The 67559-nt window shown below is 45.7% G+C and overlaps 3 protein-coding genes across 3 annotated transcripts in view; 1 reads left to right on the top strand and 2 right to left on the bottom strand.

The window, feature by feature from the left end:
- Window positions 1-9372: 9372 nt before the first annotated feature.
- On the bottom strand, window positions 9373-46622 carry LANCL2 (LanC like 2). Its single transcript, XM_048510727.1, has 9 exons — window positions 45459-46622; window positions 35871-35988; window positions 30163-30370; window positions 25457-25604; window positions 23744-23890; window positions 21080-21262; window positions 18155-18331; window positions 16014-16086; window positions 9373-11208 (listed from the first exon to the last, which is right to left on the bottom strand). Exons 1-9 carry the CDS (start codon window positions 45675-45677, stop codon window positions 11093-11095), a joined length of 1389 nt encoding a protein of 462 aa, XP_048366684.1. The 5' UTR covers window positions 45678-46622; the 3' UTR covers window positions 9373-11092.
- Window positions 46623-51726: 5104 nt separating this feature from the next.
- Window positions 51727-56968, bottom strand: SEC61G (SEC61 translocon subunit gamma). Its single transcript, XM_048510314.1, has 4 exons — window positions 56863-56968; window positions 55158-55323; window positions 52667-52769; window positions 51727-51868 (listed from the first exon to the last, which is right to left on the bottom strand). The coding sequence occupies exons 2-4, from the start codon at window positions 55249-55251 to the stop codon at window positions 51859-51861; spliced, it is 207 nt and encodes a 68-aa protein (XP_048366271.1). The 5' UTR covers window positions 55252-55323; window positions 56863-56968; the 3' UTR covers window positions 51727-51858.
- A 5290-nt stretch (window positions 56969-62258) lies between these two features.
- The window catches only part of LOC125440587 (trichohyalin-like), a 10528-nt gene continuing 5227 nt past the window's right edge, over window positions 62259-67559 (top strand). Inside the window, exons 1-4 of the mRNA XM_048510452.1 lie at window positions 62259-62462; window positions 64772-66796; window positions 66839-67054; window positions 67127-67559. The exon at window positions 67127-67559 is cut by the window's right edge and continues 149 nt beyond it. Of these exons, the coding sequence (XP_048366409.1) occupies window positions 62259-62462; window positions 64772-66796; window positions 66839-67054; window positions 67127-67559 (2878 nt within the window). The remainder of the gene's footprint in view (window positions 62463-64771; window positions 66797-66838; window positions 67055-67126) is intronic.

Raw genomic sequence — 67559 nt, 5'->3', positions numbered from 1 at the left:
CTGCTCTCCAGCCACAACGTGACTGCTCAGATCATGCAGCTGGCTAGTCTTCTCAGACAGTTCCAGTCACCCACCCTTACCTTCAGACTGCTTATGAGCAAATGAGATCCAAGATGTGTATCCTGTTCTCCTCACCCAAAAGCTTCCTCATTATCTTACTGGGAAGGTCCAAATCTACACCCACATTTCTTTGTGTGGGCAAAAGGGCACCATGCCTTGGTCTTATGCAAGGAAGATGAAATGCCATTCCTGGTCTGGAAAAGTGTACAGTTTGGAAATAGATGAGATGTTAAAAAACAGACATTTTGAAAAGACAAGCACCTTTTGTTTATTTTCTGGATGTTAAGTTCAGTTTCTGTGCATTATAAGTCCACACGTAGAATCATAGATTTGGAGGAGACCACAAGGGCCATCAAGTCCAACCCCTGCCATGCAGGAACACACAGTCAAAGCACCCCTGACAGATGGGCACCCAGCCTCTGTTTGAAAATCTCCAAAGAAGGAGACTCTACTACACTCCAAGGAAGTGTACTCCACTATCCAACAGCCCTGTCAGGAAGGTCCTCCTAATGTTTTGATGGAATCTCTTTTCCTGCACCTTGAACCCATTACTCCTTGTCCTAGTCTCTGGAGCAGCAGAAAACAAGCTTTCTCCCTCTTCAACATGACATCCCTTCAAATATTTAAACATGGCTATCATGTCACTCCTTTCACCTTCTCTTTGCCAAACAAAACATACCCAGCTCCCTAAGTCTCTCCACTTTCGGCATGGATTCCAGACCTTTTACCATTTTGGTTGCCTTCCTCTGGACCTGTTCCAGCTTGTCAATATCCTTCTTGAATTGTGATGCCCAGAACTGAACACAGGATTCCAGATGAGGTCTGACCAATGCAGAATAGAGAGGTACTATTATGTACCTTGAACTGAACACTATACTCCTATTGATGCACCCCAGAATTGTATTGGCTTTCTTGGCTGCTTCATCACACTGTTGACTCATGTTCAGTTTGTGGTCTACTAAAACTCCCAGATTCTTTTCATATGTAGTGTTGTACCAAGCCAGGTGTCACCCATCCTATATCTGTGCGTTTCATTTTTTCTGCCTAGGTGCAGAATCTTACATTTTTCTCTGTTGAAATACATTTTTTTAAGTTTTGGCCTAGCTCTCTAATCTGTCCAGATCATTTTGAATCCTGCTCCTGGCCTCCAGGGTATTAGCTATCCCTCCTAATTTGGTTTCATCTTCAAATTTGAGTAATATACCCTCTATTTCATAATCCAAGCCATTGATAAAAATATTGAATAGCACAGGGCCCAAGACAGAACCCTGTGGCCGCCCATTACTCACTTCTCTCCAGGATGAAAATGAGCCATTGATGAGCACTCTTTGTGTTCGGCCAGTCAATCAATTACAAATCCGTACTAACAGATGCATTGTGTAGTCCACATTTTTCCAGCTTACTTGCAAGAATATCACAGGGCATTTCCGTCATCTACCAAGTTTGTCACTCTATATACCACTCCAGACAGAATCTTCCTATCATCTGTCTCAGAAAAAGATATTAGTAGGGTTGTATATTCCTCCACCACAGAACTCCCCCTCCCCCATCAGTTTTAAAGTAAAAATACATTTCAGCACTATAAATGCTCTTGTATCAAAGTACCATGTCCAATAATGCACAAAATAATTATTTTCACAAGGTAGCGCATAAAAATGAATGATAATTCTCATATTCGTTCATGACTATATTCTAATGTGGAAGCATATAATTTTCTTGGCTGCTGCGCCTCCGCTGACCGTACTAACATCTTTTTCTGAGACAAAGTATAGCACCTATTAAAAATGGAAAGAGCCCACTTTTATGGTAAATTCTAAAACGATGCATTGGAACCCAGTTTTACCCTTTTCCTCCTTCCTCCTCTGAGATGGGATATGGTTCTTACATTACTGTTGATGGATTATTTTCCCCTCTTATAATGAAGTCAAGCTGCTGTTTTAAATTGTTTAATACTCAATTGAAACGAAAAAGAAGCAAAATTGTCGTTAGATCTGTTAATGATTGATGGGGTGCTTTCTTTCAGCTTTATAAAATAAAACTAAAAATCAGGATTTTTTTTAAAAAGCTCAGTACATTTGAATGGGGTTATAGTTCATATGGGAGCAAAATGGGAAAAACACATTGGTTGCAGAAAATACTTTGTAGTACAGTTATCCCCTCCTGTGTCCATTTATTTCAGAATTTGTATAAGGGTGTTTAGTATTGCACTAGTTGGTCTCCATCATAAACTAACCAATATGCATCTGGGTGCGAAAGAGTGTGCCCAATGGAGGAGGGGGCTCCTTGTGTGTGCAGTTTACTCTTATGGCCAGCATGGTGTTAGAGCCAAAGGTTGCTGTCCAAATATGGCTCATTTTCTATGAACTGTAATCATTGCAATGACATCTTTCAGAAAGCAGGGCTTGGTCCCAGGAGAGTGTGTCCTCCTCCCAATACATTGTTCAGATTGTAGATTGCTGTTACGGTCGTGTGTGTTTTCCATTTTCAAGGAGTATTTGTATGCACTGACTATGAGAAGGGAAGGGACCAAGTCAGTGGTTTTCCAAGAGGTTAAGTGGACAGGTTGAAGAGGTTGTATCAGAAGCTGCATCTAGCATTTCCAACAGAAACCCGTAAGCATGGCAGTGTGGCTACAATTAGGGGAATACCTACTTTAGCTCATGTGCCATAACATGTTGGACTGGCCAATAAGTTTTTTAAACTAAGAAATACGAACAACGACAGAGGTTAGGATACAGCCCAAACTGCCATGTTTCATAAGAACATAAGAACAAGCCAGCTGGATCAGACCAGAGTCCATCTAGTTCAGCTCTCTGCTACTCGCAGTGGCCCACCAGGTGCCTTTGGGAGCTCACATGCAGGATGTGAACGCAATGGCCTTCTGCGGCTGTTGCTCCCGATCACCTGGTCTGTTAAGGCATTTGCAATCTCAGATCAAAGAGGATCAAGATTGGTAGCCATAAATCGACTTCTCCTCCATAAATCTGTCCAAGCCCCTTTTAAAGCTATCCAGGTTAGTGGCCATCACCACCTCCTGTGGCAGCATATTCCAAACACCAATCACCCGTTGTGTGAAGAAGTGTTTCCTTTTATTAGTCCTAATTCTCCCCCCCAGCATTTTCAATGAATGCCCCTTGGTTCTAGTATAGTGAGAAAGAGAGAAAAAATTCTCTCTGTCAACATTTTCTACCCCATGCATAATTTTATAGACTTCAATCATATCCCCCCTCAGCTGTCTCCTCTCCAAACTAAAGAGTCCCAAACGCTGCAGCCTCTCCTCATAGGGAAGGTCCATTGGTTTCAGTCCAATGGCAATTTTTTCTTTCTAGAAACCCCGCCTATCTGCCATGTTCTCAGTGCCCCTCCTAAACTAGTTGTCATTATATTATAATGAAGGTAAGTGCTAGAGGCCTGTCTACTGATAGACGCTTGTCATAAACCCAGTCCTTTTAAGTGGCTTGCTTTGTGGTCAGCTGTGTACCTATTTGTTCTAACTGACCAGCCCAGAATAGCAAATTCACCCTTGCTAAGGTGGAGAGCCCCTTCAGGGCAAGGATGCTAATAGGACTTTGGAAAGTGGCTGTTAGGCAAAGGACTTGTCACAACCTGTCTCTTTTTTTGACACTTCAAAATTATGACATCCAACATATATTATCATAGACCCATAGGACATGGTGGAGGGACATATGTCATCCTATTCAACCATACCCTCAAGCAATGGCCCACCTTAATATCCAATCATCCCCCACCACGAAGATTAGCTCCTGTAATCCACAATTCAATTGCAGATGGAGAAGAGCTTTAAAAAATAATAATCATGCAAACAGAAGAAGAATCACTTGGGTGCTGTGTGGTTTCCTGGCTGTATGGCCGTGTTCTAGCAGCATTCTGTTTAGTTATAAGAGTTGGAAGACTTATACTGTATCTTTAAGAACTTTGTCAGAGAAATAAGGAAATGTAAATACAAATAGAAGTGTTAAGTTGTTTAATTATATGTAAGATCAATATATAAGATCGGACACAGCCAGAGTGCAACGTGTGTATTTTTGAGTTTATTTGGGCTAGCAGCATTCTCTCCACTCGCTTTACTACCATCAGATCCTCTGAAGATGCCAGCCACAGATGCAGGCGAAACGTCAGGAGAGAATGCTGCTAGAACACGGCCATACAGCCCGGAAACCACACAGCACCCCAGTGATTCCAGCTGTGAAAGCCTTCGACAATATACAGAAGAAGAATCAGATTGTAGGGCTTCATTGTGAAACAGGGAGATGGATCTAGTTAGCATCTTTGTACCAGCTGACACCAATCCCCCCTCCCCCCCAATGCAAATCCCATCCTGCATGGCTGTTCTTCATGCAGGTCCCACAATTCTCAGCATAGCCTTTTTGGGTGGCCAAAGAGGCCCCCCCCCCCCCCCCGCTCTCATTTTTCACCAGCAGAAGAGATCTTGGGACCCAAAACTGAATCGTTGGAACTGCAATAGAAAAGGGCAGAGGGTGGATCGCTGGCCGTGAAGCTGCTCAAGCAAACTAGCAGATCCCCACCCCCACCCCACCCCCCTTTTTAATGTTTTACAAACTAAAAGAACCAATTATTTTTAAAAAGTTGGAATCCAGACACTGGTATTGGCCCTCGAGCCAGCTCAGTCCCTGCAGATGCATTTTCTGGATCTCCTCACAGGTGCTAATGGGGGCTATACTATAGGGTTATGCCAGGGAAAGCCAATTTTGGGGAGGCAGGGGTGCCTAGTCTTGGGTAACTTTGCTTATGCTTGCACTGTGATTTTTCTTCTAGGGCAGACCTGGGCATTATACGGCCTGCGGGCCACATCCGGCCCGCCGGATGACCCTGACTGGCCCCCCTGCCATGCTGGGGAGTGAGGCGCCTTTGAAAGCCCCGCAGAAGCCGGTTGCCTTGGCTGCCGGCTTCTGCAGGGCTTTCAAAAGCGCCTCGCCCCCCTGTCTTTTGGCCTGGCCCTCCACAATATTTTCTGTTTCTTATGCGGCCCCATAGAAAAAATAATTGCCCACCCCTGTTCTAGGGTCACAATCATCCTTGGCATCGTTAAATCTCTAGTGGCCTCAAATATATAAAGACTACTTTTTGGTTTTAGATGTACTGTCAACATCTATTTGAGACTGAAAACAAAAACTGGTGAAATGTACCGCAATGATGGCGTTTTCTGCTCTTAACCAGCCAGCACATCCTTCTCTGTGGAGGTCTTTCTCTAAAGATATCTGCCATCTATTGTACAGCCAGTCCTCCCATCTGGCATACGAGTGGAGGAGTTTAAAAGATCCAGACTGAATATGTGAAATGTCACCAAATGGCTGTTCCGGACAGGACGGTCGATTCTGTTGCTGTTGCCCCCTGTTCACTGAACAACTGACTGTGCAGCTAAGATTGCAGACCTGTAGAAATGGATTAGGGCCTTGCTTATAAGAAGACTTTTCAAGATGTACTTTCAAAGAATAATTTAAGGAAAACGATTAACTGAAGAGGCTTCAGTTGTTTTCTGCTTGAAAATGCTGCCACTTGATTTGGTGATAAGCAGATAAGTAGACTCCATGATGCATAAATCCTACAGAAACCAGGAGCTTGGTGTTAGCAGGTCTGAAGTCCTTGACCTGCTGAGATCAGGAAATGCCACTGATAAATCTGAAAAGCAAGGTTGGTTAATCTTTTTCCTGGCGAAAAATACAATGGTGGAGCTTTAAAATCAGGAGGCCTATTTCTAAAATCTGCATGCAGGGATTTTAACCTTTGAAAATGTATTTATAAAAGATTTATTTGGACAAATTCCAGCAAAACAATTAAAGGGACTCTCTAAAAAGGAGCCAAAATTAAATTTAAAAAACTCAATAGTGTAATGTGTTGTCGAAGGCTTTCACGACCGGATTCAGCTGGTTGTGGTGGGTTAGGAACAAGATCCACCAGACCACGGCCACACAGCCCGGAAAACCCACCCCAACATTTTGATTTAGATTAGATGCAACATTGATTTAGATTAGATGCAACATTGTAACATTTTGATTTAGATTAGATGCAAATATTTCTCCACAGGGCACATCTGTCTCCAAAAAGGCAAAAACCAGGATAGGTATATTAGGAAAGGAAAATAAGAGCCAACATTGTAAGCCACCTCAAGAAGTATTCTGACAAGGCTGCATAGAAACAGTCTAAATACATATTGCAACTATTCCTGCATTGATTTATGGTGTTTTATTTGGAATACTGGGTACAGTTTTCATCGCTGCCTCTGAAAAACCAATTGTCTTGTAGAGCTAGAAAAAGTGCAGAAGAGATCAACAGCAGTATGTAAGGGGGTTGGAACACCTTTCTTGAAATGTGAGGTAAAGAGTTTGAGGCCTTGACCTAGACCTAGATAGCCTAGGACAGTGATGGAGAACCTTTTTGAGACTGAGTGCCCAAACTGCAACCCAAACCCACTTATTTATCGCAAAGTGCCAACACGGCAATTGAACCTGAATGCTGAGGTTTTAGTTTAGAAAAAACCGGTTGGCTCCCTCTTCCTCCACCCTACTGGCTTGAACAGGGGCCACCCTGCTCTAGCCGCAAGTCAAATGCGCACCACTCTGTGCCTCTCTAGCATCCCTGCCTCCTCTGTGCCCACCCCCTTGGGCAGCAGCCACCCAGAGCACAGACACCAGGCCCATCAGCCGAGTCCTCCCTGCTCACCGGGGTGCATGCATGTCGTGCTCAGTGGCCCAGGCCAGCCTAGATGTGTGTGGGGTGTGTGTGTGAATTTCCAACCCCCACATGACAAACTCTGTGTGCGCGTGCCCACAGAGAGGGCTCCGAGTGCTACCTCTGGCACCCGTGCCATAGGTTCGCCATCACTGGCCTAGGATAGCCCAGTGTCATCATATTTTGGAAAGTAAGCAGGGTCAGCCCTGGTTGGTATTTGGATAGGAGACCACCAAGGAACACCAGAGATGCTATACAGTGGCAGGGAATTGCAAACAACCTTTGAATGTCTCTTACCCTGACCTTGGGCTAGTCACAGTTCTCTCCGAACTCTCTTAACCCCACCAACCTCACAAGGTATCTGTTGTAGGGAGTGGAAGGGAAGAAGTTTGTAAGCTGCTTTGAGATTCCTTGCAGGGGAAAAACATGGGGTATAAATACAAACTCTTCTTCTGAAAACCATGTGGGGGTCACCAGAAGTCAGTTGTGAGTTTGGGTCTTTTCAATTTGGGAAAAAGATGGCTGGGGCCCATAAAATCATGGCTTATAAAATTATGCATGGCGGGGGCTTATAAAATTATGCATGGGGGGTGCAGAGAAACAACAAATACTTTCTCGCTTTTCCATAGAACTAGAATTGAAGGTTGGGTAATAGATTAAGGATGGCCAACCTGAAGTTGTGGGATTCACTGCCACTGGGTGTAGTGATGGCCTTCAGCATGAATGTCTTCAAAAAGGGGTTAGATTCATGGAGGATACTAGCCACAGTGTCTGTTTGTTGGCCCTGGTTGCTGCTGTGGACACAGGATGCCAGAATAAACTGCTGGTCTAGCCCAGCAAATCTTATGTTTTTCGGACACAACTTTTAAGGCCACTCTACAGCCCATAATTTTACACTTCCAAGATATTTATTTTGACTACAATGAAATGGTCTAAATCATTTTCTGACTGGGTGATTCAGGTCTTAGGCACATCCTAGTGAAGCCCAGTGGGTTTTATTTTCAAATAAACTTGGTCAGGATATCGAAGAGATAGAAAAAGTGCAGAGAAGGGCAACGAGGATGATTGAGGGACTGGAGCCCCTTCCTTATGAGGAGAGGCAGCAGCGTTTGGGACTCTTTAGTTTGGAGAGGAGACGTCTGAGGGGGGAAATGATTGAAGTCTATAAAATTATGCATGGGGTAGAAAATGTTGATAGAGAGAAATTTTTCTCTCTTTCTCACAATACTAGAAGGGGGCATTCATTGAAAATGCTGGGGGGAAGAATTAGGAAACACTTCTTCACACAACGTGTGATTGGTGTTTGGAATATGCTGCCACAGGAGGTGGTGATGGCCACTAACCTGGATAGCTTTAAAAAGGGCTTGGACAGATTTATGGAGAAGTCGATCTATGGCTACCAATCTTGATCCTCCTTGATCTGAGATTGCAAATGCCTTAGCAGACCAGGTGCTCGGGAGCAGCAGCCGCAGAAGGCCATTGCTTTCACATCCTGCACGTGAGCTCCCAAAGGCACCTGGTGGGCCACTGCGAGTAGCAGAGTGCTGGACTAGATGGACTCTGGTCTGATCCAGCAGGCTAGTTCTTATGTTCTTATCATGTGGTAAACAAATTGATACACATACTATTCAAGACACGGGGCAGCCATCCATTTATATCTTGTATTTTGTAATTTTGTACTGTTTTTATATGTTTTTACTATGTATTGATTGTAAAGCCGCCCTCAGTCCTTCAGGAGATTGGCGGGATAGAAATGCAAAGTATAAGTAAATGTGAATATAGAACGACTCCCTTTCACTGATCTCTTCCAGTGGTCACTTAGAACTCATGACAGAAAGTCATTGCTGAATGAACTTATGTGCACACACACTGTGGAGGAAATTTTGTCTTAGCCTGACTTCAGGCATGCTAAATTGGCTGAAGCCTCTGTTGGGAATGGATGAAGAGGTCACAGGCAGGAAATAAACATGCTGTGTTGAAGAGATTAGAGTGGTGAGAAAACTAGAAAATAGTGGTTTGAAGTAGCCTATGCGACCGGCTACTGAGGAAGTTAGCGGAAAGTCTGTCAGGAATGGGAATTGTTACTTTTAGGTCTGAGTGGCACATATGTGTGTGCATGTGCGCACTGTCAAGTTACAGCTGACTTATGGCGACCCCGTCGAGTTTTCAAAGCATGAGACGTTCAGAGGTAGTTTGCCATTGCCCGCCTCTGTGTGGACTGAGAGAGTTCTGAGACAACTGTGCCTGGCCCAAGGTCTCCCAGCAGGCTTCATGTGGAAGAGTGAGCAATTGAGCCCCGTTCTCCAGATTAGAATCTGCCGTTTTTAACAACATCATGCTGTCCATCTGCAAAAAGTATAAAATGGGCTTAGAAGCCACAAGTCTGCTTTTCTGTCTCCTGCGATCATACAATAAAGAATTCCACAGCTTTGGAATTTTCTGCATTTTTCTTTGACACCAGCAGCCAGTGATAAAGAATAGGAGGCAACGAAACTGACAAATTCTTCATCTCCAGGCATCGCCAAGAAGAACTCAGAACGGGGACACGGCTACTAGTTTGCATGAAACAGGGCCAGGTAAGAAATAATTGTTCAGAACGCATTCACATTTAGATAAACATATTTATTTATTTTTTTGGAAAAGAACTTACAACAGCAAAAGATTGTGACAACTGAATCCTTACACCCACCCCTCAAGCCGCTGACGCTTCCCACAGAAGGATTTCCTTGACTGCAAGAGGGACAGATCCATTTCCTGCTAGGCCAAAAACAGCACAATCGGCATCACAAAAATTCTGCACCATTGGAGACAATGGCCTTTAACATAACACTGTGCTCATTCCTCAACTAAGAATAACAGGAAGATGCTTGTTTATTTTAAGCTAACCTTGCCCTTTGCCAAAAATAGTAAACCTACAATGCAATTTTTTTTTTAATTTTATTTTGCTCAGCTTTACTTCGAAGATGTGAAACTGGAACACACTAAAGAGTAACACTCAACTCGTTGGGTCCTGTTGGTGTGAGGAATACACTTGCACTATATAGCTCCTGAATATACAGAAATGTTGCTGTTCCAGACACTGAAAAGCCAAAATACGATCCCCTGCGTCAACCGGTTTCGTGATGAATAAGAACCAGGTTCGTCATCCTCATTTGAGAAGCTCTGAAAGCAGCAGTCAACTATTCTCCTCAATTTCTTCCTCCTACTGGCTAGGCCGAGAGCCCCAAGATAGTTCTGACTGCTACCAGGAGCAAGCTCTGCACTGGCAGAAGTGAAAGGGGAGGGGTCTGCTCTCCCCCAAAGGGGTGGGATTGTGATTCTGTGGTCTCTGTCAGCTGCCAAACAGAGGATAGCAGGCTATTTCAGCCAATGTTTCATTCCCCTTTACAGCATTACCTGGTTATCTTTTATTCAGGAAAAGCACTTCACACGTTCACAAGTGAAAAGTGGCCCCTTAAAAACACTGCTCGAAAAGTGTACACAGTCACTGAGAAAGACCAAAATCCACTTCTGCTGAAATGCGTTGGAGACACATAAGGCCCAACCCTGCCTTTTTCAAGAGAGGTCAGTTTAGGGCTGACCTATCTTTCTCCCTGCTTCATGGATCTTTGAAAGGTCTTCCCAACTTTCAAAAGTTCCCAGTGGAAAAGAAGAAACTCAAAACGTCATTCAGCCCAAAACTTAAGTACTCTAGATTCCATTAAGAACAATTTCAGAACGTGCTTAGTTTTCTCGAGGAAAATCAACAAGGTGATAAACGTGGTTAACTGTAACTGGATTGCACCCTTGATGTCCTCAAAATGAGAAAACAAGCTGTGATTGACCTCTTTAGATTTTTCAGATTTCCCACAAGGAGAATCAACCAAACCAAGAACCCGGATTCTGTTAGCTGCTCTCGTTCACTGTGGCAGATGAAGGCAACATCCTTGTACTTGTGGCTGTGGAAAGAGAGGAGCTGCTGCCATTACAGCCATGCACAAAATGGGTTTTCAGCTTTACGACAACGGGGTGGGGGCGGGGTGTCACGCTTACGGACAACACCAAACATGCGAACACGTCAACAACCCAGAGGTGACAGTGAAAACTAAAAGAGAGGGCTCCTAACAATCCCGAGACAAGTCTCTTGCTGCGGCTGATAGCATCTTGCAAATGATGCGTTAGCAGCAATGAATCCTTTTCTTCATGCAGCAATGACAAATGTGGCCCATTAGGAGAACAGGTGAGAAAGAGTTTTTCGCTTGTCTCTTTGCTCAGTTGGTTCAGCGATCTTCGAGGCACCCGGCAGTCGTTTGCCGCTCCTGGCATCGTCTCAAGCTCACGCTTAGCTGTCGTGCTCCTCTTTGTCCCCTTTCTTTTGAGGGCCGAGTTCAAACGCAGGGAAGCGGGACTTCTCGGGGGCCGATATGTCAGAGAGGAAGTGGATGGCTCCAGCCATACCTGAAACCAATGGATCAAAGTCAGGCTTGGACCTCCCAAAAGCAGAAACAATCTTGGAAGCTGGATCCTTGCCCATGAACTTACTGGCATTTAAAGAAACCCTGAAATGACTGTATATTAAGGAGGAAACGTGCCAGGCATACAGAAGCCCACTGCCAAGAGAGACTGCAGAATCGATATTTATTTAATCAGATGCGAATCCTCCCCTTCTGCTCAATAATTCTGTAAGACAGGTTAGTTTCAAGAACAATGGGTGGGCACACCTTAAAGATGTGTTCTCTGGCACAGAATCAACGGTTCAAGTTGAAAACTGGACTTTCGTCCAGTAGCAAGCAGAAAATGCTGCTTAGCCAATGGGCTTTGTGTTGCCTACTCATTAACCCCACCCCCACCCCCACCCCGCTTTCATCTGCACCTAAATACTGAAATTCTCTTACTAGAATTTGGGCCTAGCTCCTCAAGATGTCCTTCTGAATCAAATCTTATGGGCCACAGGTTGGGTGGTACTGAGATCCTGAGATTCTGGCTTAAGCTCAGGGTCCCTGACAGTCCAGAGAATATATAAATGGGTTGTTGTGGGTTTTCCAGGCTGCATAGCTGTGTTCCAGTAGCATTTTCTCCTGATGTTTCGCCTGCATCTGTGGCTGGCATCTTCAGAGGATCCTCTGAAGATGCCAGCCACAGATGCAGGCAAAACGTCAGGAGAAAATACTACTGGAACACAGCCATACAACCCGGAAAATCCACAACACCCTAGTGGCTCTGGCCGTGAAAGCCTTCGACAATACAAAATAGCTCAAAAAAGCTACCTCACCCAGTGGAGACCGTATACATATCAAGAACTGCACATTTACCTTTTCCGCTGGTCTTTCTTTTCAAGAAGCTAGATTACAGGCAGTGAGGGGGATGGGCATTTTGGTGAAAGTTTCAAAGTGGTAGAAGAGATTACCACAAGAAATCCAGCTGCTCCCAACCTTGCTAGTGTTACAACAGGGTAACGGGTTCAAAATATTTAAGCCAAAAAGCTTAAGCCGACAAAGGAATAAAATCTGATAAATATTTTATTCACGCCAACCGACGGGCAAACAGCATCAGGGGAACCACGTTGAAATGACTGCTGTCTCTTACTTTTATAGGTTACATCAGAATAGCACCCCAAAGTTCATCATCATCAATTAATCATTTGAAAGGGTGGGGATGGGGCAAACTAGTGCCCTTATTGGAAGATGTCAGTACTCTGCCTTTGACATCTTATGAACTTAGGCCCAACTTCCCCTTATCAGTTATTGTTTTCTACTGTCCTACTTTTCTAGACAAAGAGCCTAAACATTTAGCCATGTTCTTGCTTTGTATCAGAAAAGAGCAGACTCAAGGTGCCGGGCCGGGGCAAGAAGACCTCGAAAACAACTTAGTTCATAATCTCATACATTCCCATGTAGAATTGAGAACAAAGGGTATTTCATCCAGGCTTTTTGCTGATCTGGCTAGTAACAAAAGCCAGAAAGCAAAAGGCCTACTTTGGTTCATCTTTAATTAATCATAATTAAAGCATAAAATCATAAAGGCAATGCAATGAGAGAAAATATCAGTATGGAAACTTAAAAGATTTTTCAATACTTGTTCTGCGCCTACACTAGCATGTAGAAAAGCCTGTAAAATCTGGCTTTTTACTTTGGCCTTTGCATGCCTCCGAGGAGCTGATGGGAATGTTTACAGAGTTCAATAGAGGGAAATTTAAGCACCAGAGATAATTTTTTTTAAAAAGCCATCACCCCTTTTTACATTCAATTACAGCTGCACTAATGGCTTCTATACATTGAAACAATTTCTGTGCCGCCTTTCCACCCAAATAGGGTCCTCACAGCTGACCCTACCTGTGAGCCACTCTGAGCTTTGGAGATTCAGGATAGAAGTATTTCAGAAGAACAAAAGGAATTGGAAACTGACTACCACCCCCCCCCCCACCCACCCACCCCCCATCCAATCTACTACACATCTTGCGTTATACCAGCTTCAAGTGAGAGAACAGACTTGGTTGCTGAAGAAAAAAACTAAATCCTCTTTTGCACGTTTAAAATACCTTCAACTCTTGTATGCGGATACAATGCAATTGACTTTAAAAAATGCAAAAGTATTGAAATGGGTAAGTATTGAAATGGGTTGTGGTTTTTCCTGCTTGCCAATAGGGGAGCGTGCCACAGCGCAGAGTGGAAGAGTTTATCAGCCTGCCGCCACCACCCTACTCCAACGCTATGCTACATAAAGAACGTCTCTGTGAAGGAACCAATCAGGTTATTGCAGTGGACAAAGCTTACCCCAAGTATTGCTGTAGATGCTCTCAAACGATTCTGCATTTTCACATATTAACAACAGAGGGCAACCAAGATTCACTGTATGGAAACTGCCAGCTCAGTGTTGAATCTCGTTGTCTTATTTAAATGATGGTATTTCAATAATAAGAAGAGTTTGGATTTATATCCCCCCTTTCTCTCCTGCAAGGAGACTCAAAAGGGTTTACAATCCCCTTTCCCTTTCCCCCCCAATAACAAACACCCTGTGAGGTGGGCGGGGCTGAGAGAGTTCCAAAGAACTGTGATTAGCCCAAGGTCACCCAGCAGGAATGTGTTGGAGTACACAAGCTAATCTGGTTCCCCAGATAAGCCTCCACAGCTCAAGTGGCAGAGCGGGGAATCAAACCTGGTTCTCCAGATCCGAGTGCACCTGCTCTTAACCACTACACCACACTGGCTCTCCAGGTGTGTGTGTGGTGGTGGTGGTGGGGGGGGGCAAACACCCCATAAACTGGCTTCTATAATCTGACTCTCTGGACACCAACATATTTCAGTTACACTGGATATATCCCCACAGGGACCACTTTCTGTGGAGAACAGAACAAAACATTCATCTCAAAGCAGTCAAGTAAACAAAAATTGCTGACAACTGTAACTGTAATCGTGTACTAAGTTTTCTAGGACATACTCCCGTTGAACTCCAGCTGGGTTTCTTCCTAAGGAAACAGACAAAAGACTGGGCTGCCAATCACAGCGATAGACTTGACCGCAACTTTTACTGAGGTGCCATTAATTAAGGAAAGAGGCATCTGTGACATTTGCCGGGTCATGGCCACAGTAAGATGAACATTTAAGCTCACTTATCAGGAGAATCCTCACACTAGGATTTCATCTCCAACTCCTATCAGCTAAGCTTTGTAGCTGGGCCATATCATTTGATACATTTAACGAACCATCTTTCCACTAAACAATGAGAGCCAGCATGATATTAAGAGTGGTGGACTCTAACCTGGAAAACCAGGTTTGATTCCTCACTCCTCCACATGAGAAAGGGACTCAGGTTTGCTTCCTATACACGAAGCCTGCTGGGTGACCTTGGGCTAGTCACAGTTCTCTCAGAACTCTTTCAGCCCCACCTACCTCATAGGGCACCTGTTGCGGGAGGGAGTTTGTAAGCTGCTTTGAGACTCCTTACAGTTAAGAAAAGCAGGGTATAAATCCACACTCTTCTTCAAACTCTTCAAAAGTGAAAATACGTACTCCCCCCCCACACATCAACGTTACATATAATATTAATCAAACTCAACTACAGTGGCCCATTAATAATACCCCATAAAAGCAATAAACACAGACCAACTAAATCTATTAAATCCAAATTAAAGACTGGAGAGAGAATGTTCCAGAAGGCCTAGATACATGGAGTCACTTTTAGCTCTAAGGGAAACAGCATTCTGTATTCTGGGGTTGCCAGATGGAAAAGCTTCAGTTAAGGCACAGGGGTCAAACTCGCGGCCCTCCAGATGTTATGGACTACAGTTCCCATCATCCCCTGCCAGCATGTAGTCCATAACATCTGGAGGGCTGCGAGTTTGACACCTATGAGTTAAGGCCAAGACCCATAAGAGACCACCATGCATGAATCTCAGGACTTTGGGCAGATAATGGGCAAACAGGCATGAACAGTTTGTGTGGCAAGGGGTCTGACAGTGAACAGGTTCTAGAACAGGGGTCTGCAACCTGCGGCTCTCCAGATATTCATGGACTACAAATCTCATTCGCCCCAATTGGCCATACTAGCGGGGGGCTGATGGGATTTGTAGTCCATGAACATCTGGAGAGCTGCAGGTTGCAGACCCCTGTTCTAGAAGGTGGCTTTCTGAGCAGATAGAGGATAATGGCACCAAACTGAACTTTTCAGAAGAAGATGAGTATCCGCTAGAAGGTAACTTCTCAGTGGCTACCAGTCATGATCTGTAAAGTGAACTTCTGTATCCAAAGGAACTTCTGATTGCGAGTTCTGGGAGGCAGGATCAGGGAAAGGCCTCCAGACCCTGTTTCTTTGGTCAACAACTGGCTGGCTACTGCGTGGAACAGGAGAGTGGACTAGATGGACCCCCAGTCCGGTCCAACAGAGTTCTTCTTATGCTCCAGATGGCATGAAATAGTTGCTGGATTGGAACAGTGGGGAAAGGATCTTAGCAGGATTTCAGCCTAATTAATCTCTCAGGATTGCCATGTGAAAAAAATATATGAATGGCTCCCTGAGCTTCTTAAAGTTGGGTAAAGAAGCAACTTGAACCTAACCATCTAATGAGGACTAGATGCTTGATAAAGAACCAGGGAAGCAAAAACTAAAAGATATATGATCTCATTGATGGGCAGGCATTTCAGCTCTGTGTTTAATCAAGAGTACTCTACATGCATGGGACGAAGTTTGCAGTAAGATACTTTCATTAACAGAAGCCTGCTTCAAAATGAAATTCTCCTGCAGGTCCAAAATAAAATCCGCCTTGCCTTCAAATAGCGAGTAGGGTCGGTCAGGAATCCGGCATCCATGTGCCCCGTATTCTAGACACCACTCTGCGAACTGGGGAGGAAAGAAGCAGACAGATGGACAAAGATAATGAATACCCCTGATAAACAACATAAATAAGCATGTACCACTTTCAGAATGGCAACACAGTGCAGAACAAATCAGAAGCACAAATTGCAGTCATTTGTCCGGATTATGGTCATTAGTTTCAGCTCCGATAAAGACTGTGATTAGGTTTCAGCAAACAGGAAGGGCAGATTAACCAAAAATCCATTCTACGCTGATTGAAGTTTGCATATTGAATCTGAGCTAGCAGTGCTTCTCTCTTTTGAAATGGAGGTGTTATTTCTTTTTATTTCTGCACTGGGCTTTTCAGTCAAAACTAGCTCCCGAAGTACAAAAATCAGTACAAATGGCATTAAAATTCAAGATATGCATAAGGGCTAGAGGGAGAGTCTCCACCAATCCAGATCCAGGATGCGGCAGAGGTGCCTGCCTATTGGACAATCTTCCTCTGATGGCTTCATCAATTGCATTTTGAAGCAGGAGGGAAAGGGATGCCCAGAGGAACTGCATCCAAGCACAATCGAGTTCCCCAGGCATAGCAATTCCTAGCAGAAATGGAAGGTTGCTTACACCAGATGGCAGTGATGAGCAGTCAGTAGGCCACAATCTAGGGCAGGCTCCACTCAATGGCCAAAGGAGAAGTCACAGAGGTCCTCTCCAAGAGACTGTTCAGAATGACCTCCTAGTAAACGATAGTTGGTGTATGCTTATGAACCCCTAATGTCGTTTTATGCAGGTAGGAACTATTCAAAAATGCACAATAGGTGCAAGCAATTGACCCTCTAAGGCTTCCTTACTGCTGCCCGGAAGCTTGATCTGGCTGAGCAGAACTAAACCGCCAGCAAGAACTCTTCAATATGGTGCCTGGGTGGTCGAACAGCCTACAAAAAATGTTGTGTACAAGAAATACGGTTGCCAACTCCGGGCTGGGAAATCTTGGGTGATTTGGGAGATGGGAGTCTGGGGAGTGACCTCAATGGGGTATAACATCACACAGTCAACCCTCCAAAGTAGCCATTTTGTCCAAGGCAACTGCTGTATGCAATGTGGAGATCAGCTGTTTTCCCAGGAGATCTCTATGCCCTACCTGGAGATTGACAACTCTAACAAGAGAAGGATATTGAGAACCTCGTGAGGAAGGGAAACCCCTCCTTCCCTGTTACTCCGAGACTCAATTTTGTTTTAAGTTGCCTAGGCAACTCAAAATGGTGAACAATCCTGTGACAAAGTTTTATGGGGTCTCGGTCAGCTTTCCTGTTGGTTCAAACAAAAAAAATGGCATCTCAGAAAGCACACAGGAAGTGACTGTATCTTGAATCAGACCATCGATCCATCAAACTCAGTGACCAGAAGCTGGTCTCCGGGAGTCTCAGGATGACTCTTCACACCACTACATGGTCCTTTTAAAACCAGAGAGGAGATTCAACCCAGGACTTTCTGCGTGCAAAGAGGATGCTCTACCGCAGAGTCCCATTCTTGCAAGATCTCAGAATTCTACTCTTTTTTTGTTTTTATTTAATTCCAACCCCCTCCCCCCCAATTCTTCATAACTTCAGCAAAGTTGGTGGGTTAACCTAGGTTTTCAGAAACATACATTTTAGACATGAGCGACCCCTTTTACCAAGTTTGACCCACACAGGAGACAATCCATGGCTGTTAGATACATGATTTTTCAAAGTATACCACACAACTGCTGTAACTACTCCAAATCCCTCTCAGCTTGACAGAGTGGAATCCAAGAAAGTCTCTTAGTTTTTAAAGGAGCCATGATGGTCTTTTGGTATTTATAGCAGCATCTTTTGAAATCTAGACTGTTATGGCATACATCGATCTGTTTTATTCTTTGTGTAATAACTTAACTGGCTATCGGGAGCTTAAAAAACATTAATTAAATAATAATCATTGTGTCGTGTAATGAATTCATTTGGGTCTGCACCATCTGAGACAGGACAGAAAATTCTCCTTTTTCTGTATTGATCAAGGTGGAATGGATCTGCGTTCGGTAATAAACCCCAAAAGAGAAGAGAGACACAGCATGCATTTTTTAAAGCATTACCTTGTAAGCTCGGTAGAGGTACTTTTTCTCTTGGGTGAGGCGATAGAGGGCTAAGAAGGAGTAGCCGTTTCCTGCAGTCCCGTGGCAGAGTCCGTATCCTTTCCTCAGCAACCCTCGCTGCCAAATGATATCGCTACATTCCATGGCATCTTTCAAATATTTGTCCTCTTTGAAAACCTGGGGTGTTAAGAAACAGAAGCCCCAATTAGCCCCCACAGTTTCCTTAACAGAACAGCAATTTCCACGGCCTGACACAAAAGATTTGTGCAAAAAATCCCACGTGTCATGTGTGTGCATATGGACACACATATCATTCCGTGCCACAACACTCTTCTGAGGTCCTCTGAACTGTATAGATGTTTCTTCCCACGCACAAAGCGTGTTTGTATCCATACTGTAACTGAATTTCTAAGGATTACTGCTGCCAATAGCCTGCCACTGACATAGTTCCAGTGGAGTTCCGGATCGTTTTCAAGGTGTTGGTATTAACCTTTAAGGCCTTACGCGGCATGGGGCCCTCATACCTATGGGACCGCATCACCCCTTATGTCCCACATAGGCCGCTGCGGTCGACTGCAGCAGAACTGCTGGTGATCCCTGGCCCAGTGACGATGCGGCTGGCCTTGACCCGGGCCAGGGCCTTTATGGCTCTGGCCCCTGCCTGATGGAATGCTCTACCTCCAGCTGTCCGGGCCCTGCGGGACCTCGGTGAATTCCGCAGGACCTGTAAGACGGAGCTATTCCACCGGGCTTTTGGGGGGGCTGGCCGCGGCTCTATTGCCCCCCATTGAAACTGGAACTAAGCTGCCTTTCCCATCTGGGTAGGGCCCTGATTCCATCCTGGACCCCGCCTTCTCCTCCCTTCTCTTTTGGCCTTTAGACCGGGCGTCTGTGTGTGTGTTTTTACACAACCTTGTTGTTTAATCTGTATCTATTGTTTTAATTGCTGCTGAATTTTAATGAGTTAGATTTTATGTTGTATTGATTTACTGTTCTGGAAACAGTCATGTTGTGAGCCGCCTTGAGCCCTTCAGGGATGAGGCGGCCTATAAATTTAATCAATCAATCAATCAATCAATCAATCAATCAATCAATCAATCAATCAATCAATCAATAGGAGCTGCTGCCTTTTTCTGAGGGGAGGGAAATGGAGGGAAAAGTCAAACTAGAGGTTTGAAGGAGAAATACCAGGAAGCCAGGAACACACCTTCAACTACTAGGAAGACACCAGTGAGGACTGAACAAATTGGAGAACAGACCTTCTTGTAGTTCTGCTACCAGACTGAAGCTTAAGGGATATTTTTGTTTATGGACTGTGTTAAGAGAGGCCAATGAAGAAGAAGAAGGGACTTCAACCAAGCCATTCCTTCTTCTTCCTAGCAAGCACAAAAGACCTAGGTATGGTCTGGGAACACAGCTATTATTTCTCTTTCCTGCTAGATTGAACCTTCTTTGTTTACTTGCCCCATTCTTGTTCCTATTAACTACATGTCACTTCAATAACTGGAGCTTCCCAAGGTGGAAAACAGAAATGCTCGTCCCAAAGTGCCTTCCACCCTTCCCTCAAAGCTTGTTACTAGACATGCTACTAATCTGAATCGATATTATAATAATAATAAGCCTTTATTTGGCATAACAATAATCATAACACAATAAAAAACCTGAGATAAAAGGTATACAAATACAAAGGTTTAAGATAAAATATAAATTATTGATTGTGCATCACCTCCTGTAAAAATTGTGCAACCAATTCACAAGTTTCATTGTCAGAATTGTCCAGAAGGAAAGGAAGTCTACCTGATTCTCCCATTTCACTAGGTATCCTAGAAAGAATATTGGAATATTTTGATCTGATATTAGCAGATTTAGGGCAGCAAAGCAGTTGATGTGCCAATTGAATCGATATTATAATACTATTGGGCAGGTAACATGTCCTTGCTAAAAGTCACAAAGATCCAACTTTCATGCTCAAGCAAGCATCCTTGGACCGGACCTAGCCAGTTTTTCCACTGATTCGTCTAGTTCAGGGGTGGCCAACCTATGGCGTTCCAGATGTCCATGGACTACAATTCCCATCAGCCCCAGCCAATTGGCCATGTTGGCAGAGGCTGATGGGAATTGTAGTCCATGGACATCTGGAGCGCCATAGGTTGGCCATCTCTGGTCTAGATCATGTCCATATGACAACTCCCATTCCACATGATTTCTGCATATGCAGGTCCCATAATTCAGGGTGTTGCATCAGACTAGAATCTGGAACACACGGGCTGTTGAAGCATGCTGGGTGAGCCAGCCTCTCTCTCAGTCTAGAAGAAGAAGAAGAAGAAGAGTTTGGATTTATATCCCCGCTTTCTCTCCTGCAGGAGACTCAAAGGGGCTTACAATCTCCTTGCCCTTCCCCCCTCACAACAAACACCCTGTGAGGTAGGTGGGGCTGAGAGAGCTCCAAGAAGCTGTGACTAGCCCAAGGTCACCCAGCTGGCGTGTGTGGGAGTGTACAGGCTAATCTGAATTCCCCAGATAAGCCTCCACAGCTCAGGTGGCAGAGCTGGGAATCAAACCTGGTTCCTCCAGATTAGATACACGAGCTCTTAACCTCCGACGCAACTGCTGCTTGGTCCAAGTGGATTAACCTCCTACGCTGTTTGGTCAAAGGAGTCTAAACTAACTCATAGGATTGTTGTGAGGATAATATGAAGCAGAACGATGCAAGCCACTTGGGGTCCTCATTGAGGAGAAAGGGGGTATAAACCATTCATGATTCCCATTTATATACATAAATAAACCTTTCCCAATCAAACCAGGGCTGCCTTTTTGGGTGCCCATGGAGGATCCCTCCTTCTTCTTTCATTAGCTGAAAAGCAGCCCTCCCTGCTCAGCTCAGTTTGTGCTGCTGGGCAGCTTTGAGGCAAAGCGTGAAAGTACCTTATAGGCTTGCATGAGCATGTGGATGACTCCCGGGGCACCATGACACCAATGCACCAGCCTGTCCGTCTCGTTGCTTAAAGATGACGGGTAGTTCCCCGACCGGAATTTTTTGTGACGCACGTAGTCGATGCTCGGTTTCACCAGCTCCGTCAGAGTCTCCTGATCCACATTAGAAGCTGGCTAGAAACAGACAGGCCCTTCATCAATTGCTTACAGGAGATGAAATAGCCAAACCTCCACGTTGCAACAAACACTGACATTGTCGAAGGCTTTCACGGCCGGAATCACTGGGGTGCTGTGTGGTTTCCGGGCTGTATGGCTGTGTTCTAGCAGCATTCTCTCCTGACGTTTCGCCTGCATCTGTGGCTGGCATCTTCAGAGGATCTGATGATGCAGGATCTGATGCAGGATCTGATGATGCAGGATCTGATGATTCTCTGAAGATGCCAGCCACAGATGCAGGCGAAACGTCAGGAGAGAATGCTGCTAGAACACGGCCATACAGCCCGGAAACCACACAGCACCCCAGAACACTGACATGCTGTCAAAACTAATATCACAGTGGGCCCCCTTGCTCGATCTTCACAAGGGTCTCTGCAGGTCACAAGGAAATACTGTCAGAGGAGCTGCAATGCCTTTGATCGCTTTTTATGTTTCTGCTGTAGCAGGCGGGCTGGCGATCTGCACATCACCCCATGCAAAGAGATGCCTCAGTGTCCCCACTCACCTAGAACTGGTACATCTTCCAATTACATAGTGCGCATGGGGTTGTTCTGCAGGGAAAACTGGAAATAGGTAAGTGGGGAAAGCAGACAGCATCTGTTGTAAATACTTCCTTATAAACAGTGAGTGGTTAAAGAAAACTATACTCTTTTCCACAAAAAGTTGACAGTAAATTTGTATTTTAACCTCCCACACCCTGGACCTTCTTTGCAGTAGAATGCTCCATGGGAGGAGGAGGAGGAGGAGGAGTTTGGACTTATATCCCCCCTTTCTCTCCTGTAGGAGACTCAGAGGGGCTTACAATCTCCCTGCCCTTCCCCCCTCACAACAAACACTCTGTGAGGTAGGGGGGGCTGAGAGAGCTCCGAGAAGCTGTGACTAGCCCAAGGTCACCCAGCTGGCGTGTATGGGAGTGTACAGGCTAATCTGAATTCCCCAGATAAGCCTCCACAGCTCAGGCGGCAGAGCGGGGAATCAAACCCGGTTCCTCCAGATTAGATACACGAGCTCTTAACCTCCTACGCCACTGCTGCTCCATGGGGTTTCTAATGCCTATTTAGTTCTTTCAGGTAGGCACTACGACCCCCACGGAGCATTCTACTACAAAGAAGGTCCAGGAAATAGGGCAGTGGTGGCGAACCTTTGGCACTCCAGATGTTATGGACTACAATTCCCATCAGCCCCTGCCAGCATGGCCAATTGGCCATGCTGGCAGGGGCTGATGGGAATTGTAGTCCATAACATCTGGAGTGCCAAAGGTTCGCCACCATGGAAATAGGGGATTAATATACAAAATTTACTGTCATCATTGTGTGGAAAAGAGTATAGCCATTTATTTATAAATCTAACCTGCCTTTCAATTGAGTGATTCTCAAGCTGAAGTACAACAGTTAAAACTATACAATATGATCCAAAACAACAAACTAGCAAAAATTGTATGGTTGAAAGCTTTCACGGACAGAATCTACTGGGTGTTGTGGGTTTTCCAGGCTGTGTGGCTGTGGCCACGGAGAGAAACACGTCTCACCGTGACATGCCTCAGAAACTGTCAGCCATAGATGCAGGCAAAATATTGAAGCTTCCAATCATAGATGCAGGCAAACTATTAGGAGAAAAAATTACCAGACCAAGCCCACACAACCTGGAAACCCACAATACCTAGCAAAAAATTTTTTTACAGCCAGTTGTTTTTTATTGTTATACTATTTTAATGGTAAGCCACCTTGAGCAGGTCTCAGAAGAGGCAACATTGAAGAGTTCTAAATAAATATGTTAATTCTAACAAGGAAGATGTTATACCATGGCTGACCAATTCAGTCAACTGAAAAAGGCACCAATAAAAGGAAGCTGGCATAATGAGGTGCCTTTCCTCCCATCTAAAAGGGCTACACTCCGAAATCAAGCATGCTTTCAACAGGCGATTGATGATACAGACGGATGGTACAGGAATTGTTTGCTCAGGGCAGGGGTGTCCAGCTCTGGAGCTTCAGATGTTCATGGACTACAATTGCCATCAGCCACTGCTGGCATGGCCAATTGGTCATGTCAGCAGGAGCTGATGGGAATTGTAGTCCACGAACATCTGAAGCCCCAGAGTTGGACACCTCTGGCTCAGGGCAACCACCAGAAGGTTTTCTGTGCTCATCGGTCTCAAAGAGGGAGAAGGTACCCATAGGTGACTTTTGATATGATGTGGGAGAAGATGGCACACTCTCTGGGGTTTGGTGGAAATCAGGGCTTCCAAGGGCACTACTACCAACGAATAGCTTTCCATATTTAGTTCCAGCAGCTATTATTATAAAGGAAATGAGCAGCTTTGGCTGAATGTAGAGGATATTCCCCTTATTGCTAAGAAACAACAACCAGCCTCCACTCTTGGGGAAGGATTGATGTCACAGGTAAATGAGAACACAGAATTCCAATGACAAAGAACGTTACCTGCATTAACATGTAATAGATCCCCGCCACACCATGCGCTGCACCAACATACTGCTTCTTGTGCCACTGGTATAACAACGGGCAGCGTTCAGCTTTCCGTTCCTCCAGGGAGAGTTTTTTGCCTGACTCAATGATGCAATCCACCACCTAAAGCAACAGAGGGAATGGAAGACATCAATCAAAGCCTGAGAACATCTAATTTCTGACAGGCAGATTCCAGAGGCCGGTTGTTTAGGACGACAGACGACATGCAATTGTTGCAACAAATGTCTCGAGATTTACAACAACAGATGAGCCACAGACAGTATCTTTTCAAATGCAAGTATCACGTCTTCTGAACCTGTGGGTAACGTTCCCATGGCAACTGCCTTCTCAAAGAACACTCCAAAAGTCTGTCCAGTTATATCTATTTTTCTACAATATACACGTCGTTGGTACTCGTTTGCTATAAGAGATCTAGTCTTTTTCCACCTAGTACAGGGGTAGGGAAGCTGCGGCTCTCCAGATGTTCAGGAACTACAATTCCCATCAGCCCCTACCAGCATGGCCAATTGGCCATGCTGACAGAGGCTGATGGGAATTGTAGTTCCTGAACATCTGGAGAGCCGCAGCTTCCCTACCCCTGACCTAGTATGTTTGTTACTAGAATATTGGATTTTGTAAGCAGAAGAACTTGGTTGAAGGAAAAAATAGATTCTCTACCCCACCCCACCAGAGATATACAGGATGTGATTTTACCAATGTGTTGTCCATCTATTTGACGGCTCTTGTGACATCACTTGGTTTGAACAGTACTGCCCCTGCTTCAACTAACAATTATACCTTTTAAAAATAACTAGCGGGGCCCAGCCACGCGTTGCTGTGGCTTATTGTGGTGAAATGTTACTGCCTATGTACTGTTTCCACTGCTCATATCTGGCCATCTGAGTGAACATTCTAAGGGCACGAACATTCTAAGGGTGACAGTTACACACAGGCAGCTGCATGTCCTTCACCAGCGAGCGCCAGGAAAAAGGTGTGAACATCTAAAAACACATCAGGTGTGAAATTTCAGGAATGTGAACATCTAAAAACACTCTTGCCTGGCTGACTATAGTGGCTGGGAATTTTCAGAGGAATTGGCCCAGCAGTTACTGAGGTATACTGTCATCAACAAAAACACTATTAGCTTTTTATATATATAGATTACTACAGCTTCTTTGGAGGCGGAATACCCTTTCTACTGTGTAACTGAGACACAACAGTACTTAGGGGACCCTTTTAGAGAAATCTCATTCTTCAACATCATAACCCACAAAGGCAGCAATTTTGGAAGCTACTGGACTTAGTTCCCTAAAAAAGCTGGGCTGTGTCTCCAATCTTGCATGGAAAGACAATCTTCCAGCCACCTTCCTTATTTATCTCGACACCCAGAAATAGGAACACAGCAAACTTCCACACAGCAATACCAGCAGCCGTCCTTCTATCATGATGAGAACATAGTTGACTTTAAAAAAGAATTCCCATCCAGGAATTATGTAGAAAGAAGGGCATGGGAATTCAGAAAACGATTCATCAGGACCAGAGTTCCAAATGCCGTATATGGAAGTGGAAATTTAGAAAGAGCAAGATGGGGGAGTTGCAAAATATTTTCAGCGATCTTTCCTTCCTGGAACGTCCTACCATCTGGGGCAGCATGCAAAACCATGGATGACAGATCACTGATTCGCTTACCTCTTTGATAACTGACTGGGGCACAGTGTTGGGGCCAATTTCAGTATTCAAATAAAGCAAGGCATACAAGTAGCCAGCTCTTCCGTAAAGCAGCTCGTCTGGGAGGTCAGAATCCGTGCCGAGGACTGTTCTCTGGAATTGCAAGAGCCTGGGACGAAAACGAGATGGGGGAAAAATTATACTAAGTTCCTAATCTTCTGAACGGGGTAATCGCCAACCCGGGCTTGTAAAAAGCCACTTGCTTGGCCATCATAGGTGACTATGAACCACCTCCAGGGGACCAGGTAGGATAACTTCATTTAGGCAGAGGAAACCTAGTTTTCGTTTTGTTGAACCACAAATAGTGAGCTACTGAAGGTGTTGTGAGCAACTAAGGTTTAGAAATTCATGTGAAAGACTGATTCAATCCAAAGTGGTTTAGACTTTTCAAACAATTACCTGATATTGGTTGGTACACCTAAGACAGCGGTCTGCAACCTGCGGCTCTCCAGATGTTAATGGACTACAATTCCCATCAGCCCCTGCCAGCATGGCCAATTGAGAATTGTAGTCCATGAACATCTGGAGAGCCGCAGGTTGCAGACCCCTGACCTAAGAAAACAAATCTAGATCAGATTTGTTTTCACACATTTCCTTCTCCTAAAAGCAAGGTGTTTTTTTTAACCATAATTGGAAAAGGACACCAAAACAGTGGCTTGCTCAAGGAAGTCTCTTCTTTCCCCCAGAAGAAATAATCCAGAGTCTGAAGGACTAGCTCAGTATACTGCTTGGATCCCACTGACAGTCTCCACTGATAGAAATCCTTCCGTCATGCCTTTTCTGTCTCCCCCTCCTGCTGCACTCCAAATACTTGCAAATGCTGTTTTGGAGGGCAGAGCACTTTCAGGAAAATCATGATTGGGGGGAGATGAAAGGTCTGCAGTGGGAAGGCAGAAATTACTACCACTCGATCAGTTGGATTTCTCACAGGATCCAGCACCATCTCTCCAAAATATGAGACACCTGATCAGTCAGTGCGGTCCGGTGGTTAAGAGCAGTGGACTCTAATCTGGAGAACAGGGTTTGTTTCCCCACTCCTCCACATGAGCGGCAAATCTGGAGAACTGGATTTCTTTCCACACTCCTTCACAGGAGTTGTGGACTCTTATCTGGTGAACCAGATGTGTTTCCGCACATTCCTGCTGGGTGACCTTGGGCTAGTCACAGTTCTTGGGAACTCTCTCAGCCCCACCTACCTCACAAGGTATGGGCTGTGGGGAGAGGAAGGGAAAGGAGTTTGTAAGCCACCTTGTGTCGCCTTACAGCAGAAAAAGGCAGGGTATAAATGGAAATTCTTATTCTTCTTCGATTATGATTTCCCATCAGCTGCTCTTGGGCTTATTCAGCCAAGCAAAATGGCTTCTCACTTAACATTCATCCTCTTCAACCCTCCATTACTAGTAATTGAGGAGTGGACTTGAACATGTGAATCAATCCATGAAGGGTTGGTTGCCCACCGCAGCGATATCTGTTAGCCACATCGCAAGTGGCTCAAAATCATGGTTATTCCAGCATCCACTTCTAATACAGGAAGTTGAGAGAGAGAGGCTGGGAGAGGAATGAACCATCCAACTATACTTCCAGAGCTCCCCGCAACAGATTTCGGGCTGGCAGTCACTCAGTTTGGAAGTCAGCCTGATTGGTTTCAATTGAATTTTATTTCCAATTAAGCCATCTTGGGATCCCGAGCTTAATCTTGTTTTATTCTTCCCCCCCGCTGCATGAACCAGCCTGGCTGCATCTGAGTCAGAAAACTCCTCAATTTTACTCTGTCCGTAGAGAGATGGCATCTCCATTTAAGAGCCACGGCACGGATAAATCTGGCAGAGGTCGTGGATTAGGGGGAGGCTGATACAGCTGCTAAATATAAACTGTGCTGGAAACCAAACAGAATCCTCGAGAGTTAATCTGTAACATTAAGCATGGCCAACGGCGTTTTCCGAAGAACACTGGAACAGGCTCCAAAAAGTGAAAGAAAGATGAACACATCCCCAAAGGTCTCTGGACTTATTAGATTAATATTAGTATAAAGAAAGAATATAAGTTTGGGTCTCTCATATCGAAACTGAGTTCGGAATTTATTAATTATAGTCACTGACCAATGTATATACAGTTAACTAAATATGCTATTAGCTTAGTACATAAACACCTCAACAATACACTAAAATACTACTATAGATGCATTAAAAATAAATGTAGAAGAAGAAGAGTTGGATTTATATTCCCCCCTTTCTCTCCTGTAAGGAGACTCAAAGGGGCTTACAATCTCCTTTTCCTTCTCTCTCTCCCAAAACAAACACCTTGTGAGGTAGGTGGGGCTGAGAGAGATCAGAAGAACTGTGACTAGCCCAAGGTCACCCAGCTGGCGTGTGTGGGAGTGCACAGGCTAATCTGAATTCCCCAGTTAAGCCTCCACAGCTCAGGCGGCAGAGCTGGGAATCAAACCTGGTTCCTCCAGATTAGAGTGCACCTGCTCTTAACCACTATGCCACTGCTGCTCCTACACCTATAGTAAACAGTGACACAACAATTGGCAGAAATCTAACTTTGCTAAAAGATTATGATGTCAGGATATCTTAGTCCAGTTATTTCTAAACCTAGTTGCCAGCCAAGCATGCTTGGCAACTTTATAAGTTAGCTCCCGATTCATTAGCTGATAGCAATAATTTAAGTTTACGTTTTCTCTGACTGAGAGGGCAGTCTATAAGAATTGGTGTTAATGAGTCCTTCTGATTATTTTTCTTTACTCAAATAGAATATGCTATGCTGTTTCCACTCTCCCATTTTGACAGATACAAGTCCTATCTTTGATCGGGGATTCCCGTTCAATATATGCCAGACCAGGTGCTCGGGAGCAGCAGCAGCAGCAGCAGGCCATTGCTTTCACATCATGCATGTGAGCTCCCAAAGGCACCTGGTGGGCCACTGCGAGTAGCAGAGAGCTGGACTAGATGGACTCTGGTCTGATCCAGCTGGCTTGTTCTTATGTTCTTATGCCGAGGAAACAGCATTATAGCACAAGAGAGCAAAATCTCTTCTGTGCTCAGAATTGGTAACATTAAAAATGTAGGGCATCAGGGTAAGCCTGTTAAGTAATAATTTATCAAAACAGGGATCGAATATCCTGTTTGATGAGAGAGACCTTAGCAATTTAGTTTCTGTGTTAGTGCTTTTCGCCAAGATAGATCTAACAGAATTAAGCAGGCAAAAAGGAAATTCGGGCAAAAAAAGAAATTTTAACTAGAACATTAAGGTAGCAACCCAAAGTTTTAGCTCGACTGTAACCATTCCCGTCTCTATACGAACTGTTGCATTTGAGATACTATTTGGTAACTGGAGAATTGTTCTCAAAAATTTAGATTGTATTCGCTCCAGACTACGAAGGTTACCAGTGGCCCTGGAAAGCAGGTGACTTCTATCACAGGAGGAACTTGCATCTTCTTTAGTATCCTATGAATCTGTGATTGCCTAGAAGTTTTTCTGCTTATCCCAGGTGACTACGCGAATGACTGCATACAAGTATGATGTCACTGAGCTTTAAAGATTTTTGTGGGAGAGGGATGATTGCTTTCCCTGTCTGGGAGCAGCCCTGCTATTTGCCTCAGGCGTAGCCCTCCACAAGATTTGAGACTCTCTCTCTCTCCATCCATAATATAATCTCCCTCCCTCTCTAGTCTCCCCCCCACTAACCAACTAGACAACAAATTATTAACACCTTTATGTCATCCTCGACTGTTTTACATGTGGTCAAGATCCCCGTGAAGAAGCACTGCTTGTTGTGTTGATTGAACTCAATTGCCACTTGGAAATTATTTTATTAGACATTTAAATGTTTTCAACATTGTTGTTTATATCATTGTTGTTCGCCACCCCGAACCCGAAAAGGGAGGGGCGGGACATTAAATTTAATAATAACCCAGAGGAAGGCCGCTCTCCTAGCTACATCTAACAGTATGTCAGCATTACTATGTTTCTTTTACAGCAGTGGCCACTCCTTTATCCCTCCTGCCCTCAAATTTTTCATTGCCAAAGTCGCCTCGAGATTGCTTTACGGAGCCCCAATTTGGATTCAAGCTATTAACCACTCCTTGAATTCTCTTCAATCCAAATTTTTTCACAAGATAACTGGACTCCCAAATTGCATGCCCTATGCAGCCCTTTGTCTGGAGTTAGGTCAAAACTCCTTGGAATCAGCCGCTTGGCTGAGGGCTTTTAGATTCTGGCTGCGAATTCATTTTCTCTTGGACTGTAATTCCCTGGTCCACAGTCTGCTCTCTGACACCCATTCCAACCCCTGGTTTTCCATAATTGAAGAAAAAATGGCTTCTATTGGACTGTCAGTGGATTCACTTTGCCCTTTGTCGTATTCAGAAGCTTATAGGAAATTAATAGGTCAACTATTGGATAGAGAGTTCTCTACCCTAATCACCACAGCCAAGAAAACGTGCTTCCCCCTGTATTTTTCTCTCCCATTTGAACGGGGCCACTTGGCACACTACCTGTATTGCTTAATAAACCCTGTTCAAAGGAGAGCCATAGTGCTCGCCAGGTTTAATGTTATGCCTTCTGCCTTGTTACATGGCAGATTTAATAAGCAAGAAAAGGCTAAAAGATTGTGCCCATGTAACAATAATAAAAATAAATAAGTTGTCAGACTGGACACTCACTTTGTCACACACTCCTTGGATTCACTCTCAATATTTAGCTTGTGGTATACTACTGCTCCCACTGCTAAGGGTCCAGAGTCACCACAGAGGAAAGTGACCCTTCTTCCGTTCAGGTTGCGGAGTGTCCTCTTTACATAATCCAAAGATCGTTGGAGGTAATTTTTTTCCCCTGTCACACGATACAGCTGAAGGTACAGGAGAGCGATTCCTGAAATTACCATGCAAAAGAGAAATTGAACACCTGAACACCTTCAGCATCCTCATCTTAGTAGCAAAGGAAGATGATATCAGATCATAAAAGTAATAAGCTAAACAGTTATGCTTCCATTTTGGACCATGTTACGTGTTTGGGCTGAATGCTGGATCTGGGGTTTCAGTTTTTTACCCTATGTTTTCTCCATTTTCATATCTTAAGAAGAAACCCCAACGATCCTCTTCAGCATAATCTTCTTATGGCTATACGCTGGATCATCCTAGTCCTGAGGGTGCTGAAATTTAAAAGCCAAAACTCCACGCTCAAGGAGGCAAAAAACATGACATTGACTCAATCGCAGACATATGGCACAATCCTAAATTGATTTTCTCAAAAACAAGTCACTCTAATTTTTAGTAAGTCTGCACAGGAAACAGGGCTAGTCTGGTTTTTCAACTACAAATGCCAAACAGGAAATCCAGAGATGCCTACGACAACAGCCTTGGAGAGGGGTAAGGCACCAAAGAATAACAAAATAATATGTTCACTAGTGGATTAGAAATAACATAATTAATTCCAATAGGCGTACTATGCATCTAGGCCCAGGTACAAGAAGTGCATAAGAATGGCAAGATTGTCCACCGAAGTATAGAAATGAAGATATAATCCAAAGGCTGGTTTACTGGTTGAGGTCCAGCAGATACCCCACTGTGAAAGCACTGCGCAGGAGACCCTACTGCGGGTCTCGGAGAATCGCGGAAAGCACTCCGTGCATAATAATTGATCTAAGCCTTCTTAGATGCTTACCTGTGAAAAAAAATAATTAGGGGGTCAAATAACTGCTCTCCTTTAATTATCTATGGCTGATTATGCACAAAGCATCCAGCACACGATGGGGGTGAATGCCCATCATTAGCACATAAGCCAACACATATCGTAAGACAATACGCACCTGCGCCTTGCTGTGTTAAGCTCTCTGCACTGAACCACAAACTAAAGATGCAGTAATCTGACCAGAGGTGTGGACAGAAGCAAGCTTGGGGAGACTCAACTGCTTACAAACACTTGTGGCAAAACCCTCCTAAAACAGCATACTACAACAGCAGCAGCAGAAGAAGAACGAGAACAAGAAGAAATGAGTTTGGATTTATACCCTGCTTTTCTCAACTGTAAGGAATCTCAAATCGGCTTACCAACTCCTTTCCTCTCACACAGACATCTTGTGAGATAGGTGGGGCTGAGAGAGTTCTGAGAGAATTGAGACTAGCCCAATAGCATTCATGCGAAGGAGTGGGGAAACAAACTCTGCTCATCAGATTAGATTCCACTATTCATAAGGAGAAGTGGGGAATCAAACACAGTTCTCCAGATTACAGTCCACAACTCTTTCACTATTGCACCTCAAAAGATGGTCAATAGGAGGTGGGAGATGGGAGAAAACAGCAGAACTTGTGAGAAAGGTAAGAACTGGAGCAGGGTGGGGGAGTGCAGAAGAGCTGTAAATTAGAAGATGAAAAGAACACCAAGTGTTTGGGTAGTCCTCTGGTTTTGCTCCTGAGAAGAATTAAAGCTTGGAACAACTTGGTCCATGTTTGGATGATTTAATTCTGAAAATAAGTGACCTGTATTTTTCCTCTTGTTCCTTCCTGAAATCTCTTTGGAAGGCATTGAAGCGTTGGAAACAGATGGTGCTGTAGGTGGAAGGGTGACAAAATTCTGCCATTTGTAGAGGGTTTGCATCTAAAGAGGGAGGCTGCTTTCTGAATTCATTTTTTAAAATTGCCTTGACTCCCTTAGTGTTCTTCTAGGAGAAGAGTGGAATAGAATTCTGCCACTGCCACAAGCTACTACTAACCCCCTCTATACCGTGTCTCACCAAAAGAAAAAAAAACTAAAATTGTAACTTTATTGGCCACATGCTGGACCGTCTTTGTTCTAGAATTCTCCGGAGGGGTCCCAGTGCCACTAGGATTGCATTCTGAATTCTGGAGGTAGATGAACCAGCCCAGTGTAGTGGTTAGGAGCAGTAGACTTTAATCTGGAAAAGTGGATTCAATTCTCCACTCCTCCAGTGGAGAAGGTATAGTGGTTAGGTGTAGTATAGTGGTTAAGAGCAGGTGGATTCCAATCTGGAGAACAGGGTTTGATTCCCCTCTCCTCCACATGAGTGGCAGAGGCTTATCTGGTGAACCAGATGTGTTTCCGCACTCCTACATTCCTGCTGGGTGACCTTGGGGTAGTCACAGTTCTTTGGAACTCTCTCACCTCACAAGGTGTATGTTGTGGGGAGAGGAAGGGAAAGGAGCTAGTAAGCCACCTTGACTCTCCTTAAAGGCAAGAAAGGTGGGGTATAAATCCAAACTCTTCTTCTTCTTCCATATGAGCAGTGCTCTTATCTGGTGAGCTGCATTTGTTTCCCCACTCCTATACATGAAGCCTGCTGGGTGACCTTGAGCTAGTCGCAGTTTTCTCAGAACTCTCTCAGGCCTACCTACTTCATATGATGTCAGTTGTGGGGAGAGGAAGGGAAGGCGATTGTAAGCCACTTTGAGAAAAGTGCAGTATGAAAACCAACTCTTCTTTCTTTCCCTATTGTGCTCCCTCAATTTTCATTTTTAAAATTCATCAATATCCTGCTGTATCTCAAAGCCTCAACTTTCTTTCCACGAAGTCACTGCTGGGTCCATTTTAATCTAGTCCTTCTCCAGATCGTTCCCCTAAATTGGCTCTGCTCCTGTTCTCAACCATTTCCTGTTTTCTATGTCACACAGTCAGTTTTCTCTTCCTTGCTCTTTTGTTCGGTTTTCGATATCATTAACCATTCCAGCACTTCAGAGTTCCCTGGTTTTACTCCAATCTTTCTGAAAGCTCCTTCTCTATTAACTCTTCTTTCTTTCTTCCCACCAGAGGTCCTCAAGGGTCTGTTCCGGATCTTCTTCTCTCTATCTCCTTCATGTTGATCCTATTCTTCACTCTACTTCACTCTACTTTTCTACTCTGATCTTTCTCTTCCCTTTCCAACATTTCTGTTTACATCAGTGATATTTCTGACTGGACGCTTTCCCTCTATCTTGAACACAACTTTTCTGAAGCTATAGGTTGGTCCACCTTCTGCATCTATATAACGTCTTCCTTTCTTCTTACTTTAAGCAACACTACAATTCTTCCTTCTCCTCAAGTACCTCGTATCTAACTCCTTCCTCTCCGTTCCTTCAACACACTGCAAAACTTTCCTTTTCGAACTTTTAAATATTGCTAAAGCCTGTTCTTTCCTATCTGTGTTTCTGCAGGGATATCAGCTTATTCTCTATCTGTTCCTGACCTTCCATAATTCTCTTTTGTTTTGATTTTTTTCTTCCCACGCATCATATGCCAGGCTCCATCTTGAACATGCTTGTTTGGTGTTCTCTGTCTCTCAATTCAACTCAATCACTTTTATTAGGCATACCATATATACTCATGTATAAGTAGACCCGCATATAAGTCGAGGCACCTAATTTTTACCACAAAAAAACTGGGAAAACTTATTGACTCACGTATAAGTCGAGGGTGGGAAATGCAGCAGCTACTAGTAAATTTCAAAAATAAAAATAGATACCAATAAAATTACATTAATTGAGGCATCAATAGGTTAAATGTTTTTGAATATTTATTTCAAAGAGAAACAGTAAACTAGCTGGAAAAGAGGGTCAACGAGAACAATATGGTACCAACAATAACTTTAAAAGTACAAAAACTTTAGCTTTTTTGTAAGGAAGGGTTTTAAACAATGGATCTTACAATAAAAACTGGAATGAACATGCCTGTTCACTGTGACTCAAAACTACCCTGCTTTTTAAAAGAATAGTTCATTATTTTTAGTGTACATATTTTTTAAATTGCACATGGCAGGTGTCATTTTAGAAGGGACATTCACACAACCTGTCAGAGGAATATGTTTATGTTAGCAGTACCAACATTTCAGAGTATCTTTAGGAGACCCTCCTGATGATATCACCCAGGTTTGGTGAAGTTTGGTCCAGGGGGTCCAAAGTTATGGACCCTCAAAAGGGTAGCCCCCATCACCAAACCTGGCTGGTATCAGCAAGAGATTATCCTGATGATACCACCCAAAATTAGTGAAGTTTGGTTCAAGGGGTCCAAAGTTATGGACCCTCAAAATGTAGCCCCATCTACTATTAGCTCCCTTTGGAAACAATGGGGGATGGGGGCCCCCATAACTTTGGGCCCCCTGAACCAAACTTTACCGAACTTGGCTGGTATCATCAGGAGCGTCACCTGATGATATCCTGAAATTTTGGTGCCGCTGGCCTAAAAACTGCGCCCCCTGGCAGCCGACAAAGTATAAACCCTAAAATATTTGTTAATTTAAACTATTTTTAAATTCTGCTTTTCTCCTGCGAGGCATGACTCGAACTGCTCATAAAATAAAAACAATGTGAAATTACAGCACAAAAATACGACAAAATGGGGACCCTTGATTACTGCATTTGCATCTTCCAGCCAGACTATTTTAAATCAGGAATCCTGTACTAAACTGTCAAAGCACTTAGCCGGCTTCCTTTGGAGGAGAGGCTCCTCAGCGTCCTCTTAAGCTGAGTCACTGCCTTCCATGCTTAGTCGCTTCAATGGACTTAGAAGATTGTAACTGTGCACAGGACCGTTTCAGACACATCCAATGAAGGAAACATTGACCTTCAAACAGAGGCAGTGGGGGGGGGAGATGGCACCTGGGGCAAAACCTGCTCCGGATGCTCTCCCGGGTGCCCCACTTACCTGGCTGGGCCATTGCTGGGTGCCCCTCAGCCCTGCCCCAGCCGGCTGCTCCTTTGGCCGGAAGAGGCTCCACCAGCCGAAAGAGCAGACTGGTGGGGCGGGGCCAAGGGGAGGGGTGTGGAGGCGGTTCTCTGACCCCCACATGTCCCAGTGAGTGCTCCGCCTCTGCCTTCAAAATATCCAGTTTACTTAGAACCAAGTAACAGCTGCTTTCCATGCTGAAGGCAATGGGGTGAGGCTGAGCAGCCAAGCAGATAGGTTTCCTCTGATAAACATGGGATATACGCAAGCAGCCCATGAGATATTCACAAACAACCACTGGGGAATCTAGTTTTTTTTCAGCTTGCAAAAAACCTGGCTGCATAGCTGCCTGTTGCCAAGGTGATAAAGAAAGAACACTGCTCTCTGCCTAATTAGAAGAACACAAGTGAGCAGAGTTCAGCCACCACTATACACGTCCCCATGGCCTACTTCTAACAGCAAATGGGTCAGCACCTACATACCATCCCTGCAATTATTTTTTTGTTCTCAGCACAGAACACTGCGAGTACAGCTTCATGGAAAAGTAACATCAAACGGAACAGATGAGAAAGAAAAGCAAGCGAAACTACTAACAAGTCTGAGCCTTGAAAACGCTAGGAACGCAAGCTTCCTCCCTTGGTCGGGTGTATCCAGGAGGATCTTAAAATCCCACCTCTGTTGCAATTCTGGTCATTTTCCAGCAACCAAGGTGCCTTACCTGTCCAACCGGTGTACGTAGAGCAGTCGTGCGGGTCTGCCGTCTTCAATCCTTCTTCCATTTGCTGCAACAAATCCTTGATTTTCATGGTGATCTTTTTATCAAAATAGGGGCTGATCTGTAGAAATAAAAATAGTAATGATATCTGGAGCACGTTTTTTTTTAAAAAGCAAATTGGGAAGGGGGGGCAAACCAAATCGGGCAAATTATAGCTGATAATTTTCTAGGCTAGGGAGGGACTTCCTGTCCCTTTAGAGTCTAGGGAGCAGCAGTGGCATAGGAGGTTAAGAGCTCATGTATCTAATCTGGAGGAACCGGGTTTGATTCCCAGCTCTGCCACCTGAGCTGTGGAGGCTTATCTGGGGAATTCAGATTAGCCTGTACACTCCCACACATGCCAGCTGGGTGACCTTGGGCTAGTCACAGCTTCTCGGAGCTCTCTCAGCCCCACCCACCTCACAGGGTGTTTATTGTGAGGGGGGAAGGGCAAGGAGATTGTCAGCCCCTTTGAGTCTACTGCAGGAGAGAAAGGGGGGATATAAATCCAAAACTCTTCTTCTTCTATGGGGAAGAAAGAGGTGTGTGTGTCTCTTTTTAGGACTCTATCAGTCCCATTAGCTGCCTTCTCCCTTAAAAATTCAGACTCCCATATGACTCGTTCAGCAATATATCTGGTTAGCCAGTCAGAAAGAAAACAGATTTCTCAATAGTGTCTTAAAGGCAAAGAAATTGCCCCGCTTTCCACAGTTTCTGAAACCTGTGGACAGTTCTCATGTTTATTTCTCCCACGCGCAGTCCTTCCACCTGACAGGGCAAACAACAACCCTTGTGAAGCTGTTTCAGCCCAGGAAAGCAGTGCTGGGTAATGGGGAGCCAGGAGCTTCTCATCACAAGCACACCGTGCGGCCCCAAACCGAACTGGGCCTCTACAAAGCTTCTCGGCAGAGTTGCCACCAAGAACCCACCCTCGTAGGCAGGCTATGCTGAGTGGACCAAGGCCATCCAGCAAACTTCCATGGCAGAGCCAGGATTTTAGGCTTGGTCCCCCAGATCTAATCTGACCCTAACCACTGCACCAAGCAGTCTCTCCAGAACATTGTGTGACTGGTTTATGTGTGATCTCTCCGAAGATGATCAGAAATATCTCTGGCCATGTGTGCCATCAGGTTGCAACCATCTTACGGCGATTCCAGTGAGGGGCTTTCAAGGCAAGGGAGAAGCAGAGGTGGTTTGCTGTTGCCTCCGTCTGCAGAGACTTCTTCGGTAGTCTCACATCCACCTATTGACCCTGCTTAGCTTCTGAAGTCTAACAAGATTGGGCTATGCCCTCTTCTAAGAATATCTCTACTGCAGTGGTGGCGAACCTATGGCACGAGTGCCAGAGGTGGCACTCAGAGCCCTCTCTGTGGGCACACGCAAACAGAGTGCCCCCCCCCCTACGCTGGCCTGGGCCGCTGGGCTCAATCATTAGCATTAAACCTAAGACCTAGTTTTGGGGAAGCAGTGTAGGCAACCCTGTTAAGAACTGCTAAACCTCACTGATTTTCATTTGAAGAACTAAAGCGCGATTCTTTACCTGGGAGTAAGCTTGGTTGCTGGCAATGGGGTTTGCTTCTGAGTAAACCCTCCTAGGGTCATGATTCACCCGTTGGAAGAGTTGCACGGTTGCTTCAAAAGCTGAAACCACCAACTACCACCAAGCTTACTCCTGAGTAACGCACGCCTTGGAGCCAACCGTTTTTTCTAAACTAAAACCTCAGTATTCAGTTAAATTGCCATGTTGGCACTTTGCGATAAATAAGCGGGTTTGGGGTTGCTATTTGGGCACTTGGTCTCGAAAAGGTTAGCCATCACTGCTCTACTGCAACCAAAATTCTTGAGCAATTTCCCATTGGCCAAACATCTCTCAACTGTACATCCGATTAAACTATTCTTGCCAACAGGTGAGCGCTGCTTTGAAGAATCACCAAGCTCCAAATGATACCGAGGTAATCAGTAAGATTAAGACAAAACCGTAAGGACACAAATCATGCAGTGAAGTCCATGAACATGTCAGGGCGCATGCAAACTTCGGCGTTACTGGCTCAACTTGGTCAAGCCAGATCCATTCCCAAGTGCTTTTTGTACGTGCTTCAAACCAGCAACTCAAACTCCAGAGCCGCCCTCAGACTTTGATAGTTTGCTTGTTTGTTTCAAACAAGCAAACCGTCAAAGTCTGAGGGCGGCTCTTGAGTCCGCTCTGCATTCATCTGTCACAACAGCGCTACTAAATTTAACTGCTGTCAAAACATTATGAATCTGTACTGATGCACCGGTGATGGGATTCAGTCAAGGTAATGACTGGGAGTGAAACGCCATGCATATAGATTTAGGATTGTCTAACAATTTTAAGATTTGATGGGCACCTGCCCCCTCCCCCACAAGTGATACCCATACCAGACTTCCCCACGTCTGCTCACCAAGGATCAGGACCCCTAGCTACAGTGGTGGGATTCAAATAGTTTAACAACTTGTTCAGGTTGAGCCAGGGGGTGGCAGCAGCAAACCCGCCGGCTGCTGTGCCCCCCCCAGCTCAAAGCCTGGGCTGCTTGGGAGTAGCACAGTGGTGGGATTACATCCGGTTCGCCATACTAGACAAAAAAATAGCTACCAGTTCTACCAAACCGGTGCAAACCGACTGAATCCCACTACTGCCTAGCTTTCTAAGATTATCATGCCATCTTTCATAAGGAATTCATGGCTGCCCTGTCTTATGCCATACTGAACTCAGGACAAAAAGCTCAGGGAAAACCTAGTACCTCACCATTCCTTTTCCTGGGCCGACTGAAACAGTCCAGAAACTCAAGATATTCTTGAAAGCCGGTGTGGTGAAGTGGTTAAGAGTAGATGAACACTAATCTGGAGAACCAGGTCTGAATCCCCACTCCCTCGCCTGAGTGGCGGAGTCTTACCTGGTGAACTGGATTTGTTTCCCCACTCCTACATATGAAGTCTGCTGGGTGATCTTGGGTTAGTCACAGCTCTCTCAGAGCTCTCCCAACCCCATCTACCTCAACAGGTGTCTGTTGTGGGGAGATGAAGGGAAAGAAGTTTGAGTCTCCTCACAGGAGAGAAAGGTGGGGTATAAATCCAAACTATTCTCTTCTTCCTCTCTTCCTCAAGTCCTTGGCAGGTTCCTGAAGCCTCAAAAGGAAAGGGAAGGCAAGTCACTGTCTTTAGCCTAACTGATAGCATAGGAGTCGTCTGCCCGGTTACCAGGGGTCGTCTGATTTTTTCACTCATCACAGGCCACCTGGTAGTTTTCAAGCCTGTTCCGTCCCATGTCTCAGGCACCTGCAGGCACCCACAAATTCTGTGGTTGGGTTGAATAGCAAATTGCTATAATCTACTAGACCAGGGGTAGGGAACCTGAGGCTCGAGAGCCGCATCGCCGTGCCCTTCAGTGCCTCCTTGCACTGTGGCTCCACGAGGCTGAGCCGCCCGGCCCCATCCTTGCCCACCTCTGGCAGGCAGAGGGCGGAAGACCAGCGCGATTAACTGCCCACGGTCGGCTAGGTCAGCGCCGTGGGCTTTCCCTCTCGCCGCCTCACGCCGAGAGGGGCGTGGTGCTTTCCCCCCGGGCGGGGCGCCAGCAAGGTCCGGAGCCACCTGGAGCGTTCATCCTTGCTCTGGCATACCTGCAGGCAGCAGGTGGGTGGGCAGCATCCACAATGTGCTACTCGGGAGATGAGCAGAGTAAAAGATTTAAAACCAGGCTGTATATATAGTTTTATGCTTTTATTTTTAAATGTCAAAAAAATTATTTTATGCAGCTCCAAGTGTTTTCGTTTTCCCATGGAAAATGGGTCCAAATGGCTCTTTGAGTGTTAAAGGTTCCCTACCCCTGTACTAGACAATGGTAAAATCTGGCTGTTGCTGGTTTTCCGGGATACACAGCTGGGCAACCTGATCGCTTTGGCTCCTAATGTTTTGCCTGCTATGAAGCTGGAAATGCGATTGCAAGGCAGCTGCAAATGAACTCCATCAGAACAAATGCAAGTGTACCTCACCCCCCTCCCACCTGTGAGGTGGGCAAAACACATCCCCACACAATCACTCCACACTGTGCAATGGAGAAAAACACATGTTACCATAGCACGCCACTGAAGATGCCAGCCGTTCCCGGGGGTTAAACATTAGGAGCGAAAACTACCAGATCACATAGCCCAGAAAACCCGCAACAACCTGCCTTCGACAATACAGCTGTAACATCCTCTTTTAACAGAGCCGAGCAGCAGACAGGAACCACAAGAGTATCTTGCGCCACTTCTGCCAATTCCAGAATTATCCCAGACCCAGAAGAACACGGCCTCTTCCTCTCAACACGCAGAAGACAAAAGTTAGTCCCTCTGTCTCAGCCTAACCTACAGCATTGTTGTCAGGATAAAATGGGACAAGGGAGAATTATACACAGAGAGAGAGAGAGAGAGCTCTTTGGATGTGACAGGAATAAAAACAGCCAACTGTTCATGGCAGCAAAAGAACTTTCAACTCAGCAAAACATTCATAGGTATCAGATGGAATTCCTTCCATGAAAGCAGTCAATGTCAATACAGCCTCAGTTCAAATGCAGCCAACAAAGAAAACCAGGAACATAACATGATTTCTGTGAACCAGAAGGGAATGCAATTTGCTCCAGGGAACTTCTGTTGCAGCAAAATTGAACAGACAAGCAATTCCTCTGGCAGTATTGTACACATGAACACCCCCCCTGACCCACCAGAGGCCAGGGGAACTGGTTAGCAGCCTACTAGGCTCCCAGGGCAAAGAATGGAGGAAAGGAACAGACTGGTCCCCACAGGATTTGCCAGCAGCATCTCCTGAATTTTATGCAGGACTGCTTCGGGAAGCTGAAGACATCAAGCGAAAAGGAAAACAGAAGCAATGGCTGTTGTGGGTTTTTCGGAGCGGCATGGTCGTTTTAGCTCCTAACGTGGTCTGGCCATTTTAGCTCCCAACGTTTCGCCCTTATCAAGACATGCCTCTGAAGATGCTAGCCAGCGATGCGGGAGAAATGTTAGCAGACCACGGCCACACAGCCTGGAAACCCCACAACAGCCAGTTGATTCTGGCCACAAAAGCCTTTAAGAAAAGAAGTAAAATGTATTGTCAAAGGCTTTCACGGCCGGAATCGCTTGGGTGCTGTGTGGTTTCTGGGCTGTATGGCCGTGTTCTAGCAGCATTCTCTCCCGACGTTTCGCCTGCATCTGCGGCTGGCATCTTCATCCTCTGAAGATGCCAGCCACAGATGCTGAATGAAACCGCCAGGAGAGTAATGTTGCTAGAACACGCTATCTGTATACCACATACAGGCTCACAGCACCCAAAAAAAAGAAGAAGAGAAAACTTTGGCTTGAGATCCTAATCTTTGAACTGGGGCTACATATAAAATCTGTCCTTTGGGCCACGGTCTTAGATAGGTGGGCTATCTTGATATTTGTGGCAACACAAGTCACTTTCACAGCAGACACTGCAAAGGGACATTTTTTTCCTGTCATCTGGGCCGTGTGACATCATGCGTTTTCACCCTCCGCCTACCATTTGTGCGGTTCTGGCAGCCAAGCTGTCTCAGGAATGAGGATTGTGACATGGATCCTGGAATACACAGACGTGTAAAGCTCTGTCTCTTTTGAGGAGGAAAAAAATGGGCACCTATCAGATTTGAGGCCCCTAACCCTTAGAGACCCACAAAAAGTTCAGAGTATAAACATTTGAGAATTCAAAGCGCCCTTTATCAGAGCTTTGAATCTCAAATTATCATATCCCAATAATCCTGTGGATACTCGGCTCAAATCCAACAAATCCAGCACGCCAACACGGCGACCCATTGTCATTCAGGAAAACAATGTGAGGAAACCATCTAAGTAAGCTCCTTAGAGAGAAGATGGAATTAATATACTGGAATTTCACTGATTAATTTCAATATTTTTAAAAAATCTGTATTTGTGAAATTCCAATTCCAAAGCCTTTATTGGTATTATAAATTACAGAGTTAGTAAAAAGGGGCATTTATCAACTAACTGAGACATTAAAATATCAAAATACATTAAAACAACATTGAACATTCACAACATTCACGCACACATTACAAAATAGTTTAGCCAAGCACTACTATGTAGGCCAATGATTGCGCCTCTGGACCAAATAGTTCCTCAAAAAACTCGCATGACATTCTCTCGCTACACATCACGAGATCATCACAGGAACTGTTGAGTAGAAAATTCATAGTAGATGGTAGCCCTGACATCATTTGAGCTCTCTATCAATGGACAGATGTATATAGAGCGAATCGACTAGCATTCATTTGATGGACATTCCACAATAAGCCATGTTGGAACAGTCTCTCAAATAAACGCTGGGCATATTGCATTTCTGGCATAACCTGTTCTCATATGGAGTAAGTTATTATACCTGCCAAAGTCATAGCATTAGGCAGAAGTTAAAGCGGAAGGCCAAAGTGTAATGCGCTCTCTGCCTCTGTTTTGGGGTTGTTACCAAATGTACAAATAGTTGGTACAATGGTCTGATCGGGACAATTCCCAAGGCCTGTGGAGCAGCAGCTTTCCCTCCTGCACCATTTCCAGTTTCTCTCTTTCAACTAAAACAGACTTAATTTCATTATGAATTCTGATGGTAGACATAGTTTGGAACTGTGAGTCGGAAACTGGTAAGCCTTAATGAAGTTAAGTTTCTTATCTTTCTATGTCAGCCAACCATTTCGGCACAAAAGTAGATTCTGATAAGAGTTGATGTATAAAAGCTATTTAGGTTTGGGCTCAAAATAAATTTGGGTCCAGTACTTAAATGTTCTTGTCCATGCCATCAATTCCACGCTTATTTTGTCCAGTTTCTCTCAATGTAGGTGTCATAAGGGACACTACTTTAGTGACCCCCGTAAAATTCTTACATAAAAAGCCATGCCTGTACTGACCTCAAAAGGTGGTTTAATTTGGGTAATCCATATTGGGGCTCCGTGCCTTATAATAACTCGAGGGATTATCTTTGCATTGAAGAAGATTTTCAGTGCAGCGAGGACAAATTAACAGTGTCCTTTAGAACTCAAGAAAAAAAAAAATGTCGGAGGAAATAAGCTGCAGGCGTTCACCATAGCTTTGTTCTCTATACTTGTAGGGGGGGGATCCCAAGATAGGTTAGCCCAGCTGAATAGGAGCCCCTAGATATCTAAACTGGCTTTACTTGCTCTAGGACATGGTTGTTCACTTTCCAGCTATATTTCCGCCTAGATTTTGCAAAGATCATAACTTTTGACTTGTCATAATTGAGTGTCAGCTTATTAACATGACAGTAATCTGCACTGCAGTTTAGTATTTGTGAAATGTTGCTTCTTCTTCTTTTTTTGTACAAACCATCTGCAGGCAACTCCAAAACTGGCCCTTCTTCACTTTAAGAAGCTCAAACATGGCACTTCTGTGAGCTGTATTAGGATCTCTCCAAGGTCTCTCCCATTGCTAAACCCTATGCGCTCACGGACAGCCAACCCACCAGACACAACCTAGCCCAGTGGTGGCAAACCTATGGCACGGGTGCCAAAGGTGGCACTCAGAACCCTCTCTGTGGGCACATGCAAACAGAGTGCCCCCCCCCCCCCATCTAAGCAGGCCTGGGCCGCTGGGCTCGATTATTAGCATTAAACCTAAACCAAGTTTTGGGGAAGCAGTGTCGGTAACCCTGCTAAGCGCTGTTAAACCCCACTGATTTTCATGCAAAGAACTAAAGCACGATCCTTCACCTGGGAGTAAGTTCAGTTGCTGGCAATGGGGCTTGCTTCTGAGTAAACCCTCCAAGGGTCGTGATTCACCCGTTCAAAGAGTTGCATGGTTGCTTCAAAGCAAAGCCACCGACTACCACCAAGCTTACTCCTAAGACATGGCTCGGAGCCAACCGTTTTTTCTAAACTAAAACCTCAGTATTCAGGTTAAATTGCCGTGTTGGCACTTTGCGATAAATAAGTGCGTTTTGGGTTGCAATTTGGGCACTCGGTCTCGAAAAGGTTCACCATCACTGACCTAGCCATTATCTCCAAACCCTGCAATTCCAGGCCCTGAGAATAGGTACTGGAAGACGAGTGCCCTCAGCTTCTTGTAAATTCCCACAATTCTCTGATGGAAGCCATGACAGTTAAAGACACATAAAATTGCTATATATTTCTCAATTCACTAGGCCTCGGTTGACTTCATACTATTGTTCTCAGGACCCTTCCGCACATGCAGAATAATGCACTTTCAATCCACTTTGGATTTTACTGTGCAGAATAGCAAAATCCACTTGCAAACAATTGTGAAAGTGGATTGAAAGTCCATTATTCTGCATGTGCGGAAGGGGCCTCAGTTTGCCTCCAATAACGATTGCCCAACATCTGATCAATAGATGCAGTTCTGTATTTCTGTCTCTTGGAATTTCAGAATTGCTGCTATTTGCTTCAACAAAATGAGATGCAAATGGTGTTACCATCTGTGACCTGTGAGTGCACGGGTGCAGAAAGTCACACTAGGATCTTTCCCTCTGGCAAGCTGACTTGCTACGTGGAAGGGTTTTGTTTTCATTCGGAGGAGCATTTCATCATGAGAGCACCACTGGCCATTAGAAAAGATATCCCGATATTGACAAGGATATCCTGATAATGACAGGAAATCCTGTTCTCCCTAAAAGCCCACTGATTTTATTGGAGTGTGTTGGACTAGGATCTGGGAAACCTACGTTTGAATCCCCCACTCTGGGTGACCATCAATCTAACTTACCTCACAAGGCTGTTGTGAGGAAAAATGGAAGAGAGAAGAATCCTGGATGCCGCCTGGGGTGCCCATTGGGGAGAAATGCAGTGTATACATGAATTAAATACATTAGTATTTTTAGAATAAAAGCATTTCTGCACAGTATTCCATTTCAGGTTCAGCCCTGTTTGGGGTCAGAATTACACAGGACTCCACGGAGCACCCTTCAGCACTAACGATCCATTCCAGCATAACCCCCCGAGAGTCAGCGGGATCCATTCTGCCCCATCCATCCTTTGAGGGAGCTTCCCGAGCCTGTTTTAATAATGAACCCCCAAGCTCGAGCCCCCAAACGTTTTGCTCAAGCGCTTGCCCACCCTCCCACCCACCCGCAAGCGCGCGTGAAAGATCCAGAGGAGCAGGGGAAAAGCAAACAGAAGACAGGGAGGGGAGTTCGGAAAGGGCGGCGGGCCGTGCAAGAGGCGGTCTTTTGGGCGCGGCTGGAGCGCTTTATTTCGCCTGTGCGGAACGGGCCAGAAGCAAAGCCGAGCGCGCCCTTTTTTTGCTGGGGGCAAAATAAAACCCGAGTTTGCAGCCGCTGGGAGAGGCAGGAGTGGCCGCCATCCGCCCGGCCTGCCTAGCTGAAGCGGGGCGGGGCCGCCCGCGAACGTTCCGAAAGGCTCCAGCCCATCAAAGCCCCGCGCGGCCGGTCTGGAACGTTGGGGGACCGCATCAAAGCGCCCGGCGGGGGTTCTGGAACGCCGAGGGGAGGCCCGCAACGTTCCAGCGCCCGCCAGCCAGCCCAGCCGCCACTCACCTTCCCGTTGCCATCGAAGGGCAGGGCGTCGTCTCCCTCGGGCGAAGTCGGGCTGTCCCGCTGGGCCTCCGAGCCGCTGGGGGAAGCCGCCTCCGAGGCGCCGCCGGCCGGGACCCCGTGGGCCGGGTAGTCCGAGTAGGGGTTGCCAAAGGCGCGCTCCTCCATCTCCGCCTCGCCGCCCAGTTGCAACTTCAGCCTTTTGGACATGCCCTCGCCCATCGCAGACGGCCCCCTGCCCGCCCACCGCGGCACGGCGAGCCGGAGAGGACACGCTTCCTTCCTGCAGAACCGCAACGCGGAAGGGGGGGGGGGACTGCCGCCGTCCGACAGCTGTTGCACCGCCGGCCCCGAAGGAGGAGGCGGAGGGGTGGGGGGTAGAGCGGAGGCTTCAGTGGAGTTGCCCCCGCTGGAGAGAAGAGATGCACCGGCCGCGCACAAATCCTCAGTCGCTATGAGCTTCCCTGCATGCACATCTGGTGAAAGGGGGGGGGGGCGTCTTCCGCCGCTCCTCCTGCCCGCAATGGTGCAAGAGCCCCCGGCCCGCTGTCCTCGCTGCCGCCTGCCACCCCCCCGTTGGGTAGCTGCCTCCCCTGCCAAGGTTGGACGGGGCAGAATGATTCCCGGGGATCCGGCTGGGAAAGCGGGGTTCGCTCCTCCTCCCAGGCCAACTCGGTCAGATCCAGCCGGACTACGCCCCCCGGTGCCCCCAGCCCCCCCTGGCCGCCCGTGCTGCCCTGAAGCCCCAGCGCGGCGGCCCAACCCAGCGGGCTCCCCGGGCAGGAGGAGGGCGAGTCCCCCGAGCCATGCTAGAAGACGAGCATCAGCACCAGCAGCGGGAAGGAGAAGCCGAAGAGGAGGCCGTAGACCAGCAGCTCCTTGGGCAGGGGCATCCGGACCTTGGGGGCGCCTGGCACCATCGGGCAAGGGCGGGGAGGCGGCGAGACCCGCGCCCCACTGGCTCTCCGGCGGCTTCTGCGATCCGGATTCAAGGAGCGGCTTCCAGGCGCCTCTTCCTCCTCTCCTGTCAACACGGCTGGCTGTCTGGCTGTCACGCACCCAGCCTCTGGCAGTCAGAGTCTAGAGTCGATCCCCGAAACCCAGGACTGGAATTTTAGGGTGGGCTGGGAGGAAGGATGCCAGCGATGCCTGGCACGGTGCCCTCCCTGGGCTGCAGTGACATCAGTGTGGTGCCAGCCAATGCGCACACGCTGTCCCCAAAGCTCAGGCAGGGGTAGGGCACAGCTGGGTTTCCTGGGCAGCGGCCAGCGTGCACAAGCACAGGCTCATGGGGCATCGCACGGGCACCTGCAGGCGGGAAAGGAAGATATTTGGGGCTGTGGTGGGTTTTCCGGTCAGTGTGGTGTGGGTTTTTGCTCATAATGTTTGCCCTGCATCCACGGCTGGCGTCTTCAGAGGCACGTCACAGTGGGGAGATGTGTTTCTCTCCGAGGCATCATGTGGAGAAACACATCTCACGATAACGTGCCTATGAAGATGCCAGCTGTGGATGCAGGCAAAATGTTTAGGAGCAAAAACTACCAGGCCGCGGCGGCCACACTGACTAGAAAGCCCACAACAGCCGGTGGATCCTTGCCGTGAAAACCTGTAACAATAGATGAAGATATGTTTGTCAGCACATCCACTTCGCTTTCTCCTTGGGCCTGGCAGACATACTAACTACACCAATGTGCATCTCTTGTTTAGATACTGTTCTTCTCACCCTGTTCATTTTAACTTATGTGGTGTTTCACAGGAAGAAGAGGAGTTTGGATTTATATCCCCCCTTTCTCTCCTGCAGGAGACTCAAAGGGGCTTACAATCTCCTTGCCCTTCCCCCCCTCACAACAAACACCCTGTGAGGTGGGTGGGGCTGAGAGAGCTCCAAGAAGCTGTGACTAGCCCAAGGTCACCCAGCTGGCGTGTGTGGGAGTGTGGGAGTGTACAGACTAATCTGAATTCCCCAGATAAGCCTCCACAGCTCAGGTGGCAGAGCTGGGAATCAAACCCGGTTCCTCCAGATTAGATACACGAGCTCTTAACCTCCTACAAACCGTCTTGTATTCTGATCGCTCTTTGGTGATAATTACAAAATGGGTCTGGACGGGCTGAAATTCAATCTGTCCGAAGTGCAGTTTCGTTTCCCCGGACCAATTCAGGTTGGGCTCTTGCTAATAGTTCACGGGTCGCTGTATTATCAGATATATTATCAAAATCAAATATAAACTGCATCAAAATTAAGTATTAAGTGGATCTGCATTTCTAATCCTGTAAGCTTCATAATCTTATTAATAAAGATAAATTTACATAAATTTATTTATTTTTATTTATTTATTCTTTGGATTTTTATACCGCCCTATCCCCTAGGGGCTCCTAGGGGGATAACTAGTATACTGAATAGGAACAGCCACTAACAAGACTTACATCTGAAACCAATTCACTTCGCCCTGTATGCTGACCGCTTTCTGACATGCATTATTCTTAGTTTGTGGATTAGGAGGCTTATACAAATATTTCCAACTGAGCTCTTGGACCTGAACAAAGGCTGGGAAAACAAACAGCAGAAAACGTGCAAATAGCGTGCTGGAAGCTGGCTGAGTTGTCGTATCATAGAAATGCAAAGCTGGAAGGAACCTGAAGGTCGACTAAGGTTGCAGACGCTGAGAGTTACAAAATACATGTTCAGAACTACCATGCAGTAAAGTCTTCCACTGTGTTACTTCATAATGTTAGCAGGGCAACACAGTTTGGAACAACCTTCATCCAAACTCCCTGCTCCTAAGAACAGAGCATTTCAGAGGAAGAATATATTTTTGTTTATTAATGTTGTTTATAGTCTGTCTTCCTGCTAGGATTCAGGGCAGGTTAGAGTAGGTCAATGCAATCAACAGGATTGGACAGGCAATGGACAATGTGATAGGACTCTAGAAGTCTGGAATCAATGAGAAAAATAAGCAGAAGTGAAGCAGAACATAACAGTACCCAATTGTGTCTCTAATGCAGTCCTCTTACCAGGAACAGGTGAATGTCCCCTGACCAACAGGGTGTGCTTTGTAGCACTGAGCCTTGGGCTCAAGATACAGATCTTCTCATGGGGCCCAGGTTGATTCAGTTGGAGGAAAACAACTGCACGAAAAGCCACCTCAATCGGTCTTTCTTCCTCTTGTCTTGCCTTTCTGGGGTACGATTTAATATTCAAATTAATAGAGCAGGGACTATGGGATATTACTACAGCTGATCTTTGGTCCCACCCCCACACTGTTTGCTCTCTGGTCTTTTTTCATATAAACTACATGGCTCCTTGCCGTGGAAATTATTTGAAGACTCTGTTTTTCATTGTCGTAGGCTGTTTACAAAAGCACGGTTGAATGTATTCCCATCAGAAAACCTTCATGGTAGGCTTACAGGTGTTCTGTACTCTCTTAGCATGGGCGGAAAACAGTGCCCCTGGAACGGTAAATCGAGGCAGCGTCGTGCTTTTTCCGGGGAAACACGTTTTTTCTGCCTCACTTGATGAGTGAGACATTTGAGAAACAGAGTTTCCCTCCCAGTGCCGTGCAAATGGCTCCGGGTTGGAGGCGCTGCTCTTTGGTGCCTCCAATCCCCCCCTTGTTTACCTTCTCTCCCTGTGGAGCTCCGCAGGGGGAGGAGGTATGGGGAAGGAAAATGGAGGCCCCTCTGTGCGGCGGCACCTCTGCAAATCACGGCCGTTCTGGGCTCCACCAGCATCATTTATGCCAATGGGACGCCGTTACCCGCGCCCGTGTGTCCCCATAATTCTCAGGACACTGAAACCCTGCAGCACATTCTTTCATCTTGCAAGTTTTATACCCTGAGGGCCAACAAAGGAAGTTCAGTACCATCTTGCATTTACTATCTGGTAGAAAACAAAAACTTCAGGATCACACTGGAGGCACAGAATGTTTTTGGCAGAGGTATTCAGAATTTAAAAAATCAGAGGCCCGTAGAAGCTGACTTCGTGTATTAATAGTTTATTCATTTTACTAATTTACAAAACTTATTATTTAATTAACTGATTTTGTACAGAATTTGTGATTTGTACGTGGTTGCCTCGATGGGTCAGTTGACTAATAAACTAACTAAATAGTAATATGACACATTATTAAACAATACAAAGCCAGTTCCATCTTGTTCAGCATCCTATCCAAACAGCAAGTTTCTTGCATAAAGGACCTCTCCCTTTGTCCCATAATCTGACAATCAGGGGTATACTGCTTCTGACCATGGGGGCTCGACTTAATAGTCAGACCTCTCAAGAGTGCTACCCTCCTTGAAAAGCTTCTGAGCCACCAACACTTCAGCTACATTGATGAAAAGGTCAGGGAGAATTGTTTGGACGTGGAACTTGTTATCTGATCTCACTTACATGGGACTGAATCGCTTTGTAGCACCCGTGGAAGCTTTTGGCAGGTTGAGTAATGAGGAGTGTTAGCAAGGATTAAGCCAGTCCTGAAACTACAGTCAGGGAGGAAGGCCTTCAGCTGTATTGTGATAAGACTAGCAGTAAAGCCCAGATTCCTCCCCCCACCCCACCCCCACCCCCACCCCCCTCCCACAGACAGGCTCCCCTCAGGCAGCCAGACATGCAGAGATGTGACTCGGAATCTAGAGAATGAAGATTTTTCTGCAAGAGGGTCCTTCACCAAGGGTCTTCCACAGGGCGCTTGCAGAGCAGCAAGTGCATCCCCTAAAATATCGAGGAAAGGGTGCGAAGAGATTAGGGTCCTTCAACTGTGAAAAAAACTGCTTGTGTTTCATAGGATTTTTCCTCTGCACTGCTGAGCTGATAACTTCACACTTGGCGACTGTGGCATCGACTGTGCGCTGTTATCACACTCCAGGAGAAAGAGGCGGGACTGTGCCTTCTGAATGTGCTCGGCCTGTAACAGTTGCGCTAACAGTGACTGTTCAACTAATTGTAAGTTAGGCGGCCAAGGTTGCTCATGGCCAACCCGGCTCTCACATCTGTCCCCAGTTTACAGAATTAACTCAATGCTAATAATGCTCATTAGTGGTGCTGTTAGGTTGTCAAGCGGCCCTTGCGTCACCTGTAGGACCACTCCTGAACTGAAAGTGTAACCCCTATGGCAATGGTAGCTAACCTATGGCACTCCAGATGTTCATGGACTACAATTCCCATCAGCCCCTGCCAGAATTGGCCAATTGGAGGAAGCAAGGCTACCAGGCTGGGACATTGATTTATTTCTTTATAAGCTCTTAACACCTTGTTTAAGGGGTTTCTGTGTATATAGTTGATGGGAGTTCTTTTGGGGACCTTCATCATCTCGAATCCAGTTCACCAAGCCTCTGAAGTCTTCATAAGCCAACCACCAGCAGGAAGAATTGGACTTGGCATTACAAGACTGTAAATAGAAGGACTTGAAATGCAACTCAACAGGACTGTGAACTGTTAATGTTAATGTTTAATAAGTGTTATTTGTTAAGAAAAGTAAACCATTTTGTTTTAAATTTAGTTGTTGCAATTCCTTTCAAATTCTGACCCACAGAACCCACAGTTAGAGGTTACAAAAGCAATTAACTCTAATTGCCAAAGTTGTTTGAATCGAACCGCCTGTTTTTAAGAGGGCGTTGTGCTGAGCTATTTTCACATGTAATAGAAGAAGAAGAGTTTGGATTTATATCCCCCCTTTCTCTCCTGCAGGAGACTCAAAGGGGCTTACAATCCCCCCTTGCCCTTCCCCCCTCACAACAAACACCCTGTGAGGTAGGTGGGGCTGAGAGAGCTCCAAAAAGCTGTGACTAGCCCAAAGTCACCCAGCTGGCGTGTGTGGGAGTGTACAGGTTAATCTGAATTCCTCAGATAAACCTCCACAACTCAAGCAGCAGAGCTGGGAATCAAACCCGGTTCCTCCAGATCAGAGTGCACCTGCTCTTAGCCACTGCTCTTAGCCAATACGCCACTGCTGCTCCTAAAGGATCTCTATTTTAAAAGGTGGTCATTGTATACTTTTACTTCAGAAATCACCTGGGGGACCAAATGGCTGGGTTTCTTTCATGTTGGGAGATGGATTCCAATCAAAGGAGACTTGAGACCTCTCAAAATCAGAAGCAAGCTCGGATGCTGAGCGGATGAGGATCACATTTTAAAGCATGCTGGTCAACCCATTTGCTCGTGGATGTTCCACAGCATCCCCGGAAGAAACAGGACATTCAAAAAGCAGCCCATCTGACCTTCTCTCAAAGCTTTAGGAATCAAAGTGAATACACGAACACAAAGATGCCACACCAGTTTCAGTTTGAAACTTGATTTGTATTGGCAAGTAGAAAGATACAGTTAATTAGTTGAATCGTTCAGCCAGAAAGGAACAGCATTTTCTTATGTCATTGTGTGGAATATCAAAGTCAAAAACTTCCAGTGCACTCAGCCACCCCTGTAAAAGAAAAAGTATAACATAATCAACTTGTGTGTTTCTGCAACCGTCACTTTTGTTTAAGATTTGCCAATTCCTCACTGTGTGAATGATGCAGGAGCAGAGAACTTCAGGGGTGGCCAGAATCCCGAGAACTGAACATCCGTGAGTCTAAGCCTGCATTCTCAGCCTCTTTTACCCCCACAACTTGCATGACTTATGAAAACTAAGATGTGTAAAATTCACCATGGTCAGGTGGTCCCGTTAGAAAAACTCTCTAACACAGTACCACCGTGAATCTGTGCCAGAGTTAGGCTATCTTTGAGCATGGGAAATTCTATGCTATCTTCCAAACAGAAAGCAGAAACCATTTAAATTGTGCAAATATTTAACTGTAGCACAATTCTCTTATTGCTAAGGACTCTGCACCTGTCTAGAACAAGCCCCTTTATAGGTGCAATGGAAGCATGAAAGAGAACATGTCCCCTCCACGTATACCATGTGACAATCTGTGCTCACACTTTCCTAGCTTGTAAACAGTCCATATTGATGAAATGAGCAAGCAGGTTCTTTGATTAGCATTATTTCCTCACGCGTCATGAAGGTGCAAGAAAAAAGCCTGCATTACTACTAGAAAGTGAATACAACTGTATCCACAAAGGAAGGGGTCATCTGTGGTAAAGAATCCAGACAGTTAACAGATACTGTGCCAAGACAACACTCTTCAGGTAACAAGAAAAATGGTTTTTGTAAAGTCCATACATCTCAAACCTTAGGAAGGTTATCAGCATTTTGTTATACAATGGACACCAGACTTACACAATGATGTTGTTGATTGGGATGTGAATCAGTTTTACAAAGAAACCAATAAATCCCATTATTGCGAAACCTATTGCTGTTGCCATGGCAATCTTCTGAAATTCTGTAAATCAAAAAAAGATGTAAAAATGTAACTGAATTGGAACACTAAAACAGACAATAATTTGAAAGCAACACACTCCAAGGGAAACTGAAGAGCTATAATCAAACGTGTTTTTAATCTGTAGCCAGGAATCCTGGACCATAAGAACATAAGAACTAGCCTGCTGGATCAGACCAGAGTCCATCTAGTCCAGCACTCTGCTACTCGCAGTGGCCCACCAGGTGCCTTTGGGAGCTCACGTGCAGGAGGTGAAAGCAATGGCCTTCTGCTACTGCTGCTCCTGAGCACCTGGTCTGCTAAGGCATTTGCAATCTCAGATCAAGGAGGATCAAGATTGGTAGCCATCGATCGACTTCTCCTCCATAAATCTGTCCAAGCCCCCTTTAAAGCTATCCAGGATAGTGGCCATCACCACCTCCTGTGGCAGCATATTCCAAACACCAAGCACACATTGCGTGAAGAAGTGTTTCCTTTTATTAGTCCTAATTCTTCCCCCCAGCATTTTCAATGAATGCCCCCTGGTTCTAGTATTGTGAGAAAGAGACAAAAATTTCTCTCTGTCAACATTTTGATTGAATATCAGAGTTTTCCAGATTTACATCAGGGTTTACTAGGAAATAAGAATGTTGCCTCCAGGTCTTCTTAAGAAAGTGCTGGATTGACTAAGGGGTGGGGTCGGGGGAGTTGTGTGTTTGTACAACTTGGGAGCTTGCCCATCATGGAACCAAACACGATGTTGCCAGAATTATCAAAATGGAACGGCTCTCCTTCCACGGGGGAGGTTAAAGCAAATACAGCCAAAATAATCCCCCCCTTTTTTTTGCATAGGGCCCTTCTAGCAATCTGCTTCTTTCTCAGAAGGAGTGCATGCGATGTGTAGCTTGCAATGCTGTATTTGAAATTGACCCTTAAATCTGCATGGTTTTTTAGAGTCACGTCTTGATCATGCACTTGAGGCACAGAACCATCAGTGTCCATAATGTGAAGCATTAAAGATTCCTCGGTGCTGAAATGTCTGCCGGCGCCTGGATGAGTTTTCACACAGGATGGTAAGAGGCAGCAGGAATAGAACAGGAGATTTATTTAGAATGAATGTATTCCCTTAGAAAAGGGCCCTTTCCCCACTTACCGTTAGCTGCTAGCTACTCTCCCCAAATAGCGCATGGTTCAGCGGCGCTCCCCACGAGTCCGGGCGGCAACAACGCAGCCGCCCCGACTCTGTGCTCTCACGTCCCTTCAGCGCGCGTCATTTCTGGCGCTGAAGAAACGGCACCTTCTGACTGCCCCGCAAACACGACCCCGCGGCGGAAATCGGTCGCGCTGAGAGTAGCGCGCCGCAAACCGTAAGTGGGGAAAGGCCCAAGTAGTGTGCAGAAGTGAAGCAAAAAGGACAAGGCCAAAGGGAGGACTCTGAAGGGAGGATTATTATGCCCTCTAACTGTGCCTCCCTCTTACCATTTGATGCAGAAGCACATCCTTTTATACCCCTCCCTTCACAATTTTTACTGGCCCTGATAATTTCTGTATCAAGCAGTCTGGAGACTAAGCCTGACTAGGAAAGGTTAAGGGACTTGGGGAATGCTCAGTTTAGAAAAGAGGAGGTTGGGGTGGGGGAACATAATTTTTCTCTTTAAGTATCTGAAGGGCTGTCACTTAACAGGAGGGCAGGGAACTGTTCCTGTTGGCTGCAGAGGGTATTGTGGGAATTTCTGTACGAAATAATGGGTACAAAAGATGCCAGCTGGACATTAGGAAAAAAATTTTTACAGTTAGAATAGTTCACCAGTGGAATCTGCTACTTAGGGAGGTGAACCCCTGCAGCAGTCTTCAACCAATTGGCCATGCTGACAGGGGCTGATGGGAATTGTAGTCCATAACATCTGGAGTGCCAAAGGTTCGCCACCACGGCTTTAGGGCTAGGCCAGGGGTCTGCAACCTGCGGCTCTCCAGACGTTCATGAACTACAATTCCCATCAGCCCCTGACGGGAATTGTAGTTCATGAATATCTGGAGAGCTGCAGGTTGCAGACCCCTGGGCTAGGCTGATTCTGAATCATGCAGGGGATTGGCCCATTCTAGTAACTTCTCTCGCAGATTCCGTCCCCCTAAAGGGACCCGTTCATGTACAAGACATCCTAAACTGAAAATCAAAGAAATATGAACTCAGCATACTGGTTCAGTATTCTATTTTTTAAAAAAGAAATCAACTTTGTAGCATTGCTCTCTTGTGGGAAAAAACCCCCATTGCTGCTTTTACACAAAATATTAAAACATAAAATACGGAAACAAAGAAAATCTGATACAACCACATGATCTTTCTGTACAGAGATGACTTACGCTTAGTTGAGCCCACGTCTGCCTGATACAAGACAAATCTTTTCCGCTCACCTTTCCTGTCCGGCTTTGTGCATCTTTTCACAAGCCTGATGGAATCTTTCACAAACTGCCGGCTGGGCTCCACAAACTGCATGACTTGATCCATGATTAACTCCGAGGACTCAATAGAGGTGCCGCTTTGCAGTGTTCAGTTGGCACAAAACTTCTCCAAAAGTGCCTTCAATAGAAATTAGGAAGATTTTGCATTGAGCCGAAGTTGACAATTCATCACTTTGTTTCTGAGATAGTTGGTGGAATAAAAAGCAGATCCCGATATTAAAAACATCTGGATTGTCATTTAAGAGATGGGTCCTTTTTCTCCTTTGCAAAGTTCCCGTTCCCCAATTGCAGCATCTTCTGTTTATTTCAAAAAGCTTCCAGCTTCTTCCTCTAATGGGGGAACAGGTCAATGACCATAAGGCTACGGTGCTTTTTGGCAGGACATTTTGTGATCTGTGTCAAGTAGCAGTAACACCACCCTTGCTGATGTCCTAAAGAACCTGGTGATCTCCTAAATACCAATTTTGTCTGGGAGGTGTGCACTGATGCCCCCCCCCGCCCCCGGCCAGTCAGGAATCTCCCACAATCCTTCAGGAAAGGCACAATATTGTCATATTTGGGGAGAGAGAAGGATGCTCTTGTAGCCCATTTCTTAAAGGATATAAAAATGATGGCTGTGATGCCCCAGTACAGGAGGTCTCAGATGGGGTGGGGGACTCCAGAGAGGCTCGCAGCTCTCTCTCCATCCTGGACTCTGAGGATGGGAAAAGGAACAGAATAAGCTGAGAGAAGGAGGGTTGGAAGCAGTGTGTGTGTGTGTGTGTGTGTGTGGTGGTGGTGGTGTTTGACCTGCTCATGGGGGCCATGCAGAACAGTGCTCTGTTTAACTGGCTGTTGTGGGCTGTGTGACAGTGGTCTGGTAGATCTTGTTCCTAACATTTTGCCTGCCTCTGTGGCTGGCATCTTCAGAGGTGTATCACAGAGATAAGTCTGTTAAACACTGTGTCCAGTGAGAAGAGAATGTTTAGTGGGGTATATACTGTCTATGTCCCAGGTGGGGAACCAATCATGAATAGACAATTACTGGAACATAGACAACATATACCCCACTAAACAGTCTCTTCTCATCTCTCTGAAGATGCCAGCCACAGACCACGGCCACATAGCTCGGAAAACCCACCACAACCAGTTGAATCCGGCTGTGAATGCCTTCGACAATACTGTGTTGTTTAGTTCAGTTACATATTTAGTTTATACACACCCACTTTTCATCTCAATGAGTGCCAACAGGGGCTTACACTATTTTCCTCTCCTCCATTTTATTCACAACAACCCTGTGAGGTAGGTCGGACTGGGCCCAAGGTTACCCAGCGGTCTTCCAAGGAAGAGTTGGAATTCGAACCCGGTGCTCCCAGATCCCAGTCCCACCACGAGCCCAGACTGGCCCTCATTTACAGGAAACCCCAACACGAAGTTTCAAGGGCTCAGCCTCCACTTCTGTCTCTCAACACTTTTTGCTTCCAGAACAGAAAGGATCCGGCCAGATTTGGCAGGATGGGGGCGGGGAGATTCCCATACCTTGTCCCTTCAGGGTTCGATCAGGTCACAGTTTTTAACAGAGAAAGGAAAAAAACACTCTTCACATGCTCAGAAACACAGCTACACACTCTCCAGGACCCGCAAACGCTCCATTAGTCTTTCAACGCCCGTCACTTACCGAGTTCCTCGAACTCAAACGACACGTTAACACCACAGCCCAAAAATCAGAGAAAGGAAGTGACGCCTTTCCAAAGCGTCGGTCCTGCGGGTCACGGGCTGAATCCTGACGACGCTCCGAGGGAGACTTCCGGTTCCCCGTCGAAGCGCCATTTGCGGGGCAGAAGAGGAGCCAGTCTAAGAGGAGGAGGAAGAAGGGGTGACCCCCCCCTGAACGGCCCCGGCTGAGCCCCCCCTCCGGTTTCTGAGAGGGAAGAAGCGGGGAAGAAGTGCCCGGGGGGGGGGCCCTCCTAGTTCGGGGGAGGGAATCCCCGCCCTGTGCAGCCGCCGTCGTTTGCCAACCCCAGTTTCATTCCGCAGAGGGGGGCACCTCTTTGCTCCCTCAGGGTATCACGACAACAATTCAGCTCGTTGCCTTCGTTCTAGCCCAGGCGCGGGTTTTACTGAAACCGGAAATGTCCTCTTCTAAATAAAACTAAATGTTTTATTCAGGCGTGCACGTGTGGGTTATTAGAGAATACCGCCAGAAAAGTCCCAGGTCTCAATTTATTGGGGGGGGAGGGGGTATCGTTTTCCCTTGGGGGGCGGGGCTCCCTCAGGTCCCTCCAGCAGAGACGAGTTGGCCCCAAACAACTGACCCTTCGCCTGGGGAGCTGGATCTGTTTCCCCCACCTGCATAAGAAGCCTCATGGGGGACCTTGGGCCACTCGCAGTTCTCTCAGAACTCTCTCAACCCCGCTTGCATCACAAGGTCCCTGTTATGGGGAGGGAAAAGGAATGTGTAAGCCTCTTTGAGTCTCCTTACAGGAGAGAAATATGGGATACAAATCCAAACACCTTTTTTATTTGCAAGAGGAATAACAACCATCAACTTTACCTGACGTACCTGAACTGGAAATTGCAACTAAGAGCTCCCCCCAAGGAGGCCAAACTAAACCACCCAGATGACAGAGGAGGAGCAGGCTGAGGTTTGATATACAAACAGCACAGGGGGAGCCTGGTTAATACCCCAGTTTTGTCGGATCACAAGAGCTGAGTAGGGTAGGTAACAGGAAGGGAGACCTCCAAGGAAGGCTCTGCAGAGGAAGGCAAAGGCAAACCACCTCTGCTTCCCACTTGCGTGGAAAGCCCCTTTCCTAAGCAATATAGAACTTTGTATTGTCGAAGAAGAAGAGTTTGGATTTATATCTCCCCTTTCTCTTCTGCAGGAGACTCAAAGAAGCTTACAATTTCTTTGCCCTTCCCCCCTCACAACAAACACCCTGCGAGGTGGGTGGGGCTGAGAGAGCTCTGAGAAGCTGTGACAAGCCCAAGGTCACCCAGCTGGCGTGTGTGGGAGTGTACAGGCTAATCTGAATTCCCCAGATAAGCCTCCACAGCTCAAGCGGCAGAGCTGGGAATCAAACCCGGTTCCTCCAGATTAGATACACGAGCTCTTAACCTCCTATGCCACTGGATTCAACTGGTTTCACGGCCGGATTCAACAGATTCATGGCCGGAATCCATTGGACACAGTGTGTAACAGGCTTCCCTCTGTGATATACCTCTGAAGATGCCAGCCACAGATGCAGGTGAAACGTTAGGAACAAGATCCACCAGACCACGGCCACACAGCCCAGAAAACCCACCACAACCAATATAGAACTTTGTTTATGGACATGCATGCTGACTGCAGCAAGATATGCTCAAAAGTGGAAAGATGATATCAACAAAAGAGGAGTGGATTCTGAAAGTTACGAGATGTTCAGAAATGGCAAAGTTGACGCTGTTGTTAGAGGCAGTAGCTTGAACATTTTTGGAGGAAACTGGAAATCTTTTATGGAATACCTTTTGAAAACCTATTCAAATAGTCGTGGCAGGGGCTGAAATCTCAGGAAAACAGTAACCATTGTAATTGTTAGAATACATTTAAGGAATACCTATTCAATTAATGTCTTAGTTATACATATATGTACCTAGAGATAACTTTCAATCAAAGAGGAGGTTGTTGGAAGCCAATCTATGATGTGTAGCATTGCTGTGCCTTCTTTGTGTTTGTATTGTTTATTATGTATGTGAGAAAATAAAAATAATATAAGGAAGGAAGACCCTTGTTGGGGTCACCATAATTTGGCTGTGACTTGAGGGCACTTTATATATAAATCAATTTGTGCCGCAGTATTTTCGTGCTGCCAGCCTCCAGGTAGGGCCTAGATATCTCCAGGAATTACAACTGTTCTCCAGACTAGAGGATCAGTTCCCCTGGAAAACATGGCTGCTTTGGAGGGTGGACTCTGTGGCAATATACCACCCCCCAATCACACCCTGCTCTTCCTGGGCTCTATTCCCAAGTCTCCAGGGATCCTCCAGTGGGAAACTGGCAACCCTCATTCACATTAAGCAGGAAAGGGCTGTGGCTCCAGTGTATTTTTACCACTCCTTTGGACTCATAGCGATGTAGGTTGTCCACAGGCACAGTGATGGGTAGGTGCAAACCTCCAGGTGATCGCTGGAGATCTTCCACTATTACCACAGAACGACAGGTGATAGAGATCAGTTCACCTTGAAAAAATGGCCACTTTGGAAGGTGGACCCTCTGGCATTATAATCCATTGAAGTCTCTCCTCTTCCCAAACCCCATCCTCCACCCCCAAATTGCCAAGTATTTCTCAGCCCAGCGCTGGCAACCCTAGTGATGGGAAATGTTTGGCAAGGTGACATTCAACATCAGTCAGATTTTACAAGGAATGGAGAAGTGCAGTGTAGTGGTTACAGCATCAGACTAGGATCTGGAAGATCTGGGTTCTAATCTCTCCTCAGCCTCAGAAGCTCTCTGACTTGGTGACTTAACCTTTCTTCTGGATCCCTCCTACAGCCTCAGCTACCTCACAAGGGTGTTGTGTGATGATCAAAGGGAGGGAGGGAAAATGATATCAGCCACCTTCAGTCTCTTGGAGGAAAGGTGCTGTAAAAATACATTATTGGTTAGAAATTAGTAAAAAGCATAAAAGCATATAGAAGCTGAGAAGACAGACTTTTCCAAGGGATAAAACCAACATAAATGGCCCCATATGATGTTGAAATCCCAGATGACATTATCTCAACACAAATTTTCACTTTCTACCTTACACTGAGCCCCACTTTTGCAGTTATGGGAAACCACAGGTGGCAAGAGTTAGGACGACACCTCCAGAGAGAATCCCATCCAATAACATCTGTTGCATACAGCTCTAGCCATTTCCCATCTCTGTGGTTAGCCAGTCATTAAGTTGATGCTACATGCCAGGTTTTGTAACATGTTGGCCTTTTTGTGTTCTGATTGGCCAAGGGAAGCACACCCTTTGCTTGGTGCGTGTCTTTGGTTCAAAAAACCAAAAGCCTGCGTATGGAGATTTTAAATTTCTGATCAGTCTGATCAGATGCTTTTCCTTTAAGGAAACAAACTATTTGAATTAGAGCATTAACACGTCTGTGTTTTATTTTCCACAGCCTGTAATAAATGGAAAGAAAATGACCTCTGTTTTTATTAACAGTCACAAAAGAAGGTGAAATTTGGATGTTCCCCCCATTCCCCCCCCCCCCATTTCAAATACAGTTTCCAAATGTTTTCACTGGACTGATAAACAGGCGTCCTAAAATCCATACAGGCTGCTGAAGGCGTGGCCCTGTGCATACTTACCCAAGAATAAGTCCCAGCTGAGTTCAGAGAGACATACCCTGTTTCCCCGAATATAAGACATCCCTGGAAAATAAGACGTAGAGGTTTTGCTGAAGTGCGAAATATAAGGCATCCCCCCAAAAGTAAGACGTAGCAAAGTTTTTGTTTGGAAGTATGCCCGACGAACAGAACACAGAAAAATAAGACATCCCCTGAAAATAAGACATAGCGCATCTTTGGGAGCAAAAATTAATATAAGACACTGTCTTATTTTCGGGGAAACACGGTAATTCCTACTACACTGGGATTCCAGTCCAGTGGCACCTTAAGATGCCACCAAGATTTTCAGGGTATAAGTTTTAAAGAGTCAAAGCTCCGTTTGTCAGACACAAGTAGGCTATGCTCATAAGATAGTTGCCAACCTCCAGGTGGGGCCTGGGGATCTCTTAAAATTACAATTGATCTCCAAACTGCAGAGATCAGCTCTTTTTGAGAAAAATGTCAGCTCTGGCGGGTGGAATCTGTGGCCCCATGTCCTGCTGAGCCCTCCCACTTCCAAATCTCCAGGAATTTCCTAGCCCAGAGATAGCAAACTTGCTGGTACTACGTGTTTGCCTTTTTGGGGCAAGGAAGGATCTTTTCCCACTGCCAGTGCCTTCCAGAGATCATTTAAAATGTCAGTAGCTGAAGCTGGGTATTTTGTGTGCAAAACATGCATTATACAACTGATGTTGAGATTTCCCTCACAATCTGAAAACTGAGGTCATTTGATCCATATACAAAGCTATAAAATATTGTAATGTGCAAGTAATTTTGTCTGGGAATGTTGGATATGTAGTAGTATCCAGGTCATACTAAATACGCTAAGATTTCTTTATATACCGTGTTTTCCCAAATATAAGACAGTGTCTTATATTAATTTTTGCTCCCAAAGATGCGCTATGTCTTATTTTCAAGGGATGTCTTATATTTCTGTATTCTGTGTATTGTTGAAGGCTTTCACGGCCAGAATCACTTGGGTGCTGTGTGGTTTCCGGACTGTATGGCTGTGTTCTAGCAGCATTCTCTCCTGAGGTTTCGCCTGCATCTGTGGCTGGCATCTTCAGATCCTCTGAAGATGCCAGCCACAGATGCAGGCGAAACGTCAGGAGAGAATGCTGCTAGAACACGGCCATACAGCCCGGAAACCACACAGCACCCAACTTTCTGTATTCTGTTCGTCAGGCATGCTTCCAAACAAAAACTTTGCTACGTCTTACTTTTGGGGGATGCCTTATATTTCGCACTTCAGCAAAACCTCTACTACGTCTTATTTTCCGGGGATGTCTTATATTCGGGGAAACAGGATAGTGACAAAACTATAGCTTTAGCTATGTCCCATTGCAATGATGCAGCCATTTCACAATAAGTTATGTTCCCATTTCCAGGAGTATTATTTACTGATGCCCATATCTCCATCGTTCTGGTTGCAAGCATCCTTGCTTAGATGAAAAGTAAATTATCCTGTCATTCACTCCACTTAAAGACGGCACACAGAGAAAAGGCTAACTTTTGCTAGGGTTCTTTGTCCGTGCACCATGTAAGTAACTCCCCTGAGAATTCCGGTGATGATGCGAGTGGTGACATCATAAACTCTCCCTTTCTTGGTGAAGCTCTCTTGCTGAGGGGCCACTCATGAACTTAACACCAAGGCCCCTCTCTCAAATCAACTTCCTTCCCTTTTAAAGGATTTGCACCTCTTTTCATCTAATGTATTCACAATGGACCCCAGGAAAGTTCACAGTAGCAACATCGACCAGCACAGTCAAAAGACTGTAAACTCTGAAGATCGGTTATTCGTGCTGGAGTCTTCTGAAACCGTAAGCCACTCCTTATCAACCCCTTTGGACAACATATATGCATGTGATGGGGGAGGCGGGTTTCTGGTCGGTATTAGAAGCAATGAGAATGGTTGGAGATTTCCAGTGAGGAAATGATAGAATGCTGTGAGAATGTGTGGATATTTACAAGTGTCTATCACAGCCCAGTCATAAAAGGGTTAACTGTTTGTATGTGAACAAGCTGCTGAAGAATAAAGATGATGCAGCAGAAATGGCAAAAAACCTCGAATCCTTTCAAGGATGTCAAGCAGCTCTAGGACAAGCAAAACAATATCTGAGAATACAGTAGTGGCGTAGGAGGTTAAGAGCTCGTGTATCTAATCTGGAGGTACCGGGTTTGATTCCCAGCTCTGCCGCCTGAGCTGTGGAGGCTTATCTGGGGAATTCAGATTAGCCTGTGCACTCCCACACGTGCCAGCTGGGTGACCTTGGGCTAGTCACAGCTTCTCGGAGCTCTCTCAGCTCCACCCACCTCACAGGGTGTTTGTTGTGAGGGGGGAAGGGCAAGGAGATTGTCAGCCCCTTTGAGTCTCCTGCAGGAGAGAAAGGGGGGATATAAATCCAAACTCCTCCTCCTCCTCCTCTTCTTCTTCTTCTTCTTCTTCTTCTTCTTCTTCTTCTTCTTCTTCTTCTTCTTCTTCTTCTTCTTCTTCTTCTTCTTCTTCTTCTTCTTCATCAGAAACACAGAAGTGTGGACTTTATAGAGTCAGTAAATATGATGAATGCCAAAGGCACTGGATGCTACAGATTCAATCCTCCAAGATGGAGACTTGTTAGAAGACAATCTTAGCCACAGGGAAGCAATTGGAAAGCTTCTTTATCTGAGCACACAAGGCCAGGCACATCAGCAACTGTTGGGATTCTAAGCAGAAAGACAAGTTCATCCAATCACCATGACTGGAATGCTGTCAAGAGAGTGGCCAGATATCTGATAAAGACAATGGATTTAAAGCTAAAGATGTCACCCCATGGCAACACACAACTGGTGGAGTATATGGATTCTGATTGGGGTAAAGACAAATTGGACTTCAAATCCACAAGCAGATATCTCTTTTTTTATGGAGTCAATTTGATCAGCTCGACCAGTCAAAAGCAGACAATAGCTGCCAGATCAACTGCAGTGCACATCTGCCTGTAGCGCATGCAAAGAGGTGGAACGGATCATACGTCTTCAGAAAGACTTTGGCATAGATCAGTGATGGTGAACCTTTTTGAGACCGAGTGCCCAAACTGCAACCCAAAACCCACTTATTTATCGCAAAGTGCCAACACGGCAATTTAATCTCAATACTGAGGTTTCAGTTAAGAAAAAATGGTTGACTCCAAGGTGTTCGTTACTCGGGAGTAAGCTTGGTGGTAGTCGGTGGCTTTGCTTTGAAGCAGCCGTGCAACTCTTCCAATGGGTGAATCACGACCTTAGGAGGATTTACTCAGAAGCAAAGCCCCATTGCCAACAAGCAACCTTACTCCCAGGTAAAGGATTGCACTTTAGTTCTTCTCATGAAAACCAGTGGGGTTTAACAGCACTTAACAGGGTTACCTACACTGCTTCCCCAAAACTAAATCTTAGGTTTAAGGCTAATAATCGAGCCCAGTGGCCCAGACCAGCCTAGATGTGGGGGGCGTGCCCACAGAGAGGGCTCTGAGTGCCACCTCTGGTACCCGTGCCCTAGGTTTGCCATCACTGGCATAGATGAACCCCAGCCAACGACCTTGTTTGAAGACAATCAAGCTTCCAGCGCTCTGGTGAAAAGTGGGAGTATAAAGCAAGCAAGCAAGCACATCCTGACCAAGACTGCCTCTGTGAAAGAAATGCAACAGAAGGGACTCACTCTATCCAGTACTGTCCTTCAGAAGAGATGGTGGCTGACATTCTTACAAAGCCACTAACCGAGATGAAGTTTGAGAATCTCTGTGATAAATTGTGTTTGCATGACTTGTGGGACTGACACCTTGAGAAGGGGTTGGTTGATATTTGCAAGTGTCTGTCACAACCAACTCATAAAAGGGTTAACTGTTTCTAGGTAAACAAGTTGCTGAAGTCACGGTTTATGACCTGATCTATTGATTAGATATTGGTCAGTCAGATAGCCATTGCTTACGTGTTAGCGAGCACATACATCAGAAGTTATAAAGTTACCTTGCTTTCTTTTCGCAGAGACAACATTTGAGACAGTAGAGCACGTGGACAGAGAGAAGTAGTTAAAACAAGAGTAAGATGTAGTCTTAAGTGTATAGTTAATACTGTAAATATGCAGCATAGCAGCACAGAGTTTGTTTTATTCCATATAACCCTAACCTTTACGTTAGTAACCTTGTATGTAAAGCAGTTTTCTGAATGAAGCTTCCATTATTTCTGCTGATTAAATATCTCTTTAAATGTATACCTACAGAATGGCCTTCAAGACACAGCTTCTGAAGATGCGCAGTCACCTGATGAGGAAGGGGATCTAATCAACAAAAAAAGTAGGCAGGCGTTTGAAGCTTTGGCTAACAGTGAGCTTCAGAGAGCCATTGGGCTGTTCACAGAAGCCATTGGGTTGAATCCACATCTTCCCAATTTGTACCTAAGCAGAGCCAATGTCTTTGTGCAGCTGGAAGACCTGCAGGCTGCCATTGGAGACTGCGACACAGCCATTCGACTCAATCCCAATGCATCACAGCCGTTCAAATTGCGAGGAAAAGTACTCCAGATTTTGGGCCGTTGGACAGAGTCGGCATGTGACTTTGCTTTAGCGTGCAAATTGGATTACGATGCCGAGGTCGACGCTGTGCTGAAGAGACTGAAGATGGAGTTTGAAAGGATTTTGGTGAGACAGGCTGAGCATATGGCCCCAAGACTTCAGGAGCCCACGATAGTGGAGATTGCGAAGAAGGGACAAGCAACTTCACAGGGGCAAGGAAACAGCTGGAGAGAGGACGCTCCTGGCGTGCCTTTGAAGAATGGCACAGAGGAGTCAATCATGCTGGCCCCTACTGGTTATCCGCAAGAGATGATACATGAAAATATGGAGATTGCAGCTCAGACGTGGAAGCGGGCAAGCAAAAAAAAGGAGGAGGCCCTTGCTGCTGTGGAGAAAGGTCAACTGCCAAGGGCCATTGCCCTGTTTACTGAAGCGATCAAATTAAACCCCCGTGTTCCTGACTTGCATACAAGCAGAGCCAAGACTTTCCTGCAGCTGCGTCTAGCCAATGCTGCCATAAGAGACTGCAACCGAGCTATATCCCTGAACCCTCACTCAGCATTATCATATAAGTGCCGGGGGGCAGCGTACCGTCACGTCCGACACTGGCAAGAGGCCGCTGAAGATCTGGCTTTGGCCTGTCAATTAGATTATGACGAAAGCACCTATGCAATGCTAGAGGAGGTCCAAGCCGAGGCCCGCAAAATGACTCTGCCGGCAGGGCGTGACAAGGATGCCACTTCTGAAGTACAAGGACCGAGAGATCAGGAAGGAGATCGACAAAAATGTGTAGAGAAATCTGAGAGTGAGGAAGTTGATCTGGACGTTGACACTCTAGAGGTGGCAGAACCAGACGATGACGCCTCACAAGAGATGGGGGACGAAAGGTTGCAGGTGACGGAAGAAATGCGGAAACAGGCCAGTGAATGGAAGAGGGAGGGCTGTGATGCAGTCAATAAGGGAGACCTTATAGGAGCAATCAAGCTCTTCACCAAGGCCATTAAACTCAATCCACACCTTACCACCTTATACGCAAACCGGGCCAGCGTCTATCTGAAGCTTGGTAACCCCTCTTCTGCCATCAGAGACTGTGATAAAGCCATACAGCTGAACCCTGATTTGGCACAACCTTACAAGTGGAGAGGAAAAGCATGGTGGCTACTTGGTTACTGGCAGAAGGCTGAACAGGATCTTGCCATGGCTTGTCAGCTGGATTATGATGAAGAATCCTATGCTATGTTAAAGGAGGTACAACCGAAGGCTCTGAAAATTGCCAGATACTGCAGGAAGCATGAGCAGAAACGGGAGGAAAGAAAATGTAACGATGGACTGGATAAAATTCAGAAAGCTCGTGGAAAACACGAAGGAATTCAAACGAGCCAAGCAGAGCCAGAAAACGATCACAGCAGAACTACAGAATGCCAATGGAGCATTCGGGGGCAAAGTGTAAAAGAACAACAAAATGTCAGAAAGGCAGCACTAAGGAAACAGGAGGGCACAGGTCAAAAGGAGCTGGAGGGAAGTCTGCAGGAAGACGTGAGGCAGCAATGGATATCTTACAAAGAGACTGCAGAACAAGAAAATTTTCAGCAAAACTTATTGGAAGAACGAGGACATTCTCAGCCCAAAGAACTCAAAAATCATGGATTGGTCCAGCACAAAGAGTTGGAAGAAAAGTTGAGAGAACTTCAAGAGGAGTTGGAGGAAAAACTGAGAGCTCAAGAAGAAGAACTGGTTCTAGAGGAGAAGATTTTGCAGACAATAGTGGAAGAACAGGAAAGATCACAGCAGAAGATACTGAAACAGCAAGAGGAAGCCTCCCAAAAGCTCCTAGAAGAACAAGAGAGAGCCCACAAAATGGCTTTAGAGGAACTAGCAACTGTTCAGCAACTGGCTCTGGATGAGCTGGCAATAGCTCAGAAGAAAGCTTTGGAAGAGCAGGGAAGAGCTCAGCAGCAGGCTCTGGAGGAACAGGAAAGAGCTCAGAAAGTAATAGAAACGCTGGAGAAGACTCATTGGCAAGTACTGGAGCAACACCAACAAGCTCAGCAAGCACTGGAAAACTTGGAAACAGCTCATAAGCAGACACTGGAGGAACAGGAAAGAGCTCAGATGGCAACAAGAATAGAACAGGAGCAAGCACAGAAAAAATCTTTAGAAGAAAAGAAGAGGATTGAGGCAGCACTAGAAGAACTTGCAAATACTCAGAGAAAGATCCTACACGAACAACAAAAGGCTGAGAAGAAAGTATTGAAGGAAAAAGAGCTCGTAAAAAAGGCTCAAGAAGAACTTTCAGAAATCAAGAAAAAAATCCTAGAGGACCTGGAAAAAGCCAAGAAAGCAAAGCGAGAACGAGAGATGGCTGAGGCAGCCCTGGAAGAGCTTTCAAAGACTCATAGGAAGGTCACAGAAGAACAAGAAAGAGCTGAGGAGAAAGCAAAGGAGGAACGAAAGATGGTTGAAGCACACCTAGAAGAACTTGTGAAGATTCAGAAAA

The sequence above is a fragment of the Sphaerodactylus townsendi genome, linkage group LG11 (assembly GCF_021028975.2).
Source record: "Sphaerodactylus townsendi isolate TG3544 linkage group LG11, MPM_Stown_v2.3, whole genome shotgun sequence".
Lineage (NCBI taxonomy): Eukaryota > Metazoa > Chordata > Lepidosauria > Squamata > Sphaerodactylidae > Sphaerodactylus > Sphaerodactylus townsendi.
This window is presented reverse-complemented; position numbering and strand designations above follow the sequence as displayed.

What these genes read in the sequence shown, in the direction of transcription:
- LANCL2 (XM_048510727.1), bottom strand. Translation starts at nt 45,677, where the DNA reads ATGGGCGAGGGCATGTCCAAAAGGCTGAAGTTGCAACTGGGCGGCGAG. An exon ending in TACGTACACCGGTTGGACAG is followed by an intron (nt 30,371 to 35,870) that starts GTAAGGCACCTT and finishes TGGTAATTTCAG; the next exon opens with GAATCGCTCTCCTGTACCTT. An exon ending in TCCAAGGAGTGTGTGACAAA is followed by an intron (nt 25,605 to 30,162) that starts GTGAGTGTCCAG and finishes TTTTCGTCCCAG; the next exon opens with GCTCTTGCAATTCCAGAGAA.
- SEC61G (XM_048510314.1), bottom strand. Translation starts at nt 55,251, where the DNA reads ATGGATCAAGTCATGCAGTTTGTGGAGCCCAGCCGGCAGTTTGTGAAA. An exon ending in CACAAAGCCGGACAGGAAAG is followed by an intron (nt 52,770 to 55,157) that starts GTGAGCGGAAAA and finishes TTTGATTTACAG; the next exon opens with AATTTCAGAAGATTGCCATG.